Here is a 72,089-nt window from a genome sequence, read left to right on the forward strand (position 1 = left end):
AGAAAGAAGGGAGGAGCAGTCGCGTCTTACATGAATGTCAGCAGGCAAAAGACAGCAAGAGAGCTTGTGCAGGGGAACTTCTGTTTTTAAAACCATGAGATCTCATGAGACTCACTCACCACTGCAAGAGCACCATGAGAAAAACCTGCCCTCATGAACCTCCCACTGGGAGAAAAACCACCTCTCACTGGGTCTCTCCCATGACACATGGGAACTGTGTGAGTTACAATTCAAGATGAGATTTGGGAGGCGACACAGCCAAACCATATCAGCTGGGTAATTCATAAATTACCAGGTCCGTCTCAATATTGGGAATCACATTTCAACATGAGGTCTGAAGGGCACAAACATGCAAACCATAAAGAAAATAGGCTTTTTGACACAGAGTTTTTCTCTGTTGCCCAGACTGGAGTGCCGTGGTGCAATCTTGGTTCACCGCAACTTCCGCTTCCCGGGTTCAAGCGATTCTTCTGCCTCAGTCTCCTGAGTAGCTGTGATTACAGCTGCACACCAACATACCTGGCTAATATTTTTTGTATTTTTAGTAGACATGAGGTTTCACCATGTTGGCCAGACTGGTCTCGAACTCCTGACCTCAAGTGATCTGCCCGCCTTGGCCTTCCAAAGTGCTGGGATTACAGGTGTGAGTCACCACACCCAGCCAGAAAATAGTTTTATTTTGGCTCACAGTTCTGCTTGCTGTATGGGGAGCATGGTACCAGCATCTGCACCACATGGACCTCAGGAAGCTTCCAATCATGGCAGAAGGCAAAGGGGGCTGGGGGTGCCACACATTTTTAAACAACCAAATCTTGCATGAACTAACTGAGTGATAGTTTATTCATCACCAAGAGGGTGATGAATAAACCATTCATGAGGATTCCCCCTGCCTTGATCCAATCACCTCCCACCAGGTCCGCCTCAATATTGGGAATCACATTTCAACATGAGGTCTGAAGGGCACAAACATGCAAACCATATCAGGAAGGTTACATAGATTTTCTGAGGCTTGGTTTCCTCATCTGTAAAACAGGCATTATAATAGTACCTACTTCAAATAGCTCTTGTGAAAATAAAATAAGACAATATACATAAGTAGGTAGCACCTGTCCCAAAGTTTGTGCCTAAAGAATAGCTCTTCTGTTGGTGGTGTTGGTATTGGTTGCATTGGTGAATAGGTGCAAGACAGTCATTGTCAGAAAAATGAACTCCCCACTCTAGACCAGACTGAGTTTCAGTTCCTGCTCTGCTATATTTTCCTCATCTATTAACCTTGAGATTTGGGCTAAATCTATAGTTTTAAAGCATTTCTAAAGGTGTTTGGCTCATTCTTTATCATTCTTTAAGTTGTATGCAGACATGAGGTCACCTTCTGGCTAGAATATGAAAAGTGACGGGAAACCTTTGTTTTTATCCCAACAACCAAAACAAGCAGGATACACAATGAAATCACAATTTATCTGAACCCATCAGATAGCTGAGAATGCAAAGAAAATAAGCGAAAAGAACAGCAGAAAGTGATGAGCCCTTGAGATAAGAGACTTGTGGCTGCCTTCTTCCCTGATAAGGCAGCTACAGGAGGAGGTTTATGACCTGGAGGGACCCAGAGGGACCCAGCTAAAGCTGGCTAAAACTTGCACACACTTTCAATGGCCGTGTGTGGCTTGGCATGGCAGGTTAGAATTTTGAAAGTCCCAAGAGAATGTGCACTAATCCATTCCTTCTTTCACACAGGTCTTCATAGAGTGCTTTACTGAGATATGCTCCTGAGGTACAAGGGGACCTTCTCTAAGTTAAAGACTCTTCCCTCTGAGGGTTGCAGGGAGAGGGTGTGGAGCAAGGCAGAGGACCTGAGAATAATCTATTTGAAGCCATCTGGAAAACTTTCAGCTGCTGGGAGACAGAGCATAGGAAATTATGCAGAGAAACTCCTTTGGGGAATTCCAGGAAGAGAGTAATCTTCCCAGGTGCTCAAGATCTGCAGCAGGCCTGGAGAACAAAGACAATTCTCCAACTCAAAAATCTGTCACCAGGCAGGAAGCAGAAAGAGTTTCCACAGATGGGAAAACTGGTGGCTCAGCTATAAATTACAGAGACTCCTGGAATCTTTCCCATGCTCAGAACCCAAGTTCTGCAAAACAGAAAGTCCCGATCCTGCTTTCAAAATATTTTGATTCAGCAGTAACAGAATCAAACTAAAGCTACAACGAAACCCAGACCCACCTGAACTGCAGATTAGATTTTACCTCTCTAGTGGACTGGCAGAAGAAGGGGTGCACCTTTTTCTGATGGTAAATACTGTTTACTTCAGTTACTAATGTTGTTGTATACGGACCACTTGACATACTGTAAAAGATTCCAAGACACACAAAGAAGCAATAAAATGTGACCCTGGTAAAGAGAAGGAAAGTCAATAGGAGAAAACCCGTAGAGGTCACAGATGTGGGAATAATCAGACATGGACTTTTCAACAACTATAATAAAGAATAACAAAGATCCAGGGTAAAAACTGAACTACAATTGGAATAAACAAAAACCAATAATGAGATTTCTAAAGAATTACTGTAGAATAAGAGAAATAGAAAATCACAACCAGAAAACCACAGTAGTAATTACCGCTGGCCAGATCCATTGATAAATGCTAAAATTAATGGGTAAAACTTTAAGGAGAAACAATGTATTTGTATAACCTCGAAATACCTTCTCCAAAATGTTTGTTGATGGCTATGGTGGCTTTACATATGTTCAGAGATTCTATTTTTACTTCCCCCTTCAGGAGTTGGACCTTAATTCCACTCCTCTTCAGTATGTGCTTGATTTAGTGACCCACTTCCAAAGAATATAGTATAAAAAGGAAAAAAAAAGTAGTTGCTGTACATCAGAAAAACTGGCAGACATCTCTTTAAAGAAGTTATCAAGGTTAACATTGCCAGTAATAAGTAATTTTGCTATTATGTGCTGATATAGTTTGGCTGTGTCCCCACCCAAATCTCACCTTGAATTGTAGCTCCTATAATCCCCATGTGTCATGGGAGGGAGCTGGTGGGAGATAATCGAATCATGGGAGCAGGTTTTCCTGTACTGTTCTCATGATAGTGAATAAATCTCATGAGATCTGACGATTTTATAAAAGGGAGTTCCCTTGCACATGCCATGTTGCCTGCTGCCATGTAAGACATGCCTTTGCTCTTCCTTCATCTTCTGCCACGATTGTGAGACCTCCCCAGCCATGTGGAATTCTGAGTCCATTCAACCTCTTTCCTTTATAAATTACCCAGTCTCTGGTATGTTTTTATCAGCAGCATGAGAACTGACTAATACATATGACCCCTGACATGATGTAATAAGAAAGGCACTTCATGCCTGTAGTATAATTCTCCAAAATCCATAACCCCAGTTTGACCATGGAAAAAAAAAAGTTAAATAAATCCAAATTCAGGGACATTCTACAAAGCACTTGACCAATGAGCTTCAGAAGTATCAGGGTCACGAAAGACAAGGAAAGACCACAAAACTGTCATAGATTAGAGGATATGAAAGATACGTATATTTAGATACCATGCATTCTGGTATATTGGTTCCCAGATCAGGGAAAAAAAATTGGGGAAAAACTGGTAAAATCCAAAGGACATCTGTGTTTCAATAGTCTATTGTTTAGTTAATTGTATTGTATCAATGTTAATTTATTACTTTTGTAAACGTACCAAACAAATGGTTATATAAGATTTCAACCCAGGTGCAAGCCCTTTGTCTACCCCTTCCTTAGAGGAGTGCTTGGCAATTCTTTTCCTGTAAAAAGTGAGATGGTATCTTTGTCTATTCAGGCTGCTATAACAAACTACCATAGATAAGCTGGCTTATAAACAACATTAATTTGTTTCTCACACTTTTGGAGGCTGGGAAGTACAAGATAAAAATACTGGCAGATTTGGTATCTGGTGAGGACTCGCTTTTGGGCCATGGATGACTGTTTCCTCATATTTTCTCACCATAGGTCCTCACATGGTGGAAGGGGTGAGTGATCTCTCTCAGTCTATTTTATAGTGGCACTAATCCCATTTATGAGGGCTCTGCCCTCATGAAATAGTCACCCACCAAAAGTATCATCTCCTAATGCTGTCACACTGGGGCTTAGGATTTAAACATACACATTTTGGGGCTACAAAACACCCAGTGTATAGTAGCTGATAAACACTGCAGGCCTTATAGGTCACATGGCTTTGGTTGTGACTAATCAAATTCATCATTATAGTACAAAAGCAGCCATAGGTAATAAATGAATGAATGTGGTGGTGTAAATAAAACGTTATTTACAGAAGCAGTCAGTGGGCTGAATTTATCTCATGGGCAGTAGTTAGTCAAAATGAATTAGAGAAACCTGGATGAGTATACAAGGACTCTGTGTATTTCTTTGAAACAACTCTTATAAATCTAAATTTATTTCAAAATAAAAAGTTTATTAAAAAACAGTGAAGAGGAAGCTATAAAAAATGAAATGGAAATGCTGCATATTTGAATTACAAAATCAGAAATGAAGAATTTGTTAGATTGGCTTAACAGAAGACTGAACTCAACACAGGAATGTATCAGTATACTTGAAGAGGGATCAATAGAAAATATCCAAATTGAAATTCAAACAATCATAAGAGAGAAAAAAAAAGACTATTCACGATCTGTGGATGGTAACAAATAATAAAAACTGCATGTATTTAGGGCCCAGCAGGAGAGAAGAGAGAAAACGAAACAGAAGAAATAATAAAAGAGATAATGGCTGGGAACTTTCCAACACTGATGAAAGTCATTCACCCACAGATCCAAGAAGCTGAAAAAAATCCAGACAGAATAAATACAAAGAAGTACGTACATCAAATTCAAACTGATGGAAGCCAAAGATAAAGAACAAAATTTAAAAACAGAGAGAGATAAAAAGACACATTATATGCAGGGGAATGACATGAATTATGGTTGATTTCTCATCAGAAACACTGGCTATCATAAGACAATGTAATGACATCTTTAAAGTAGGAGAAAAACAGAAACCAAAACCTGTCAACCTAGAATTATATATTTAGAGATAGTAGTCTTCAAATATGAAGGATAATTGAAGGTGTTGTTAGGCAAAAGCTGAGATAATTTATTGCCAATAGATCTGTATTACAAAAACTGCTAAAAATAATATTCTTCAGGTTGGGGGCAAAGACACCAGATACAACTCCAGAACCACAGGAAGTGAGAAAGAACACCAGAAAGTGCAAATATCTGGGAAGTAGTAAATACAGATACCTTTCTCTGTTTAGTATAGACATATATATTTAAAAAGACCATTGACTCTTTAAAAAATTATAAAATATTTTATTACAGGGTTTGGAATATATGCAAAAGTAAAATATGGAAAAAATCATAAAGAACAATGGGGTAACTGGAATTATACTGTTGTAAGATTCTTGCACTGGTTTTGAAGTAGTATAATATTATTTAAAAGTAAGTATGCTATCTTAAAGATGAAAACTGTAATTGCTGATTAATCACTAAAACATAACTTAAAAAATGATATAGCTAACATAACACAGTAAATAAAATGAGATATTGAAAAATGTGATTCACTCAGAAAAAGAAGGAGGAAGGCAAACAAATAACAAATAGGGTAAATAAAAGCAAAATGCCAAAATTGCAGCATTAAACCCAATCTTACCAAAATGTTCCTGCAAGTAAATAGACTAAACACATTGTTAAAACACATTGAGTATGAAACTGGATATAAAAGCAAGACCCGCCCATATGCTGCTTACCAGAAACACAATTAAAATACTAAGACATAAAAGGCTGAAAGTCAAAAGGAAGGAAAATGATATACTATGCAAACCTTAAGCATAACCACCCAGTAAGGTATTAATATCAGAAAAAGTGAACTTCCCTAGAGGTAGCACCACTAGGGTTAAAAAGGTAAAAACACAATGATAATTAGAGAGTTTGTCAAAAACAAAGAACAATCCTAGATGATTATGCAGCTAACAACAAAACTTCAAAATGTATGAAGCAATAGAGACAGAACTAAAGGTATAAGTAGACAAATTCACAATGATAGAAATACTAAAACCAGTCTTTCAGTAACTAATAGAACAAAGAGAGAAACAATTAGCAAATACATAAGATTTAAACAATACTTTCAACCAACTTAATTGATAGGCAAAGACCTCGATTAAAAGTGAGAAGACTGGAATAAATACTTCATCAAAGAAAACAGATATGAAACGTTAGTCAATGCTATCAGTAATTAGGAAAATCCAAATTAAAACTACAATGATAATCCCAGCTACTGAGAGGGAGGTTGAGGCAAGAGAATCACTTGAACCTGGGAGGTGGAGGTTGCAGTGAGCCAAGCGCCACTGCACTCCAGTCTGGGTGACAGAGCGAGACTCTGTCTCAAAAAAACAAAAAACAAAAACAAACAAAAACTACAATGGTACAATGTTTCACACATACTAGAACGATTACAGTTAGAACACCAAACAATGGCTAGGATTTGGAGTAACTGGAGCTCTCCTTTCCAAGTGAGTCCCTAGAGGAATTGAGGCACAGATAACCCAGATGATGGGAACAGCCCCGAACAGGTTGTCCTTCCCCAGCCCTTAGTGGGTCTCACTCACCACAGTGATTCCACCTTGTGTCTTCTGGCTTCTCTGAGTGAACTGGGCTCCAGCTCTGCTGAACCGAGAATGGCCCCAACTCAACCCCTTTCTGAAAATGTCCTTGTGAATTCGCTCAACTCCTTCCTGTCATGGTGGAAAAGTTGAGGCTTCTCTTCCAAGACTGACCTCTCCACTTCTGTCCCTGATCTCAGCCCCTGGTCATCTGCCTGGATAAATATTGCCTCTTTCTGCAACGTTTTCTTTCTGTTTTTCACAGACGTTCTGGTTCCTTCTCCTCTGTCTACAGATGGGCTTGATTCTCCCTTGATTTCATTGCTTCACTCTGTTCTGATGTATTTTGTTCCCCCTGCCAAGTGTGCTCATGTGTTGGTCTGTTCTTGTTTCCTCCACTTCTTCACCACCTAGTCCTCATTGTCAAGGTCCTTTTCCCTCCTAGAACTGATCACAGAACACCAGTGAATTTGCTCCACTACCACCTTTCCAGAATAGGAAGAAGTTAATGCGCTTGACTTCTGTGTCCGTCTTGAAACTTGGTTTCTGAAACACACTCTCTGTCTTCGTTTTTCCTGCCCTCTATGGCAGACACAGACACAGCTAATGCAGCATTACCTTCCTTCTTCTTTATGACTCAAGCAGAAATAGGAGAATCTCATTTTCCAGCCTTCTTCAATGCTACAGACAGTGGCCAGGTGACATGGTGCTGACCAGTGAGCATGCTTCAGGGTCCTCTGGGGACACTCCTGATAATGCAGACAAATGCTACTGGCCTCACCCCATCCCTTCATTTTCGCCTTGGGTGCAGGTTTGATCACAACCATGGAATGACAAGATGTCACAGAAATATCAGGCCTGACCTTATTGAGATGTTGAACCAAAACCAGCAGCTCCCAAACTCCAGATTCTTGCTTTATGGAAACAAAGAAGCACCTAATTTTTATTTTTTAACAGTTATTTGTTTGTTTGTTTATTTATTTATTTAGAGACGGAGTCTTGCTCTGTCACCCAGGCTGAAGTGTAGTGGCAGCTCACTGTAACCTCTGCCTCCCGGGTTCAAGTGATTCTCATGCCTCAGCCTCCTCAGTAGCTGGGATTACAGGTGCCCACCACCATGCCTGGCTAATTTTTGTATTTTTAGTAGAGACGAGGTTTCACCATGTTGGCCAGGCTGGTCTCGAACTCCTGACCTCAGGTGATCCAACTGCATTGGTCTCCCAAAGTTCTGGGATTACAGGTGTGAGCCACCATGCCTGACCACCCAATTTTTACATTTTTTTTTCATTACATGCAGCCAAAGCATGCCTCGTGAACAGACTTCCTTCTGTATGTTTTAAATAAGAATGGATTCCGAGGCTCACTCTGATGCCTGTCTCCTCCATCTACTCACATGTCTTTGTCTCTTTGCCAGATGAGGGTGACCTTAATTCTGGGTCTCACATCCTAGCTCTTGGCTTAGCTCCTGTCCTGAACATCCTCCTGTCTTCCAGAGAGCCTCCTCAATGCATGCCCAGCCAAGGTGCCAATATGTAAGCAACTGAACTTCTCATCTCTATGTACAAACCTTTCTCTTTCTCATTTATTTCTTTGTTCTCTTCCTCATTTTCTTCTCCTTCCTGATAATATCTCCATCTCTGGTCACTCAGGAACAAAAGCTAGACATCCCCGTGTATCCCCCTATCCTGTAAGCTAACACATTGGTTTTGAGTTCTGTAAATTCTGACAATCCCTCTCTCATCTCAACATCTCCTCTGTTCATGTCCTTGGCACATGGGATGACCCCTTGTGACCTCTCCTTGGACCACTTAGTGGTCTCTCCACCTGCAGCCTCTCTCTGTGTTAAGCCCCCAGATCTATCATTTCAAAGCATAGCTCTAACCTCATGAGATTAACTTTATCAGGCTGTGTGTTAGTCTGTTTTCATGCTGCTGATAAAGATATACCTGAGACTGGGCAATTTACAAAAGGAAGAGGTTTAATGGACTTACGGTTCCATGTGGCTGGGGAAGCCTCATAATCATGGCAGAAGACAAGGAGGAGCAAGTCACATCTTACATGGATGGCAGCAGGCAAAGAGAGCTTGTACAGGGAAATTCCCCCTTATAAAACCATCAGCTCTCATGACACTTATCCACTATCATGAGAAGAGTACAGGAAGACCCACCCCCATGATTCAATTACCTCTCCTGGGGTTCCTTCCAGGAGAATCATGACACCTGGGAATTGTGTGAGCTACAATTTGAAATGAGATTTGGGTACGGACACAGCCAAACTGTATCAGGCTGCAATGGCATAAACGGACCCTTCTCCATAAAAAAAGGCCCAAATCTCAAATCTGACCTTTAAGCCACCCCTCCCCCCACACCTTCTCCTTCAAATGACAGGCCCTTCATCAACTGTGTTTATTTGCATTTGCACAGACGAAAAATTGAGTTGCAGAAATCTTAGGCAACCTGGACAACTGACAGGTGGCAGGACTGGGCTGTGAACCAGACATCAGAAGCGAAATCTCTAGCCCTCAGTGCCATGGCTTCTCCTTCAGCCACACATATCCCTCCCTCCTCTGCTCCTGGCCCTCTCACCTCCCTGGGTCTTCAGATTTAATTCTTTCCCATGTGTGGCGCCCTCCTCCCTTGGCCTGTGTGCTCAGATTTCATTCAATCTTCAATAGGGAATTCCAATTTCTACCTTCCTCCAAAACGTTCCTTGAGCTGTCTCTAGAAGCACTGGCCCTTCCACTAACCTCTGAGAACCCCAGATGTGGGAGTTAGGCTCTGGTTCCTTCCTCACTGACTTCCAATGTACAAGCTCCTGAGGGCACTGCCAGCATCTCAGGGACCTCTGGGGCTGCAGAGTGCTTGGCACACAGTAGGTGGTCAGCAGTGACGCTTGCACCCTGCAGCAACCTTGGACCATGGTTGATGGCGGTAGAAACAGACAGGGTTTATGCGATATACTGGGAGACAGGAGGACATTCAGGACAGGAGCTCAGGAAATAGCTGGGATTTGAGACCCAGATTTCATGGCCCACGATGGGGGCAAGTGTCAGGTTATGGAGATTGGGAAGTGCGCCTAGAAGTGCTCTTCCTGGGAATGGTGAACGTTTGCTTGCATGCTGTGTCTTCCCAGCATCAGGGACTTTCAGTAGGGATCAGACTAGAGCAGAACATAATGAAAAGCGACCAGCCAGCAAATGAGATGACACGTTGACAGGCGGCACTCTGGGGCTCCAGCGACTTTGGTGCCAGCTGGGCCCTCCATAATGAGGCAGAGACAGCAACGATAAGCCATGTAGTCAGTAAACAACTACAGCACTCTCCTATTGGGGACTCTTGTGGGGAACTGACAGCAAGGATGGGATGAGCTTCCATACCCTGGACTTCTCATCCCCAGCCCCTCATCCAGCTTCTGCACGTGACAAACACTTGCTAAGTATTTATTGTCTCTGTCTGTATGACTATTGTCATGCTTTCCACCTGTTGCTGGTGCCATGGAGTCTGTGAGCTTCCTGAATGGAGCCTGAGAATGTCCTCAGAGGCCCGGGGAGTGGGAGGAGGTAATGATGAGAGAAGATGCTGCCAAGGAAACAGATTTGTTGTTCAGGAATAAATGTGTGAAGTTGCTGCCAGTGGTGGTGGTGGGCGGGGGCTGAAAACAGAGCTTGTCAAAAGGGGTTGGGGGGTCACCCTGCCAGCCTCAGGAGGGAGGCCTGGGCTCTTGACCCATGAGAGGAGGGGCCACAGGGGACAGAGGTTTCCTTTTGGCACCTGAGAACAAAAGGTCCTTCCAGCAGCCCCGGAAATTACAGTCTGTTCCGTTTTATTCAATCCTCACAACAGGGATAGGTAGATGTGTCCCTGATGCGTCCCACGCTCTGGGTGGGGCAGTACAATGAAGATGACAAGCAGACCTCTGCCAAGGAGCTCACACCTTAATGAGGAAGGAAGTGACATCAACCCACTGGAGGAAGTGACGTCAACGTGGGGGCATGGTGATGGTGGTTGTGACAACATGCTGGAGGAAACAGCATCAACATAGTGCAGGAGAGGCTTGGCTCTTGGGGACCCAGTATGTGTGCGGGGACTTAACCCAGCTTGGAGGTTGTAAGAGTTTTCTGGGGTTGCCTTAACAAAGGACTACAAACTGGGTGGCTTAAAACAATGGGAATTTGGCCGGGCATGGTGGCTCACACCTGTAATCCCAGCACTTTGGGAAGTTGAGATGGGCAGATCACAAGGTCAGGAGTTCGAGACCAGCCTGGCCAATATGGTGAAACCCTGTTTCTACTAAAAATACAAAAATTAGCTGAGTGTAGTGTCACATGCCTGTAATCCCAGCTACTCGGGAGGCTGAGTCAGGACAACTGCTCGAACCCAGGAGGCGGAGGTTGTGGTGAACTGAGATCGCACCATTGCACTCCAGCCTGGGCGACAGAGCAAGACTCAAAAAACAACAACAAACAAAAAATCCATGGGAATTTATTGTTTCATAGCTCTGGAGGTCAGAAGTTTGAAATGAAGGTGTCTCTGAGCTGTGTTCCCTCTGAAGGTCCTAGGAGAGCGTCCCTCCTTATCCCTTCCAGCTTCTGGTGCCTCCGGGTGCTCCTTACTTATGGCTGAGTCACTTCAGTCTCTCTCTGTCTCCGTCTTTACATTACCTTCTCCTCCATGTGAGGTGCCACACCTCCTGGCTTTCTCCTATAAGAACACTTGTCATTGGTTTAGGACCCACGAGAATGTAAGATGATTTCATCTCAAGGCCCTTAGCTTCATCACATCCTCCTTTAATACACCTGAATTCATAGGTGCTGGGTGTCAGGACTTGGACATATGTTTTGTGGGGCACACTTCAACCACTTCGGCTATTCCAGAGGAGTGGGAGTTCGTGGCTTGAGGTGGCTTCTTGGGGGACCTGTCTTTTCTGCTGGCTTGTGAGACCAGGAGGGTTACCCAGGTGAGGAAAGGAGAGCAAGGCAGCTGTGCTGTAGGAAGCAGGAGCTAGGGACTGAGGCAGGAGCCACAGTGAACGAGGCTGAGTGAGTGCACAAGGAGGGGAGCTCGGGAGGGGAAATGGGTGAAAATAACAAGGGGCCTGGGAAATGCTGCAGAATTCCAGAATTGGGGGAATATCCTCGTATCACTGGGGAGCCACAGAAGATTTAAGCCAGAGAGAGACAAGCTCAAGTTTGTAAGAGCACAAAGAGAAAGGGGATCTGACCACTGAGGGGTACCCTGGAGGAGGGAGCAAGGGAGGGAGAGCTCCCATCCCTCCCACCTCTTGCCCTGTCTTGATCACTCTCCTCCCCCAAAATATACACATTTTCCCCAGGGGTGGGGAACAAAACTCTGTGCTGGGCTCCTCCAGCACCTCCTTCCCCAGAGGGAGGCCAGACAGAAGCTGGAGCTGATTAGGATTCCCAACACGGAGGTTTCTGGCGGCTCCAGCTGTGGGTGCGAGGAGCAAATGTCCCTTTTTAGCATGCCTGCTGCTTCCCTCTTTGCCTGCTATTGAACTGTTCATCTATAACATTTGTAGGCCTATTAAGAGGGAAATACAATTTCATAGCTACAGATAAGAGATTAGACAGATCAATTTGAAGTCTGTGCAATAGACTGGGGTGGGCCGGGCGCGGTGGCTCAAGCCTGTAATCCCAGCACTTTGGGAGGCCGAGACGGGTGGATCACGAGGTCAGGAGATCAAGACCATCCTGGCTAACACCGTGAAACCCCGTCTCTACTAAAAAATACAAAAAACTAGCCGGGCGAGGTGGCAGGCGCCTGTAGTCCCAGCTACTCGGGAGGCTGAGGCAGGAGAATGGCGTAAACCCGGGAGGCGGAGCTTGCAGTGAGCTGAGATCTGGCCACTGCACTCCAGCCTGGGCGGTAGAGCGAGACTCCGTCTCAAAAAAAAAAAAAAAAAAAAAAAAGAAATAGACTGGGGTGGGGGAGAACAATTTCCAAATTATGATCTTGCTGACTTTGGGGCTGTTGGTTTATTGGATTGCAGCCTGTCTCCTGAGTGCATCGGGTATTATTTTTGAGCAATAGGGCCAGCAGTCTATCGTCAAGTGCTTAAAGTCACTTAGGGGTGCCAGGGACCAGGGCTTCATTGACTAGGGGTGTGGAAGCCTGCTCAGAGCAGTAGAATGTCATTATGTTCTGTCTTCTAGTTGTGAGTGTGCAAGTTTCTCAGTTAGAGTGTGAAGTTCTGGGCTTTGCAGGGTGTACTTATTCCAGTGAAGTACAGTGGTTAATGGCACAAAATGAAATGACCTGTTCACACACACAGCATCTCCTCAGAGGACCCCTCCATGAGGCTTTGATACTTGCTAGCAGCACACATTACCAGCTGAATGTTGCCGGAGCATGGGTTTGCATCAAACGTTTGACAAAGGCCAAATCTCCCTAGGGAGACTGGGGGTCCCCTCTGCCTCCTCTGGCAGCTGGTCTGGTCTCTGTCTCTTTCCCTTTGCACTGCTTACTGGAGTCTTTACTTCACATCTTCCCCGCCATCCCTCCAGCCCCTGTAATCTTCCTCTTCCCTTTCCTGTGACCTCTCATGGAACTTCCTGCGGATGCTGCCAGGGACAGGTGTTTTTGTCTAAGTCCCAAGAATTCTTAGAACAGCACTCAGGCTTTTACTTTCATCCACAGAGCTAAAACATTTTAGAGCTAGATAGGATCTCAGTATTGGCTGCATGACCTTGAGAAATTTTCTAACCACTAAGTGCCTTAGCTATTAAAGGTGGCTAGCCATGGTGTCTGTCTCATGGGGTGGATGAAGTTAAGCATGGAAAGGATTTGGCACCATGTGACAAACAGCAAGTCCTGAAAGTCCTGAACAGATATTAGCTACCATCACCACCATCATCATCACCATTACCATCATCACAACCGTTATCAGTATCACCATTACCACAACCACAACCACAACCACCACCATCACCATCATCATTTCTACCAGTACCGTCATAACCATTACCCCATCATACTCACCATCATCATCAAAATCATCGTCATTTTTGTTATCACCATCACCATTATCATCACCATCATGATCCCTATCGACATCATCACCATCACCATTATCAATTATCTAGTCCAACCTCTTCATGGTCCAGGTGAGTGTGTTCAGGTGCCCTTACAAATATTTTCTCCCCACATTTTGAGAAAGAAACAGGCATACATACATGCACACACGTGCACATAAGAGGGGGTTATGGAAGATTATCAAAAAAAGACGAAACATGGGAGATACGTTTCACGCGTGTATCTCTGAGTCTTGGTGGAAGCACGATACATTTGGAAAATGAGTCAGAAACAGAGGGGAAGAGACATTAGCATGCTGAGGGGCAGTGAGGTTACTGATCCTGGCTGAGATTGAAGCCTTTGTCTTGCTCCTTGTTTTTTTTTTTTTAAATTTTAAATTTTTATTTATTTATTTTTAACAAGTAGCAGCTCAGGACTTTTGGAGATATTGTCATGCTCATATTATAAACATCAAGGTCATTACCAGTTAAGTGGGGGTGACATCACCTCTTGTCTTTCAGGCTGAATGAAATTGGTGAAAAGCCTTGGTTCTTCCCATGAAATATATTAAATTCCAAAACAGAAACTAGAAGCAACAATGCAATGTGGATTAGGACATTGCTGTTGGTGGGACTTTCCCCATTGCTGTGGAGTTTCAGTAGAAACCCCCGAGCTGAGATCAATCGATAACCCATGTCTCCAGGTTCAAAGGAGAAATAAGACTCAATGGCACCTGCAGAACCTTCTCAGAGAGAGTGAAACTGGTTCTCTGACCCTGTCACCGCCTCCAGCACACATAAGAGAAGATAAGAAAGTAAAAAGAGATTAATCAGGAAGGAGGGTCCGCCTAGTTCCATCCGCTTCCTGGGCAGGGGCTCAGAGTAACATTTTTGGCTAATTCAAGTGAGTCTTCAAGAAGGCTGGGCTTTGCGTGAGTGGGGCATAAACCATCTCATTCGATTTGTGGGAGTCACAACCAGCTGCCCCACACGGTTAGGTATTTCTGCAGTTGGTGGTGACGGAGTGCTTGGGAGGATTTGATCCAAGCCCCAGACTTTGCAGAGTCTGGGACCGGAGCCTGACTCTCACCTGCCAAAGCATCGAGGCGAGGGCCGGCTGGATCACCTATGATGGCAAAGAGAAGGGAGAGATCAGCGGTGGGAGTGGCTTTCATTTCCGGAGTTTGGGGGTAGGGATAAAGTCACCCAGTTTTCCCATGAGCTTAGTGGTTATTTTGGAAAATAGGCAGGCTTGAAGTGTCTTTAGAAGACCCAGTTCAAAAGAGTCACTGGTATGAGCAAGTCAGTGGCCGAGAATTAGTCACGCCAAGCCTGGCCACGCTACAGTAACAAGCACTTTCCAGGTGCCAGTGGAACCGCTCCACAAAACGTTACTTCTTGCAGATGCTCAGCAGCTCTCCAGAGTGACTGCACTTTGTGACCTCCTTTCCTGGCTGGTTCTGTTTCATGCTGACTGCGCATCCTCATGTTTCCCTGAGTGCATAGCAGGGGAAGGGATGGTGAGGAACAGAGCACTGCCATTTCCACATCCAAGTGTATGGGTCAAGGCGTGGCGTGCAGCCATGCTGAAGTTCCAGGGGGCCAAGAAAGCACAGTGAAGGGAATCACAGGTTGGTGCGCAGTGGCAATGCCTGCCATGGAGAGGACCTCTCTCAAGTCAGGCTTATAATTGTGGAGAGGGAATGTTTAAAAATCCCAAACCAGAAGCACCTCCCAAGAGAAAGAGCCAGTGTTGAGCATCAGTCAGCAGAGAGCTTCGTGGCCATATCCCAGCAACTCCCAAAAATAAGACTTTATCCTTTGAGGCCATCATCAGTAGTCCCCTGCCTAGCCCTGGTGGGGCCAGCGCGGTGGGTATTAAGAAATCACAGACTGATCAGGCGAGGTGGCTCACGCCTGTAATCCCAGCACTTTGGGAGGCCAAGGTGGCTGGATCACCTGAGGTCGGGAGTTTAAGACCAGCCTGACAACCAACATGGTGAAACCTCATCTCTACTAATAATACAAAAATTAGCCAGGCAGGGTGGCGCATGCCTGTCATCCCAGCTACTCAGGAGGCTGAGACAGGAGAATTGCTTGAACCCGGGAGGTGGAGGCTGCAGTGAGCTGAGATCATGCCATTACACTCCAGCCTGGGTGACAAAAGTGAAACTCCGTCTCAAAAATAAATAAATAAATAAAAAATGAAAACAGGAAATCACAGACTATATTCCACTTACCTTCTGGTCGGCTGAATTCATTGACTTGGTGGAAGGAGAAGAAGTAACAAATTGGATGAGAAAATGGAAGTTTTGATTTAGATTGGGCTGGACTTTTAACCACCTGCTCTAAGAGAGTGAGGCTGCTCTTAGGGACACCAAGTACATTCACACAGGTTGTGCCCTGCACAAGTGTGTCTGGCCAAATGAGTGAGCAGATGCTAAAACCCACTTTGAGCTTGTGTGCCACGACTTTCATCCCCGATAAGAGGGCTGCATTGGTCCATAGGCAGAGATATCCTTTGTCTAATTCATCTGCCCAGAGATCACCTCTTAGAAATTTGCAGAAACGCATCATATATGCTATGGGCAGCCCTGACCATTCTAGTACCTGAAAGCGCCCGGAAAACTCTGGTCATCTGCCTGAGCTATGTCTACATGGGAGATCCAGCCCAGCACAGTTAAAAGACAGTGGTGAGAGGAAAGCAAATTTCCATTTTCATTGAATCTCACTGAATTCAGCCCATGCAATTAAGTAATCACAATGTGCCACTGCAAGAAGTGTAAGGGAAATATATGTGGTTCAACTAAATTAGTGGATCACTAGGGTGATGGGGACCTGCCCAGGGCCCTGTGGATCAATAGGTTGTCTTCTGGGCTGATGTATTCCTGTGCTTCCATGGTGAACAGTGCAAGCATCACAAGACCCAGACCAGGTCTGGAGTGTGCCACTAACTAGCTGTGACATTTGGAGAAAACCACCTGTCTTCTCTGGGCCTCAGTTCCTGCTGTCTAAAATGAGGACATAGGACCCCATGACCTAGTATTCCTTTTCATTGCCATGATGATGTTGACAATGAATGTTCCAATATCTGATACATGTGGTTCTTATTACAAGCTAGGCAGTGGAGTGAGTGCATGCATCTATGTTAACTCATTCCCATGCAGGAGGTACCATGGTTACTCCCATTTCACAGAAAAGAAAACGGAGACTCAGAGAGGTTATGTCATTTGCCCCACATGTCATAGCTGGTGAGTGGTGAAATGGACTCTGAACCTACTCTGATTCTGGGGCCCTGTGTTCTTCTCCTCATGCTCCAAGGCCTCCCAAACACTCAGGGAGGGTCAGGGGTCCCCTAGTGGAGGCTTACTTACTGTGGCCTGGCACGATGCTGTGTGCTTTCATCTGCACCACCCCCAGGATCATCCTGAGACACCCTTTATCCAGAGACACCCTTTATCCTGTTCTGTAGTTGAGAGCATCAGGACCCTGGACACCATGCAATTGGCCCGAGGTCTGGTGAGTGGACAGCCCCAGACTCAGACCCAAGACTTCCTGATACCAAAGCAAGAGTTTTTCTCCTGTGCCAAGCCTCCCTCCATAAACTCAGGGAGGCAGGATTGTGTCTGGGCTGCAGTTGCCCTGCTGTGGCTTTGCCCATTCAGGCTCACTGGTCTGGTCCCTGGGAAAGCAGCCTGTAAAGTGCTGAGGTAAGGTCAGGGGGTCTTTGGTGCACCAGCAGCCGACCCCTACATGGACAGAAATACCCTGGCAGCCTCCAGAGCATGGGTCCCTGCCACCCAAGCCTGGGCAACAGATTTGGCTTTGCTAAGTGTCAGGAAGGATTCAAGCCCCAAAGTGGAAGGATTCAAGCCCCAAAGTGGAAGGATTCAAGCCCCAAAGTCTTCCCCATCAAAGCAGCCCTCGATGTGAAGCTGTTTTCCAGGACAGGGTTGGAGCAAAGTTCCCGAGGCTTTGTGCTCCCACCTGTTCCCTGCAGCACCAGTGAAGGACAAAGTCGTGTCTCCATGGTAGTCCTGCAGCCTTGGCATCAGTCAGCCTGTTCCCCTCCAGAAGGATGTGCCCAGCCTTTGGAGCCTGTCCCCTGGCAGCGAGGATGCTGTCCCGGCAGCAGCCCATGCTGGTCAGCATAGCCCATGCAGTGCTACTGGCTTCTTAGACACAACAGGGTGTCCACACGCTGCTTCTCTGCAGTCAGTGCTACCTGTGGAACCACAGACTCCACATCTTCCCACCTTGATTGAGCGACTGAGCGTCTAGAGGTGCACTATCCAATGTGACAGCCCCTGGCCACATTCGGCAGTGTAGTTCATCTTAACCCAGACATGCTGTGTCAAATACTCGCTGGATCTCAAATATTCAATAGGAATGAAAAATGTAAAATGATGGATTAATAATTTTTATATTGACCATATGTTGAAATAACACTTTTGATCTATTGGGCTAAAGAGTATAATGTAACACCAGATATTGAAAGGAATGGCAAAAATCGCAATTACTTTTGCACCAACCTAGTAACATAAAAAATGATTTTATCTGCTTTTCTTTTACAATTTTTAAAAGTGTGCAGTTGCTAACATTTTAAATTAGGTATGTGGCTCACATTTGATTTCAACGGGGTAGCCCCGTGGCTGGGGTGAGAGCTGAGCCTTGGGGACAGGAGCTTGGAGTGGATTTTGGGTGGCATTAGGCAGTGAGGCTACCAGCTCTACGACCTGCTTCACCCCTCTTCTTGAGAGCTCAAGTACGTGTTGATGTCGGACAATGCATTTTTCGATGATGCTTTAATGCACTATGCCTGCTGCATCTTCTTTGCATTACTGTACTTAATCCAAACCACATTTCCATGAGGAGGAGTCCACTCTAACACTGTTTTATGGATGAGGAAGTGAACTTGCTCAGAGAGGTCTAGTGATGTGCCCAGGGTTCAGAATTTCAGAAGTGGCTGAGGCAGGGTTTGCACCCAGGGAGCTGGCTCTGTGCCGGGGCTCAGTTTCCACGTCAGTGAGAGCAGGAGGAGGACGAGCTGCTAGACCACTAGCATGGCATGACCCCTCGAGAGACAGAGGAACAGCGGGGGCCTGGATGCCAGTGCTGCTAGGCAAAGTCTCAGTCTGAGCCTTGGTGTGGGGCTTTGGGCAAGGAAGGCAGTGGCCTCTTTCTCCCGCAGGAGGGACCATGGGGCAACTTCCTTGTGTCCCGAGGGCGGGGTGACTGAATGAGAGGAGGGAGGGAAGTGGCCTGGGATCCGCCCAGTGGTTATTCATCACCAGGCTTGTTCTTTCGTTTGGAGGAGGCTGTTTAAATCTCAGCCTGGATCTTTTGCTCAGCCCCTCTCTCCTGAGCCTGCTGATCCACCGAGCTCCTTCATGCATCCACCTGGGTGTCAGTCCCCTCGTGAAGTTTCAGGCGGGTCCAGAAGCTGACTGGCCAGCTAGGGAACTGGGATTAGAAGACAGTGCCTGGGGGCAGGCCAGGGGTGCCTCGAAGGACTCAGGCACTACAGGAGCACAGAGTTGGGTCTTCAGTTAGCCTGGGAGCCCTCAGCCAAGGCGTGAGCTGACGGAGGAGAGGAAGTAGGTGGATGAGGATGAGGAGGGGGCGTTCCAGAGTACAGTGATGCTGGGGTTAGCTTCAACCTCAGCCCCATCGCTGTGGCAGGATGTCAGCTCACTGCAGATGGGGCAGATTGAGGAGATCCAGGCTGCACCCTGAGACTGAGCGTTGCTGCTGTAGCAACCCCAGTGATCTTCTCATCGGATGAGTGGTCTCTCCGTTCAAAAAAATAAACTACACATTGGTGTCTTTGCATGAATCTGGGGCTACAGTGGTGAACAAGCTGGAGAAGGTCCTGGACCTTGAACACTTAACATGTCAATGGGAAGATAAAAAATGGACCAGCACAAAAGTAGACAGGACCATTGCCGTTGTGGCTTTAAGGGCAGAGAAAGACACTTTCTTGGAATTGTAGTTAAGGCTCTGGGATGTGAATATAGGACTGTGGATCTGTCCATGCCGAAAGAAGAAAGTAAATCGTCCTAGAAGCTTCATCAAACAAAGGGAATTTAATCCAGGAAATGGCTGCAAAGGCATTGGAAGGGTGAGTGGTGCAAACAGAGGAAGCTAAGATGCCCAGAGATTCCAGCTGCTGGAAGCTGCTGCCACCTTAGGCCTGGAGGAGAAAAAAGGAAGTAGCATTTCCCAGAGCCCCACCATGACTGTGGCATGGATTCAGTGGCTGTTGGAACTGAGCAGTCCCAAGTCAACCCTTGCTGGGGGGCAACTGCTCTTGTTCCCGCTGCCCCAACCCAGAGCATCACCTTTCCTTGCCTGCCTTCCTCTTGCCTCTCATCCCATCCTTCACTCTCATTGGCAGGCCCTGGCACAAGGTAGCTGGCAGTGGGGGCTGAAGCTGTGGTCTTCCAGGATGCAGCCTCATTGGTAGACAGACAGGTAGAGAACGATGATGCCAGAGCTGAGAAGACACCCAGGCACAGAAGGCTTGGGGGTGACTGCCTGGTTGCAGCAAAGGTTTGAGATCTGTCCCAAGCTACATTTGCAAATGAGTGCATACTTTTTACTGCCATTGATATGAATTTGGGGTGGCTTTGGGGGGCTGATGAAGATGAGGAGGGGCTGAACTGGCAGCCCCACTGGCACTGTGATGAACCGTTCAGAATGCTGAGGAAAGGTTCTGATGACGTGAATTTGAGCTGGGGCCTGCAGGAACTTGTTGTTTGAGGGCTGGCGCAGAGCGCTCTGGGCCAAGTATGTGCCCGTGCCTGGGTCACTGATGCAGTCAACTGTCCTGGAACCCAACTGCCCCAGACGCAGACTCTGTCATGCCAGTTCCCACCCATGGTTCTGACCTGGAGCCCCTTCTCTGAGGCTTCTGGAAGATTCTACAGTGGTCCCCACCCATCTGGATTCCCAGATATTGCACCCTGTATCCATTTCCTAAGGCTGCAGTAGCAGGGTCCCATACACTGGGTGGCCTGAAACAACAGAGATCTTTGCTTTCACAGCTCTGGAGGCTAGAAGTTCAATACCAAGGTGCGAGCAGCCATGCTCCCTCTGAACCTTCTTAGCTTCTGGTGGCAGCTGGCATTCCTTGACACTCCTAGGCTTAGAGATGCAGCATTCCAATCACTCTGTCTTCAGGTGGCCTCTTGCCTGTATATCAGCTTCTTGGTCTCTTCTCTTCTCATTGGGATACCAGACATATTGAATTGAAGGCCCACTGTAAGACTTCATCTTAACTGATTAAATCTGCAAAGACTGTGTTTCCAAATAACGTCACATTCTGAGGTTCCAGGAGGGACGTAAGTTTGGTGGGACACCATCCAACCCAGTACACACCATGCTGTCAGATTCCTGTCGCCTGTAGAGACCTCATAATTTTATACCTAGCTTCGAAATCCACCTGCCTTCACAGATTAAAACCCACAGGAACTGGGCTTCTGCTAATCTTTCTGGTGGAGGAGAGGAGAGCCACAGGGAACGGGGTCTGAGGGAAACTGATTAGAACTCTCCCAGCAAGCACACCCAAAAAGTGAAGGGCCCCACTGGATTGGAATTGTTCCTTTGATTTTTTTTTTTTTTTTTTTTGACAGAGTCTCACACTGTCACCTAGGCTGGAGTGCAATAGCGCAATCTTGGCTCACTGCAACCTCTGCCTCCCAGGTTCACGCGATTCTCCTGCCTCAGCCTCCCAAGTAGCTGGGACTACAAGTGCGTGCCACCACGCCAAGCTAATTTTTGTATTTTTAGTAGAGATGGAGTTTCACAATGTTGGCCAGGATGGTCTCGATTTTTGACCTTGCGATCCACTCGCCTTGGCCTCCCAAAGTGCTAGGATTACAGGTGTGAGCCACCGGCGCCTGCCTTTCCCTTGATTTTCTTTTTTTAACATTTCAGTTACTTACAATGCACACACACAAAATTACCTATCAACTTGCCATGCCAACAAGTGAAAGTTTTCTCATTTTACTGTATTCCAATCTTTGCCCCAAACATAGATTTTCTTGGTAGATGTATAAACACAGCACAGATACCATTTGTTTTATGCTTTCACTTTCCTTTCTCTCTGAGGCATTTTCTATGTTGCTACAGTCTTCATAATGATCACTTTGAAAGCTGCATAATGTTGCATTAGGAAGATGCACCATGATTTACCTAACTAAATGTCTGGCTGTGTCAGAACAGTTGTTTTACTATTTAAATAGCATGATTACAAACATCCCTGGAATTTGGCTTTTGATTCTTATTTAATTCTTTGAAGGATTACATTTAAAATTAAATAAGGTATTTTTGTTTTATTTAAATAAATGATCTCTGCAATATCCTGACATTTTCTTAAGAACTTAAAACTGAAGATCAATTGTAATAAACAGGTCTTTGTTTGCCTGCCCAACTCTCCCTTTGCCTTTTTCTGCCTTTTTCTATAACAGTAAAATCACTGTTCTTGAGGTCAGTCTTCCTCTACACAATGTCCATGTAGAGTGGCTGGAGTTGACCTCACTCCAGTTCTGGGGGTAGTAAGCTACTGGCCAAAACCAATCAGGGTACCCAGTCTCCTCAGCCCTGACGATTGACTCAGGGATGGGCAAGTTGGCCCCATCTGTGCCATGCGGGGCAGGCCAAGGGGTTGTGTAGGAATCACGGGCAGGGAGAACCTCTCTCTGGAGGTTTGAGGGTGGAAGCCTGGACTTGTTGGCAGACCTTTTGTCACCATGAGGTGGGGTCTGCCTGGGAACAAAATAAACTGGAGAAGAGTGGGGTAGAGAGATGACGAGAGAAAGAAAAAGAGAGAGGAGAGGGGAGAAGAGGAGCTGGAATTGGGAGAGAAAAAACAGAGAGAAAGGGACAGAAGAGACAAAAGGGAGACCCTGGACCCTCAATTGTGGAGAGTCCAGGCATGTGAGCCCTCATGCTGCCCCTTCTTGCTTGAGCCAGTTTGAGTTGGTGTTCATTATTTGTAACCAAACAGGGCTGCTTGGATACTATATCAGCACTTGTTTATTTATGAAGCTTAGGATGGAGGAAAATGGGGGCGACGCCTTTGTGTGTCTCAGTGAAGTATAATAGCTGGAGGCGTGTCTGGTGCATTCCAGAATCCACTACAGACAGGAAGTCCAGGGACCTGGGGAAAGTTTCAGCTCTGCTACTAGCTGGCTGTGTGAGCTTGAGAAGGAACAATTCCTCCCCTTACCCTCTCTCCTGATCTGCAAAATGAGGGGTTAGATTAGATTCCATGAGGGGCCCCGGCAATTGTAGGAGAGGGAAGTGGCAACCCTCACAGCCTCCTGATCTCCGCCTGAGCGGTTGGGTTTTTGTCTCTTTCCAAACCTACGGTTCCAAGTAAGATTTCATGTGGAGGGAAAGAGCTCCAGCGAAAATGAATGGCTCCACTAGAAGAGCAAACAGCTGATGAATTGCGGAGCTCCTTGGTCTCTGTGGTTCCTTCCAGTTCTAATCCCTGTGACATTGGGATGAATTTGCTCTCCTCCTGGGTCTCAGTAAATACTGCAGCTGACTGCTAGGGCTTGGCGGTGAATGCTTCCGTCTTCTTTTCAGTGGGAGGAAGTAGTTGTTTTCCCCAGTCCCCAATCCCCAAGATTTTGAACAGGTGCATCAAGTTGGATGGAGAGGACAGACTGAGAATTCAGTGTTTTCTAATACCGCAGTGGATCTCTTTGGCAATGAGTCAGTGGCCCAGCTTCTTGGCCACATCTTAGACTAGATGCCTAAGAGCCATCATTGGAGAGGCGTATGTTACTCAGGCTATTTCAAGCCATTTCGCTGCATGCTCCCCTACCATTCTGGCATCTCTTTTTTTGAAACAGGGTCTTGCTCTCTTTCCCAGGCTGGAGTGCAGTGGTACCATCACGGCTTGCTGCAGCCTTGACCTCCCAGGCTCAAGAAATCCTCCCACCTCAGCCTCTCGAGCAGCTGGGACAACGGGTACATGACACCACTTCCTGCCAATTTTTGTATATTTTCTAGAGACAGGGTCTCACCATGTTTCCCAGACTGGTCTCAAACTCCTGAGCTCAAGTGATTCTCCCGCCTCGGCCTCCCAAAGTGCTGGGATTACAGACGTGAGCCACCATGCCTGACCTTATTCTAGCATCTTTGACGTGGCCCCTGCTGCATCTATTTTATCTAGGGAGTCCTGGCATTTGGAAGAATATTTGGTTATCCTGGCAAGGAGGGATTTTCTTTTAAAAATATAGTCACTGCACTGAGACTATCTTATCATAGGCCATCAGCTTACCCAAGCAGGGGTGTGGTTCTACAGAATTTTCTGGTCTTTAGTTATAAGGAAACGTTTGAAGAAGACACAAAGAAATGTATTTCATGATGCCCAGGAGCCATCGCCAAATAATGTGTGGCCTGGTGTAGTGCCTGTGCCCTTGACTTGCAGCTGATGGACGTCCATGAGATGGACAAGACTAGACAAACACTCATTCAGCTAGAGCCCCTTATCTTTCTCAAAGTAGCTTTCCATGCATTTCCTCCCTGCCTTCTTCCAACAACTCTGTGAATAAACAGAGAGCAGGTAGCATGATCCAAATTTTACAGAGGACAAAACAAGGAAACAGAGAGGCTACAAGGCTCCCCCATGGCCACCCAGGGATGGAACAGCACGGTCCATCTTGTGGTTCAGGTCTCTCAACTCCTGGCCTTTGTTCTCTCTGAGTTTGGACTGAACAGCTTAGTGAAACGTGAAGAAGAAGGTTTTACCCATAGGTCCTCTGGCTCAACTTTGGGGATCAGGGAATTTGCTGCTTGCTTTACTGGCGAAAAGCAGATTAGTTAATTAAACATGACAGAAAGCTTTGGTAGCAAAGAAAAGAATCCTATGTCCATTGTTCTTCCACTAAATTATGAGAAAGTGCTGAGCCATCTGCCCAAGATAGTAACCTCAAGTGAAAATTTGTTGTGCTTTGATTATTGTTTCAAAAACTCAAAACCTAGAGGCCACTGGGTACAGGTATAGAAGGAATGTATAATGAGAGACAGGGATGACTTAGTTGTCTTTAGGCGTTAATTTTCTTAGTCCTTTGGAAAAGCAAAACCAAGCAGAACTCTGAGTCTGTTCCTCATGAATACCAAAATAAGATTAAATTCAACATCTAAAGACTTTCAGTAAGAAAGAAGCCAGAAGGACTCAACCATTAGGGAATAGCCGACCAAAGGCATTAGAAAATTGGAAACGAGAAATGAGAAACCAGGAGCCGTGAGATGTGCTGAAGTACCCAGGAGAGTGGGGCTAGACCTCGCTTTGATGGCAGCATATTCTTCCTGTTTTTAAGTGAACAAAACTGAGTAATTGTCTCCCCACCGCAATCACAGCAGCCAGTAATGAACAAGCAACACTGGGCCCAACCAGAACCCCTGTGTCTACCTACACAGACTAAAGTGGGAGAAAAGAGACTTTGAAGATATCACTTTCAGCTGCATATATAGATAGCCCATGTTCACTCAGGCAATGGTGTGAGCCATCCAGGACAGCGCAATATCTGTGCCAACAGCATAATTAGCTTCCTCTGCTACCTTGTGAAATTGGGTCCCCCCAAAAGATACATTGAAGTCCTGATCCTGCAGACCCGTGAATGTGATCTTATTTGGGAACAGGGGTCTTTGCATATGCGACCAGGTTAAGGTGAGGTCATCAGGGTAAGCCCTAATCCAGTGTGACTGGAGTCCTTATCAGAAGAGACAGAAACACTCAGGGAGAGCACAGCCATATGATGACAGGGCAGAGATCGGAGTGAGGCATCTACAAACCCAGGAACGTGTGAGGCTACCAGAAGCTGTAAGCAGCAAGGAAGCATCCTCTTCCAGATAGAGGCTTTGGAGGGGGCACAGCCCTGCAATACCTTGATTTTGGACTTTTAGTCTTCAGAAGTAGGAGAGAATACATTTCTGCTGCTGAAGCCCTAAAGCCACCCAGTGTGTGGTAATTGTTATGGCAGCCACAGAAAATACCCGTTACTTCCAAAGGTCGACTGAACTGCAGCCTTTAACTTCACGCATGAAGGCGTCAGCCTCCGTAACCTGCCTAGCGAAGGGGGAACTGGCTAGGCTTTAAATAGGAGGTGGAGGGAGATCCCGGAGCTAGAAGTCTACCTGTAGAGAAACCCCATCTAGCCTCCCTTTTCAGAAGTGCCCAGTAATATTTATGAGGCTGTGTGAGGGTCCAAGTGTGCCTAGAATGTTAGCTCCCTACACGCCCTCCTTCCTGCCTCGTTCACAATTTTGCTTGAACGTCCCCTTTTCTGAGAGGACTTTTCTAACCAACGGACATAGAACGGCAGCCCTCGCCACCCTGCACTCCCATCCTGCATTCTGCGTTGTGTTTCCCCACCATCCTGCATTCTGCGTTGTTTCTTCACCATCCTGCATTCTGTGTTGTGTTTCTTCACCATCCTGCATTCTGCTTTGTTTCTTCACCATCCTGCATTCTGCTTTGTTTCTTCACCATCCTGCCTTCTGCTTTGTGTTTTTTCACCATCCTGCATTCTGCTTTGTGTTTCTTCACAGCGTTGTCTTCTCCTTTACTTACTTGTGTGTTTTTTCTATTGTTTTCCTCCCCACTGGTACCTGCTTTGGGAGTCCGTTTTCTTCACTGATGTATCCTGGTGCCCACAGTAGACACTTGATAAATATTTACCTGTGGAATGAATGAATAAATGAATGAATCATGTCCGGATTAAGACAAGGAGTCTTCCTTTGCCTGAATCAAATCTCAAAGTCATGAGTTTTTTCAGTGGATTCGCCCGTCCCCTGAAGAAAATGTGGAGGTGATTATAGCAGAGCGGCCTCCACTCTTTAAAGCGGTTGGAGGAGAAAGACTGAAACCTGGCTTGAGTGTGAAGTACATTTGTCCTGACTTTGAACGTGTGTCTGTTCACGCAGTTATTCACTCATTCACTCAGTCACTACGGGCAAGGCACTGGAGCAGGTCCAGATTTTTCTCCAGTGAGCACACAGTCAGGTGATTCATGCTTGACCCAACCCCAGAAGGAAGTGGGGCCACTTCGGGGGCATGTGACCTGTTCAGTCACCCAGAGCTTCATGTGCAGAAAGGCTGAAGGCCAGTTAGCTGCTGCCATCATGAAATGATTTATAATTTTGTCTTGGAGCTTGTGTTTTTAACGTAAAGTCTCACCGGATGACGGAGCAACATTGCACTACATGAGGAAAGGAAGTACTTGCAATATTCATGAAGGCCACTGTTCCTTGCCCCACCCCCCATTTGCATGCAGTACTTTTGATGGGCACAAGATCACGTGGCCACAACATGTCTGCATCATGTGCAGGCACGAACTATGAAATACGACTTGTGTAAATTTGGTGAATCTGCCTAAGAGTTTAATGCTCTTATCTTTGCATTTAAAACTGGCATCACGGCTGGGCCCCGGTGGCTCACGCCTGTAATCCAAACACTTTGGGAGGCCGAGGTGGGAGGCTGAGGTGGGCGGGATGAAGTCAGGAGTGCAAGACCAGCCTGGCCAAGATGGTGAAACCCCATCTCTACCAAAAATACAAAAATTAGCCTGGTGTGGTGGTGGGTGCCTGTAATCCCAGCTGCTCGGGAGGCTGAGGCAGAGAATTGCTTGAACCTGGGAGGCGGAGGTTACAGTGAGCAGAGATTTTGCCAGTGCACTCCAGCCTGGGCAACAGAGCAAGACTCCATCTCAAAAAAAAAAAAAAAAAAAGAAAGAAAGAAACTGGCATTGCACGATATAAAGAGGAATGGTAAAATTCATACTAATAATTTCAGATTTTATTTATTCTTTACTTAAAGAGAAAATAGAAAACACCATGACAAATTAAGAGAGAGACTGCAGAAAAAAGGAAATGCTTTCTGTTTCAATCTCTTTAATGGCACTTGTTTGCTGCTTCTCAGCAAGAGGCCTTACGTTTGGGCTCTGCAAAAGATGTAGGCCACCCTGGTAGGACACTATTGGTGCCATTAAAGAGAAACAAAGACTCATGGAGGTTCAGAAGGCAGCAATTACATCCAGGTGGAGAAGTCAAGCAGCATTTCATGGAGGAAATGGCTGTGAGTTGTCCTGGTCCACACCATGCAGAGCACAAAAGAAGCTGTGTCCTTCCGTATTTATAAGAAGGCTGGTGGCTATGACAGAATGAGGCTGACGGCCTCAACAGTGAGCAGGGGACCAGCTGGACACCAACTTGTGCATCCTTAGCTCTGAGTGACATTGCAGAGCAGGGGAGAGTCTTGGTCACTTTCGGAATGGTGAAGCCGGCTGATATCTGAGTGCCCGGTGGTGGAGAGCAGCCTCAGTGGACTAAGTCAACAGCATCCTACCTCAGAGACTCACTCTGTGCCATCCAAGACCATCCTCTGTGGCCACCCCGCTGTGGCTGGGGAGGCCGATAGACACAGGCCATTCATCTGACCAGTATTTCCGAAAGGACAGGTGGGGAAGCAGGAATGATTGCTTCATGGAGAATTCTTTTCTGGCTTTGGGGTGAGTTCCAAGTGGGGCCATAAAGAATCCCACAACCGGCCGGGCATGGTGGCTACGCCTGTAATCCCAGCACTTTGGGAGGCCTAGGCAGGCAGATCACGAGGTCAGGAGATCAAGACCATCCTAGCCAACATGGTGAAACCCCGTCTCTACTAAAAATATGAAAATTATCTGGGTGTGGTGGTGCGTGCCTGTAATCCCAGACACTCAGGAGGCTGAGGCAGGAAAGTTGTTTGAACCAGGGAGTTGGAGGTTGCAGTAAGCCGAGATCGTACCACTGCACTCCAGCCTGGTGACAGAGCGAGACTCCCCTCTCAGAAAAAAACAAAAGAACCCCACAACCTTTTCTGGTGTGTTGGAAAGAATGGAATTGTTGGGTCCTACCTGAGCACATCAGGAGTAAAAGGAGCACACGTTTTGGTACCAGCTGATAGTTACCCAGGCTTCCATGGGCTTGATTGCAACATTGACCTCTTGTCCAGGAGAATCTGGAGACATAGAGGGAGGGTAGATGTTCCCTTGTGTTGCAGGGCTGCCCCACCTGCCCTCTGGCCACTGCAGAAAGATCAGCAGAGAGAGGCCAGGAACCCAGTAGGACATGCCACAGATGCAGGAGGCCTGCAGGCACCACGAGCTTTGGAGCTGAAGGAGCCACACAGGGGGCTGAGCCCCGGCCCCTGAGTGACCCACCACTGTGGGAGCAGTTCATCCACCCAGGCCTCCGCCCCAGCTGGACAGTCTGCTTCTCCTCCCTGTGAACTCACCCAGCTCCTTCCTGTAACTGCCCAAAGGCTCCCTGTATCCCGGGCCTCCAGCACTGTCCCCTCAACCTGCCATGCCCACCATGCCTAACTCCAGCTGCCATGAGTGAACACTTCCACCTCGTCCTGGAACATTCTGCTGTGACAGAGCAGCGTGCCCCATCAGCAGGGGCACAGGTGCAGCTTGAGGGCAGGAGGTTGTGGTGGGTGCCCCCTCCATCGATGGACTGCAGGAGATGTTGGGTGCCCCATTGATTGGCAGAAGTGGTCGCCAGGGGCGTCATTGACAATGCTCATTTCAGTTGTCTTTTCCTTCTCCTTAAAGGTCCATTCTCCTTACTCCCTCACTCCTTTCCTTGGGTTCTGCTCTCAGATAAACCACCGGCACCAAGCCCTTGTTCAAGGCTCTGCTTTGGGGGTAAACCCAAGTGGTAAGACACTCGTCAGTCCAAAGGTGCTCCCTGACCCTGGTCTCTTGGCATCTTAGAGGCAATCCTGCTACTTTATTTTAACACACCCCTCAGACCACTGGGTAGCATGCACTGGGGTTTCTGCAGTGGGACTTGCAGCTCCCTGAGAGAAGGAGGAAATTGGGCAGTTCAGGATCTGCACAGGTGCACAGGTGAGGCTCCCTGGCACACATACTGACTACTGACCACTGGCACACATACTGAGTAGATTTACTGACACACATACTGACTAGAAGGGCAGTTCAGGATTGGCACAAGTGCACAAGTGAGGCTCCCTGGCATGCATACTGACTAGGTTCGCTGGCACACACACTGGCTAGAGGGGCAGTTCAGGATCTGCACAGGTGCACAGGTGAGGCTCCCTGGTACACACTGACTAGTGTAGCACACGTACTGACAGCATGAGAACTTGATGGATGTTTCTCTTTGTCCAAAACTCATTCATCACTAGTTTATTCATGTTTTAGTGGAGTGACATTACCTGGGGCTCCAGGTAGGCACATCTTCAAGGAGAAGCACATCTCCAAGCTTTGGATGTGGATCTCACGGTTTCTGAGAGGTAGACACCCAGCCTCATGTGACATGTGCTCTAGGTAGTGTCCTCCCCAAGGGACTGAACTCCACTTGTCCTTAAGCAATAGGTCCCAGGATGTCCCTAAGCTGCCAGAGGTAGAATGACCATAGAATGACCAAGTGTCTTCCTATGAGGCCACCAAGGTTTAACTCATAAAAATATACCATTTGCATTTGTATAACAGAGTTTGCTTTTTAAATAGGTTTCTCACAACAACCTTATAAAATAGGTAGGCTACTTTAGCCCTACCTTCTTGCTGCTGTTTGGTACCAGGGAAACCGAGTGAAATGAATTGCATGTTTGTGTTCCTCCAAACTCATACACTGAAATTTTAGCCACGGTTGCAATATTACTAGGAGACAGCCACTGGGAGGTGATGAAGTCGTGAGAACAGACCCCTCATGAATGGATTAGTGCCTTTGTAAAAGGGACCCCAGAGTGTTCCCTTCCCCCTTCCACCATGTGAGATACAGTGAGAAGATGGGTAACTGCAGCCTAGAAGATGGCCCTCCCAAGAACCCACCCATGCTGGCGCCTTGATCTTGGACTTCCCAGCCTCCAGAACTGTGAGAAGTATATGTTTGCTGTTTCAGCCACCCAGTCTGCATTAATTTGTTACAACAGCCCAAGCTGGCAAAGACACTCAGATGAAGTGACCTGGGTCACAAGGCTGTTTTGCGCAGAGCCCAGTCCAGAGGCCCAGTGACTTGAGTCTGAGCCTAGGACACATCTGAGCAGAGGGTGCTGCCTCCATTCACACCATGGATCCGATCCAAAGAGTCCTAGGTTGCCCTGAGACAGACGGCCCATAAAAAGCAGAAGAGTTATCAACAGGCACAAATAGAAAACAAACCAAAGTAGGGCATATTGAAAAGCCATCCACAGGAAAAACAAGATTAGTCATTAGCAGGAGAGAGAACAGAGCACTTTAATAGAGAACAGAAAGTATTCTCCCTGACAGCCTGAAGCACCACTCTCTGCTGTAATATTTCCTGTTTTGGTACAATTGGTAAAGTTATTCTTTTTTTCTCCCTCCCTCGGTTTCCTGTCTCTCTCTGCTTCTGTGGTTTATGCTTGTGCACATAGAGAGCCATTTCTCTTTTACTGACCATTTGGCTTTCGGGAGCATTTCTGCTGTTTTTCCATATCCTTTTGTTTTCTTCTTTGTGTAAGAAGGACCTGATGTCCAACTCCAGAAGTCAAACATTATGAAGATCTAATGAAAGCTTTTTTAAGAAGAAAAATGGCAAAAATGAAAAGCCCTTCCTCTCATTGTCCTCCAACCTCAGACTGTAATTCAACTCCTGAAACAGTAACATCACCCCAGGCTAGCATGGAAGAGTTAGCATATAGGAGTGCCTGAGAGTCCTGAAATTTCCTCCGAGCATTCTGGGCTCAGGATCAGGCCAAGGGAAGTCTCCAAAACGTGGCAGAGGGGGCCTTTAGTGAGGGTCTTTCTTGGGGAAGACCTGAGGGTCAGCTATTCAGAGGTCTGGGGATGGCACAGTTAACTCTTCCTGGACCTTGTTTCCTTGCTAGGTCCTTACAACACCAGGTACTCATCCATCTAAAATAAAATCTCATTTTTTTTTTACTGAGATCCTCATAAAACAGAAAATTCAATGGTTCTCCTTTCCCTAAGAGCTTATGAGATGTAAATGAACCCTTTCATGCAATACCAGGCTCAGAAGTGAAGATCATCTCATACCAACCATATAAAAATATGATTAAGCAATATTTTCTCAAGCATCTTCCTCTCATTTAATATCTTCCAGCAGATATCTCGCTTAGATCCTAGTAGAAGATGTGCCAAAGCATCAGAATTACAGTCAACTGTCCTTGGCTCCATGCATCTGATTGAAGAGAAATTAAGCGGTTCCTGAAACCCCCTGGGGAGTGAGCATTCCATTGCCTGATACAGCTCTAATAATCACACCACCTTAACCTAATAGAAGAGGGTAAACACATTATTTTGCATGAAATTATGTTTCTTAATGAATTAATAATAGGGTTACAATTCTCAATTCAATAAGCAGAGAAATACAGAGAATAAAATAAGGGCAAGCAACTGCATTACAATTAGTTGGTCTTTGCAGCACTGTGTTTAGGAGTGCATTATCTCTGATTGCAGAGAAGGATGGGTAAATCATGGTAGGGTTAGCCCTCAGCTGTTGGGGAGTTCACATGTGGGAGAGAAGAGGAGAAGAGGCTGCAATTAACAACTCTAGAATAACAATGACTCGTTTCTGTGTCAACTGACCCCATCCATTCCAAGATTCTGATTCTCGAGGATTTTTCAACATTGCTCTTTTGTATATTAGTGATACCCCTTGCCCTTCCCTCACTTCCCTTTGATTGTTTCTATCCAATTCATCCTTGAATTTGAGTGGCCACCTTCGTTGACACATTTTTGGGACCTAATGTCGTTTGTCTTAAATCGACCTCTTCATCCCCCACACTCATGGCCCTGCCAGCAAAAGCCTTCTCATACCACACCAACCCAAGGACCATATTCCCACTTCTGGATCCCTGGGCTGTAAGAAATTTGGCCTTGGCCGGAGAGAGACAGTGATCTGGCCTTTGTCCTCAGCTTCTGGAAAGTAATATGTGTCCAACATGACAGGAGGATGTTTGTTTAGCATGGCTGCTGGCCATACCAGATCCTAGGGTGGAGGCTGACCATGTCAAAAAAGACTGACCATGTGATCTGGGGTGGCAGCTGGCCTCCGGGCATCAGTTGACCTGGAGGCTGAGTTCAGCTGTGTGGGCAAGCAATCAACTCATCATATATATGTAATGAGGACCCAATAAAAACTCTGGACACGGATGCTCAGGGGAGCTTCCCTGGTTGGCAGTACTCTGTGTGTGTGGTCACACATCCATGCAGGAGAGTAACATGTGCTGGTGCCAGGGGAACACATCAGGAGAAGGTTCACATTTGGGAGACTCCCAGACTCTGGTCTGCCCTCTGCACTTCTTTTGGCTTATGGAAATTTGTATTCTCTTCCTGTAATACACCATAACAATGAGTATAACAGCTTTCAATGAGTTCTATGAATCCTTCTAAAGCATTATTGGACTAGAGGGTGGTTTTGGAGACCCCCTGAATGTGCATTTGGTGTCAGATGTGAGGAGAGTCTTGGAGAAGACCATGCCTTCAACCCTGCAGTTTGGCTAACTCCAGGTGATCCCTTGGGTTTTCTAACGTTGTGTTTCCTCTTCTCCAGATCTGAGGTCTGGCACTATCTCTGGCCACCTCACTTGGTCTTCCAGCTTATTTAGCGTGTGTTAGATGTGGTTGGGGTCTTTATGTTTCCAGGAAGAGTGAAACAATGCATTTATTTTTAGTCCCAAGTTACGCAAATTTGGGTCTAAGAAAGTCTTGGCTTGACCCCCACAGGGTTTTATAAAACAGCTCAGGAGGCAGAACACTGCTAAGTTTGAGGAGTGGCTCAAACTAAGAGCTATTGTCACCAGGGATGGAAACCCTCACCTTTTATGCCTCTGCCAGAGCAACATTATTTCTGGCCTACTGGAGGGCCATTGCTGGACCTCTCCTAAAGGATCAATGAGGACACTCAGGATTCGTTGCCCAAAGAGTTGGATCTGAGCCACAGGAGGGAAAGGCTGATCTGTGGGTTTTATCTCATCCTTCTCCCTGATTTGTATTAAGGGAATAGACAACACCCAATAAACCTTTGAATGTGTAGGGGTGATCCCTATAGGGTATAGGGTTAGCTTGAGTAAAAGTAAAAGGAGGAGGAGGAGAAGGAAAAGTGGAAGGAGGGGAAAAAGGAGGAGATTGGGTGTTATTTTTTATTTGCTAAGCATGTCTTATGTGCAGCCACATCTGAGCACCTGGAAGAGGCGGCCACAGCTCCGCAGACCGGAAGAGTTGTGCTGCATGGAACTGAGACAGATTTCCATTGGTTATAATGCCTCTCAAATGCACACAAATGTCCCTGCAGAGGCTCCTGCACTCAGAGATTGCCTGATTCTCCCAACTGTGCTCTCTGTATCTACACTGCTACATGCTTAAAGCTTAATCAAAATGCAGGAGTGGGGCTGAGAACCACTTGCCAGTGGGCCTGTTAGTTACCAGGTTTTCATGTGGAACACACTGGTCTGGGGACTCCTGTGTCCTTGACATTGAACAGCGGTGGAGTTGAGAAGAATCTCGCAGCTCAGATGGGCCTGGGTCTCAGTCCTGCAGCTGTCTTCCCCGTGGGCCTGGCTTTTCAACTTTCCAAGCCTCAGGTGTATATATGTTTGCTTGTCAGTAAAAGGGGGATGTATCGCCTGCATCTCCGAGTTGTAAGAAGCATTAATTAAAGTAATGTAGATAAGGGGCTGAGCCCAGTACCTGACTCAAGAACTGGTTTCTAGTTTAGAATCAGATAAAGGAGAGAATACTTCTATTGGCCGGGCACTGCTTCAGCTACAACGAAGGCAAACATCTTTGAAAGGCTAATCATATCCAGCCACAAAGACTGTAAACATAGCGTGGGTGAAAGAAATCAGCGTCCTAAGTGGCTACCTCTCTGAGAACAAGCTCAGTTTTGTTGGTTTGGATCTGGTGGTGGTCTTGGCTTTTGTTTACTATTAACCTAAGTGGAAAAATTCAAACAAAGCTGCTATCAGGAGCATATTTCTTGCTAAATCCAGAGCATAATAAAAAGCAATGAGTGATCTCAATGTCAAAAGAGTAATAGAAAATTCTACTTGCAGCAAATACAAATAGTACTTGCTGTTAAAAGGACAATATATTCCAGAAACAGAGAAAAACCACCAGATGACCAGCTCCATCACTTCCAGTTGACTCACAGTGTGGTGAGTTCCAGGACTTGTATCCGAAAGGAAATTCAACCCTAATGTTTCTCTCTCAGAAAATTTTTCAAAAAGGATCTTCTTTCATGGAGGCAAAAGCAATGGAATAACATGAAACAGAAACATTTTGGGTTATCAAAGATTGGGTTGTGTATTACTTTATAGTGATCATTGCAAGTGAGGAACACCTGACTTGCACTGGCTTAAGCAGAGGGGGTTGTTTTCTTTTCTTTTTTTTTTTTTTGAGACGGAGTCTCGCTCTGTTGCCCGGGCTGGTGTGCAGTGGCCAGATCTCAGCTCACTGCAAGCTCTGCCTTCCGGGTTTATGCCATTCTCCTGCCTCAGCCTCCCGAGTAGCTGAGACTACAGGCGCCCGCCACCTCGCCCGGCTAGTTTTTTGTATTTTTTAGTAGAGACAGGGTTTCACCATGTTAGCCAGGATGGTCTCGATCTCCTGACCTCGTGATCCGCCCGTCTCGGCCTCCCAAAGTGCTGGGATTACAGGCTTGAGCCACCGCGCCCGGCCCTTGAGCCACCGCGCCCGGCAAGTTGTTTTCAATCAATTTCTTGGAGAGACTGTAGTAGGCAGACTCCACGGGATGCTGGGTGTGGGGAATCCAGGCACGTGCATGACTTATTTCCCTGTTATTCCTCAGATCTGCTTACCTTTGCTTGGTCTGATTCCCTGGCAGGCCCCTGCATGCAGCAGGCAGGATAATGAAGACACTATTAGGAGCTAAGGTTTGGTTTGTGCCTGCACTGTGGCAGGTATCATTAAGCAGCCTTCCATCTTCAGCGTGCTCCCAAGAGGAAGAGTATGAGCATTAGCTTTTTTCACAGATGGGGAGACTGAAGCCCAGCTTTCTCAGATCATACTTCGGGAAATGACAGAACTACAGCTGGAACCCATGTGCTCAACCTCCGAGATTGCTCTCCCCCCCCAGCTAAATGGAAGAGGACAGCTGTCTCCAAAGTCTCAATAATACAGGAGTCTCTAGCCCTACTGAGGCCACATGGCCATCCTTGGCCCAATCACTTTGGCCAAAGGAGTGAAATCGTCTCATTGGCCAGCTTGGGTTCTGGGGCCACTTCTAAGGTGCAGAGGAAGGCAATGGGGCTCTGTGATTTAGGACCCCAGAGAGCAGGGGTGGAGGGATCTCCCAAAGGAACCATAAACGGGATGAGAAATTATGCCACCACCATCCATAGCACCCTCCCTGATCATTTTTCCACGAGCAGCTTTCAGAATTTGCACCAGAGTGTGACTTGGAGTGTGTGAAGGGGAGGGGATATGCAGGGAGGAGCCACCGTTTGGGGGGCAGGTAGCCCTGGGGGATGCTAGTCTTTGTTTTGGCACTCTTCCTCAAATTTCTGAAGAGAAATACATTCTCTAGGCTCTTTACATTCTAGGGAATTGTCGGCTAAAGAGGCAAGCACCTCTGAAGGTAGTGGACTTCTTTGTGGAATCCTCATCTGAATCTAAGACGTTGGGACTTCATGAATACTGGGCCAGTTTGGAAACCTGAGAGACTTTCTCCCGTGTCTCAGAGAGTGTTTTGTGGCAGCCCCGACTCAATCACACCATTCAAAAAGATGAACATGAAAATCAGTCATCAGTCACAAGTTTCCCTGAGATTTGCAGGATCCAGTCTGGTTTGGGAATGAATGAACCAACACGCTAACCGTGAAAATTATTTGCAAGCACGCATCTAGCACAAGGTGAGGGGTGCCCTTCTTTCTTGTGAAGGCCTTTGTAGAAAAATCTGCACAGTTAATATGCAGAGTCTGTTCCCTAACCTCCTTCTAATAAATTGGTGTAACATCTTGCATAGTTAAATCATGAAGGGGGGACTAAACTCCAGAGGCCAGTTATAAATGCACGAAAATAATATAGAACTGGGTACATAAAATAGAAGCCTATTTATTCATCTGTACTAATGGATTTTAAACAGAAAAAATAACTGAGAATAAGCACCAGGCACATTAGAAATTTAAATTAGGTTGCAAAGCTCCTCAATTCATACAAGAAGGTCGGCTTGCAATACATGATTCAAGGGAGCATTCCTTAGGAATAAAACTCACATGTTTTTACGTTAACCGATGGGCTCTACAGATGATGCTTCACAACGTGTTTTGGTTGGCTGTTTCCTCACACCATATTCCAGGCATAAACCTGAGCATGCTGTTCATTTTTTAAACCCTAAGAAATAAAACATTCTTACCCGTGGACTCTTGTTGCCCAATTCTGTAGGATTTCTTTATTGACTGTAGATGACGAATTCTTTTCAACTATCCATAATGAGTTGTTCCCAATATATGTTTAAGAACATAGCCGGGCGTGGTGGCTCAAGCCTGTAATCCCAGCACTTTGGGAGGCTGAGACGGGCGGATCACGAGGTCAGGAGATCGAGACCATCCTGGCTAACACGGTGAAACCCCGTCTCTACTAAAAAATACAAAAAAAAACTAGCCGGGCGAGGTGGTGGGCACCTGTAGTCCCAGCTACTCCGGAGGCTGAGGCAGGAGAATGGCGTAAACCCGGGAGGCGGAGCTTGCAGTGAGCTGAGATCCGGCCACTGCACTCCAGCCCAGGTGACAGAGCAAGACTCCGTCTCAAAAAAAAAAAAAAAAAAAAAAGAACATTCCTCTGCCGGTTATAAAAATAATGTATACTTGTGGAAAATAAGAAAACACAGAGACATATAAATAACAAAAAGAAATTACCTATGGCCAACCACCCAGAGTTAAATCTACTGGCTATTTTTCTTTCTTGCCACTCTGTCTGTACGTATACATGTATTACAAAATTTGGATGATACTGCACGTAGACTTCTGCATCCTAGTTGTTTTTTCCTTCCATACCATTATGCTGTGAAAACATCGTGCATTTATTCTTCTTCAAAATGTCATTTCAGTGGTTGCATACTATTCCATCATATGGGTTGCCATAATTTATGAAGCCATTCATCAAGTTTCTCTCGTAAATAATGCAACCATAAACATCTTCCTACATAAATCTTTGTTTATGCATTCAACAAATGTTAATCATCTATTTCCTCTGAACTTGGTTCTGTGATAACTGCTGGAGAAATAGCAGAGAAGATGACACACATGATTTCTTTGTTCGATAATTTTTTTCATTACATCTTTAGGATAGATACCTATACAAGTGATTACTTTTTATACCCTCTTAACACATATTGCCAAGCAAACTGTTTCTCACTAAGGTTGTGCCAGTTCACAATACACCAAAGCCTAAATAACCACAGGTAGCTTTTATTGCATGCTTACCTGTGCTAGGCTCTGTCCTAAGATTCTGGTTTGTGTTGTTTCAGCCCTCCCTGGAAGAGGTAGGTACCGTTGTTATTCTCACACTATAGGTAAGGAAACTGAGGCTCAGAGAGTTAAAGTTGTCAATGGTCAGGTAAGATTCAAACCCAAGCCCTGGCTCCGTGGCCAGATCTTTACTGTTGCATGTAAAATATCTTTATTGATTCTTGGCGAATTTGAAAAGAGAAGAGTATCTTGTTTTTGGTTTTTTTTTTTTTTTTTTTTTGAGACGGAGTCTCGCTCTGTCGCCCAGGCTGGAGTGCAGTGGCTGGATCTCAGCTCACTGCAAGCTCCGCCTCCCGGGTTCACGCCATTCTCCTGCCTCAGCCTCCCGAGTAGCTGGGACTACAGGCGCCCGCCACCTCGCCCGGCTAGTTTTTTGTATTTTTAGTAGAGACGGGGTTTCACCGTGTTAGCCAGGATGGTCTCGATCTCCTGACCTCGTGATCCGCCCGTCACGGCCTCCCAAAGTGCTGGGATTACAGGCTTGAGCCACCACGCCCGGCCAATCCTCTATTTTTGATAATATTCTTTACTCTAAAATCAACTTTGAGTGATATTAATATAATCATTTCAGCTTAATTTTCATTAGCATTATATATCTATCTATATATTTACTATACACATGTAATGCATGTACATACACATGTAATATCTATTTACATGTACATGTATGTATATACACACATATATTTACATGTACATGTATGTATATATACACACATATATTTACATGTACATGTATGTATATATACACACATATATTTACATGTACATATATGTATATACACACAATATATTTACATATACATATATGTACATGTACACATATATTATATATTTACATATACATATATGTATATATAATGTTTTATATGTACATTATATGTATATAATACACATACAATGTTTTATATGTGTATATATAAATATATAATATTTATATTATACGTTATATATTATATATAAAAATATAATATATATACATATATACATATAATTATATATAAAACATTATATATAATGTATTATATGTATGTATTATTATATATTATATATAAATACATTATATGTATAAAAAGCATGGAACTTGCTTTTTATTCAACATCTAACCATCTCTACCTTTTAATTCAATCATTTAGACCATTTATATTTCATGTGGCTATTTCTATGATTAGGTATTAAGCTTCCATTTTGCTATTTGGATCATTTCTTCTTTGTTTCTTTTTTCTTTTTTCTACCTTATCTGCCTTTTTCTAGATTAATATTTCTTACGATTCCCTTTCATGTACTTTACTGGATTGTTCGCCTTAGCTTCTCATTTTGTTGTTTGCATGGTTACTTCGGGCTTTGTAGTATACACCTTTAACTTATCACAGTCTGCTCACAGGTAATATTACAACACTGTGTATAGTACTGCGCTGCACACCTAGCTTCAGACAGCTAAACACCTTACAGGGGCATACTTCCCTTTCTGCCCTCCTGGCCTTTATGCTCCCATTGGGTCATGCATTGTACTTTTACACATGTTATAAAACATACAATTCATTGTTGTTTTTGCTTAAACAATCCATTTTATTATAATATTTAAATAATAAGAAAAGCTAGACATTGACCTATGTCATTACCATTTCCAGCACTATGAGTTTCTGGTCTCTCAGCTCTGTTTCTTAACCAGGGAGTTCGCCAGGCTCTGTACCATACAAAGAGCTGGGGGCAATCGCAGGGCTCACCTTGTTAATTTCTCATCTTTTGGGGACCAGTGACCTTCATTGCTTGACATACAGTGTGTCACGTATTTCGTCTATTTGGGAACTCTTTCAAAAGGGAGCTAAATCTTGTCTCTTATCCACCAGAGTGAGAGTCTCACGATAGTAGCTTTTATCAGTGTTTTCATATATGTCTCTTTCCCCAGTTTGGGATGTGAATGGCTTGAAGACAGAGCCCTTGCCTTACTCCTTAGGGTGTGGTCTGCAGAGTGTGGGCTCTGAAGGTCCTTGTTTCAATTCTGCCACTCACTGTTTATGACCTTGGGCAAGTTACTTAATTTCTCTGTGCCTTAGTTTCCTCACCAATAAAATAAGGATAGTAACAGAACAACTGGGGTTATTTTGAGAATTCAGTGATCCATGCAGCGTGCTGAGTAGAGCAGCTGGCACATAGCTCCCAGTCTCAGCAACTATTAGCCTAATAATAGTAACCCTTGTTACCTAAATTTTATATTCTTCTCTTCACATGTAGTGAGTGGCAGAGATTGACTAGAGAAATATCTTTATGAATGAGTGATTTTGATCCTTTCTGGATCCTCATTGTTAAGCCTCGTCAAATGCTTCCTCCACACATGAAAACCTCCCTGCCTTGTTCAGGTGTTTTTTCTTCATCCCTGAGTCATGTGACTCTCACCGTGAAGCCTTCGCTTTTCACCCAAGTAGCTGGAGATGTGCAGACATTGTCTGAATCAGAGCATTGTTGAAATTCGACTCTCACTTGATTCAAATGGCAGAAAGTTGTCTGTGGGCAACGCAGAGCACAGTATTTTATAGAAATTGATGATGCCTTGAAGGGAGCTTAAGCGGATAATGTAATGGGAGGACAGATCCATCGGCACTTCGCTGATTAAGCTGACGGCTTAGAATTGGCATCAGACTGCTGCATCCGGCGTGATTATTTCACGTTCATTCCAGAGTGATGGCAGCTGGGAATTTTCAACTATTGGGAGATTTGGGGAATTCAAGGAATGATATGAGCTTGGAGGGAGATGTACTTTAACGGGTTGGATTTGAAATCATGTCACCAGCTTACAGATTCCAAAGGATGATCTGGGGTTCTCCTTGCTGTTACAGAATCTTACTCCCCTCATATTCTTAGCTGGTACATTTTGACTCTGTGCCAGAAGAAATGTGTGCAAAAAATCTCTTTTTCAGGATGTTGCAGGCATATAACGCTTGATCATTAAGCACATGTTTCTGCATTATAGGATTTTATCTAATAACACTCTTGATTTCCCTGTGTCTTAATGGCCCCTCCACCATGTTTTTTTGCCTTGGCTGAGGTTTGAATCCAGAGCTCCATCCTCAGATGGCCTCAGGATCATTAGGAGAGGCATTAACATTGCCTAAAGTAAAATGACAGTGGAAAATAAAATGAATGGGGCCATGTTAACTTCTCAGATCTACAGATGATTTTTGGAGAATAGAACAAGTGGCAGCACCCACGGAGGCGGGTTTGGGATTTACATCCCGTCCAGGATGAGGATCAGAGGTTTTTCTTTCAGGCCATTTTGGCATGACTTTTATGGGCTTTGAAAGTCTGACAGAGGCATGAGTGCATGAGCTGGAAAAACCCTCTTTGTGTGTCTGCTCATTCACAGGGTGGTGTGCCGGGGGGGCACAACCCACAGGAGCACATAAAATGGGTCATTGAGCAAGAAAATGGGCACTTTTTGCATCTTAAGTACAAGTTGTAAGTAATTAGCTTTATGCTCAGAAATGCTTTCCATGCGTAGCTGATGTCCTTCCTCATCCTGTCTTGTGTTTGGAAATGAAGCAATTGATGAAAACTCTCTTTCCAGATAGGACCCAATGCAAGAAATCATTCCCAATCCAGAGTTTGGGACAGAAAGGAAGACTTCAATCTATTCTCAGTAAAGATATGGAGTGATTTTGGTTTTCCTATTTTACCCTTCTAAAATTTGTCTGGTGCATAGAACTAATAGCTGGTGGTATTGTTATCACAACTTTTACATTTAAGTGTTCCGATTTCACTTTCAAATAGACCTGTGATTTCTACAAGTGGCCATAGACACGGAGGTTAGTTCCAGGGCTTCACAGGCAAGCATGTTTAAAAGTTTTATCATTTGTTTTCATTGTGTTAATTTTTCTTTTCTTTTCTTTTCTTTTCTTTCTTTTTTTTTTTTTTTTTTTTTTTTTTGAGATGGAGTCTCGCTCTGTCTCCCAGGCTGGAGTGTAGTGGTGCAACTCAGATCACTGCAGCCTCTGCCTCCAGGGTCCAAGCGATTCTCCTGCCTCAGCCTCCCAAGTAGCTGGGATTATAGGTGCCCGCCACCACGCCTGGCTAATTTTTGTATTTAGAGTAGAGACGGAGTTTCACCATGTTGGCCAGGCTGGTCTCAAACTCCTGATGTCAGGTGATCCACCCACCTCGGTCTCCCAAAGTGCTGGGATTATAGGTGTGAGCCACCCGCCCAGCCCATGGTGTAAATCTTTATGTTTATCTTTGATGTATGCTGATAATAGTTTCCCACACATGGTAATGATATCCAAATTCCTTTTAAAATTATAGTAACTGAATTAAACACATTAAGCAAGCAATAGCTCAGCTATTAGTTTTACCTAAATATATTAAGCAAACAATAGCACATCACCAAAAGCTTACAGATGTTAAATACATGGCCATGAAGTGGACAATGAGCTTCTTGACCAGGGAGATGTCCCCACATTTCTACCCCCAGTGCCCTATGTAGACCCCTGGCATGGAGCTGAGAACTGCTGTGTGAACCAAGAAATAACATTCTTGTGGATATTTTGGTGTTATGCAAGTTTTAAAAAGTTTCTTCATTTCCTCACATGCACAGTGGGGATGTTAATAATAGTCACCTCGGCTGGCTCACGTCTGTAATGCCAGCACTTTGGGAAGCCAAGGCAGGAGGATCACCTGAGGTCAGGAGTTCAAGACCAGCCTGGCCAACATGGTGAAACCCTGTCTCTATTAAATACAAAAAAGTAGCTCAGTGTGGTGGCGGGTGCCTATAGTCCCAGCTACTGGGGAGGCTGAGGCCGGAGAATCGCTTGAACCCAGGAGGCAGAGGTTGCAGTGAGCTGAGATTGTGCCATTGCAATGATCTCCAGCCTGGGCAACAAGAGCAAAACTCCATCTCAATAATAGTAGTCATCTCAAAGACTATTGTGCGGATTAAACAAATCTGTGCCTGCGATTTGCTTTACCCACCATAAGGACTGTGTTGTTCAGCTGATTTTCCTCAAATGGCTTTTCCTTTGGATTCTTCTGAGTGCAGCATGGTTTCTGCTCTTTCTTTCCTCTTACCTGGCATGAGGCTTGGCAGTTATTGCCCCTCCCTCAGGAATGGGTCTTCCTGGACTGCTGCTGAGGTCAGCAGGACAGAGGTCTTTCCAGGATTTGGGAGCAAGGAGTTGACCAATGAAGAGTTCTCAGCATTATCATGAGCTTCCCTTTGGCCATCATCTACCTCCTGGTCCTTGACTCCCTCCCACCTTCCATGTCTTCTTAGGTACTCTGGGAAGGTTAAGAACTTCCAGACTCGGGTGAAACTGAGAACCTCTTAAAGCATTACCTCTCCCAGGGGAATTTGTACTGTATCAGAGTCAGAGGGTAATTTCTAGGTCTGTAGTCAATATTAATTGGGAAGGAGAAGATTTCTTATCTTCCTTCCTTCCCTTCCTTTCTTTCTTTTCCTTCCTTCCCTCCCTCCTTCTCTTCTTTCCTTTCCCTTCCCTTCCCTTTCCTTTCCTTTCCTTCCTTCCCTCTCTTCTTTTCTTCCCTTCCCTTCCCTTTCCTTCTTTCCTTCCTTCCTTCCTTCCTTCTTTCCTTCCTCCTCTTTCTCTCTTTCCCCCTTCCTTCCTTCCTTCCTTCTTTCCTTCCTCCTTCCTTCCTTCTTCCTTCCTTCCTTCCTTTCTTTCTTTCTTTTCTTTCTTCTTTCTTTCTTTCTTCTTTCTTTCTTTCTTTCTTTCTTTCTTTCTTTCTTTCTTCTTTCTTTCTTTCTTTCTTTCTTTCTCTTTTTTCTTTCTTTCTCCCTATATTCATTGAGCACCTGCTAGGTGCCAGCCACTGTTCTGGGAGCTGCAGACACTGAAAGTACAAGACAGACAAGGTCTTTGCCTGCCTGGCTCTTACATTCTGGCTGGGAGACACACAATACACAGATTCAGAAAAGAAGAATAGAATATCACACAGATGATTAGAGAGCAGCTGAGCAGCCACTGAGCTTAGATTGTTTGTGCAAGCCTCTCGGCCATGTGATGCCTGGAATTGGGAAGTGGTCCCCTTTGTGGGTCAGACAGCCCTAGCATTTGGACTTTAGTTGGCTTTGTTAATGGGGTCTTCACAGAATTACTATGATCCCTGAAGTTTGCATACTCTCACAATTAAACATTAGTGTGAATACTCATTCTCCAGTTCAACATTCTATTTAATTTTTTAAACCTTGGGCCAATTAGATGATCACTGGATTGACTGGCTTTCAGAATTTGTATTGGAAATGTCCTGTTCAATATTGCAAGCTGTGGGAGGAGGGGATCCCTGCCCTTCAAGAACTTACCCGGGAGAATCTAAATGATGACGAAGTCAGTGACATGCTGGTGGAGGATTGAAAACTGACCATCAACTCGGGTCTGATTTCACCAGCTCTGAGACTTTGGACGAATAATTTATAGTCTTAGGTTTCTTATTTGTAATTGACTACCATGTTACCTTCCACATGGCATTTAGGTGAGCACCAGTGAGCAAAAACGGGGAAGGCAAACAGTCATGGCAGGTGGAATACGGCCTTCCCGAAGATGTCCACGTCCTAATCCCTAGAAACTGTGAGTGTGTCACTTTATGGCAGAGGGACTTGGCTGATGGGGAGATTATCCTGGATTATCTGGGTGGGCCCAATCTCATCTCCAAAGACTTTCCAGGGGAAAGAGGTGAGCCAGAGGAGATATGATGACAGAGGCAGAGGCAGAAGTCATGTGAGTTCCGCAGGGGGTCCCTGAGCCAAGGGAGTCAGGTGGCCTCGAGGAGCTGCAAAAGGACAACAGGATTGTCCCCTGTGTACCACCTGTTACCTGCTGGGCACTGTTCTGAGAACCCTGCAAGTATGAACTCAATTCATCCTCAAAACACTCAAACAGCAGAGGGATGATAATTAGCCCCAGTTAGGAGATGGGAACTGGGAAATCTCTTAGAACCTCCAGATGGGGCACAGCTCTGCTAATGCCTCAGTTGTACAGCCCGGTGAGGCCCATTGTAGACTTCTGACCCCTCAGAACTGAAAGAGAATACATTTGTGTTGTTTTAAGCAATTAAATTTATGCTAATATGTTCCAGCAGCCACAAGAAACTCACACAACAACCCAGAGGCTACGTGCAGCCCACCACTTGTTTCTGCACCGTCCGCGAGCTGAGAATGACTTTTCTAGATGCACAATTGCAATTGGTTTGATGGAAGGGAACACTGACTTTAATCCCAATGAAACAAAACAGTATTCTGGAAACAGGAATTTCATTCTTATTATTCGTAGACTCGTATTATTCATATTTCGTATTTTTAAAAAGTACTAAATTATGATGATATCCATCAATAAAAATGTGTGGGAATTTGTTTTCTCTCTTGTGACATGAGTAAGTAGGTAATAATCTGGAATTTGTCCCTTGGCCTGCCAAGCTGAAAATATCTGCTTTCTGGGTCTTTATGAAGAAGTTTGTCCACCTGTGAACTAAGCCTTGGAGAGCTGCTCACCCGCCTCAGCAGTGACTTTTCTGCAACAGTCGTTTTTACCAACAGGTAGAACTGCCATCTTTGTCCCAGAGTGATGTTGGGGCTGGGGCTGGAATTGAGCTTGTCGTTTCTCCTCTTCATTAGTGTACAGGGAGAAGTAGATTCCTACTGTGGGGACTGTCACGGAGAGCTGTTTGAAGAGATGACCCGTGCCTTAACTATTTTATTGAATAGAATAGGAATATAATCCACCTCCCCTCCCACAGAGTGATGATAGCAAAATCCAGGGCAGCCGGCCTTCTGGGCAGCTGCGGTGTCAGCTCCAGGTACCGAAAGAGGACGACTAGGGCTGCTCCCTGTCCTCCAGGGGTCCCTGTCCGTGATCCGTGGGAGGCAACATGTACCCAGGCAGCCCTAAAGATCACAGCTCCACACCCACAGGCACACTGCCTGCCGAAGCTCCCTGAGCTGGAGCTGTCCTGACCCCGGGCTGCACAGTGTCCAATAAATATGACAGGAGTCAATGACTGGTGTTTGTTTTTCTCATGCGACACATGGAGACACTTCTCTTAAGAGAACTTGAGGATGCTTCACCCCAGGGCATGGGGGTTGGTGGCACCAGAGCTAGACTGCTTGTGTGGAACCCTCTCCCACTTACAGCAGTGTGGCCCGGGGTCTTGGTTTTCCCATCTCCTAACTGGACTTAATTATCATCCCTCTGTTGTCGGAGTGTTGTGAGGACGAATTGAGTTTATACACACAGGGTTCTCAGAACAGTGCCCAGCAGGTAACAGGCGGTGCACAGAGGGGGAACCCTGTTGTTCTCACTGCTCTGGTGAGAGTTTGACATATGCACGACTCAAGCAAAGGTTTTTGCCTTTGAATCCTGTATCCTATTCACACCCTCGCACCTGTCTTTGTATCGCGTAGTTGGAGTAAGATTTGTCATGAAAGGAGCCTAGTGCTGTGGCAGTCAGAGAGGGGCAGGGCTCTGTTGCTGGGGAGCAGCAGAAGAGGTAGTTTTTAAGGTGATTCTTAGAGGATGGAAAAGTCCTCCGTGGGTGTGGAACACAGTAAGGGTGCTCTAGGTGGCAGGAACACCTTGCACAAAGGCTTGGAGCTGGGAAAATTAGGGCTTGATGTTGGAGGAGCATAAAGCAGTCTTCCAGGCCTGGGAAGGGGTGGGGGCCTAACAGCAGAGGGCTGGAGCATGGGGAGAGGGTGGATTGGGACACAGGGATTGCATATTGGCAGGTTGAACATGAACCATCAGAATGTTCCTGCTTTGGTGGGTGGGGGTGAGGCTCTCCCTGCTCTGGCTGTTGGGCAGATGGCCACCCACACCAAATGGGGTTAGAGGGACATGTTATTCCCAGTGTCAACAGCCACCATGCCACTGCAGCAGCAGCAGGTCCCTAAGCGCCCATCCTGTTGAGAGCAATTTATGCTGCCCAGGCTGGAGAGGAGGCCAGAGAGAAAACAATCCACACAAGATGCCAGTCTGGGGCCACTGAGAGTGGAGGCAGGTGAACTGCGCAGTGCGGGGTGCTCCTCCGCGGGAGTCTGGCCTCTGTGGGGTTTGCTTTGAATCTGACCCCACCCCCTGCGAGGGTTGCTTCTGACTCCCTCGGAGACTCTGACCTCATGCACTGCTCTCTGCACTCTGACGTCCCCTCCAGCTCCATGTTCATTCAGTCAATGCCTCCCTGTTTCCCAGCCTCCCGCTCATGTGGGATGGCAATGACGTTCCCGCAAAGCTTCCTCGTCCTGCTGTTTCCGGATCCCCCTGGATGACTCTGAGAGATTAGCTGGGCCCTGGCTAATTAAGCACAGAAGAGGCGTAGGGAGCAGCACGCTGGGCCTGGGCTTGGAAAGGCCGCTCAAATCCTGGCAAAATAGCTTCTGGTTGATCACATTAACTCCCCAAATGGCTATGCGCTTCTTATTTCCTATTTGTAGGGGTTTTAATTTTTGTTTATTTTTTTTTGAGATGGAGTCTGGCTCTGTCACCCAAGCTGGAGTGCACTGGCCAGATCTCAGCTCACTGCAAGCTCTGCCTCCCGGGTTCACACCATTCTCCTGCCTCAGCCTCCCGAGTAGCTGGGACTACAGGCGCCCGCCACCTCGCCCGGCTAGTTTTTTTTTGTATTTTTTAGTAGAGACGGGGTTTCACCGTGTTAGCCAGGATGGTCTCGATCTCCTGACCTTGTGATCCACCCGCCTCGGCCTCCCAAAGTGCTGGGATTACAGGCTTGAGCCACCGCGCCCGGCCTAATTTTTGTTTATTTTTAATGAACAGGTGCGTGAGTCCGGAAGGGCTTGTCATATGGGCTCTGGGCAGCCGCGGTGACCACGTTGACTCTACTGTTTCTCTCTCACGAATTCTCTGTGTGTCGCTGGCCTGTCTTTCCTCCCCCAGCCTGGTGCCCGTGGTTTCTGCTTCCTTGTTTCCACAGCGGGCACATGTTCAGGCTTGCCAGGGCTGACCTGCCGCAACCCCTGCTCTTCAAACCTCTTGGTTCAGGAAGGCTTCTGCCTGAGCAGATGACGACCTGGATCCCACATCCAGTGCCAAGTGGGGAGTTCCAGGGGTCCAGCTCCCCACTTCACGCCAGGCCATGAGCTCCTAGGTCATAGATCCCAATGCACTGACGTAGGCAAAGTGCCCACATCTGCCCAGTCACCCACAGAAGGGGCCAGGATAGCTGGGAACCCCGTGTCGCTGCCGCCCTGTCCCTGGGACATGGGTGAGGCAATTTCTCCTGCAAAGGGATATGGTTAAGTTTGGCGAGGATGTCTCCATTTCCAACCTGAAAACCTGCTGTGGATCAAAAGGAGGAGTTTTTGGAGTTGAGAGTGAAACCCAGGGAGGAGTCGTTAACCGATGCTAATTGTCCCATATGTAAGTGTGGGCTTGGATGAGAGACCAAACAACATAGCTCTGAAATAGGGTTTCTTCATCAGATGACGAACAGAAAACAGGAAGCTCACGGCGGGGCGAGCCTTCCCAGAAAAGGACAGGAACCTGCTTGTTGTCCTGGACAGGCTCCCTACAGAGTGCTATGGGGACTCCTGGGAGCCATGCTGCTATGGGCTGAATGTGCCCCTGAAGTTCATGAGTTGGGAAATTAACCCCAATGCAACAGTGTGGAGATGGGGGACCCATAAGAGGTGCTTAGGCCATGAAGATCCTGCCTCCATGAATGCAGTAATGCTGTTATCTGGGTCGGGAGTGGGTTAGATATCTTGGGAGTGGGTTACTGATAAAAGGATGAATCTGGTCCCGTTCCCCCAACTCCTCTCAGCCCTCTTCCTCGTTCTCAGTCTCTCACTCTCTCATTCTCTTACCCTTTTACCCTCCCACCTTCCACCATGCAGAAGGCAGTCCTTGGCTAGGTGTCAGCCCCTCAACCTTGGACATCTCAGCCTCTAGAACTTCAATAAATAAATCTTTATTCTATCTAAAATACCCAGTCTCAGGGATGCTGTTACAGCAGCACCAACGGACCAAGACACAGATTGGAATTCTTTCCTTCCTCTCTCTCCCCTCTGTGGTCTTACCCTTTGACAGAGCTGTGTGGTTCACAAGCAGCTTTCAGTGCGTCTGCTTTGGTAAGCCCAGAGCAACTGCGTGGTGCAGGATGTCTTCATTTCAAGCTCACCTCTGCTTGCTCTTAGTGAAAGTTCTTTCCTTTGCTGAGTGGTGTTTTCTATACTCAGAGGATTCATGCCAGAAATCAGAGGGTCCTTAGCTTTCCTGGGAGTGCTGGGGAGGCCTGGAAGGGCAGCTGCCAAGAGATGCATTTTGAACCCCAGCATTCATCAAGGCACAGGTCTGCAGCACAGGCTCCACCTCATCTGAAGGGGTCACTGCTCTCCTTTTCAGTCTTTTAAAATACGTGCTTGGTTTAATTCCAGTTTTTAAATAATTCTCCCCTAAGTTATCACTTATCTGTCAGCTCCTCCTAGAAAAACAATTTTTTTTTTCTTCTGACACCATCCACAGAAAGGACTTGCAATTTAAAAAAATTTAAATCAATCAACTAAAGGATTTTAATCTTTTAAAGCACATAATGAAAGTGAGCTTTGTAAGACTTTAACCTGGCGGTAAACTGGGTTCAAGTTCAGGCTTTCCATAGAGAAATCTTATCAAAGGCTGTTTCCTCTTTCCTTGCCTTTTCTCACCCGTCCCCTAGTGCTCTCTCTTTCACCATTCAACACCAGAGCACCAGTGGGCTGTTTCTCTTTCTTTAAATAGAATGTGTAGTATTGCAACACTTCTTTGGATTATAAAAGTACTATCAGCTAGGTGTAAAAAATAATTTTGAAGTTCCTTAACATGATTTTTTAAAATTCACCATCGGCCGGGCGCGGTGGCTCACGCCTGTAATCCCAGCACTTTGAGAGGCCGAGGTGACTGGATAACCTGAGGTCAGGAGTTTGAGACCAGCCTGGCCAACACAGTGAAACTTAAATGCAAAAATGTAGTTATAGTATTAGTAATACTACTTCAAATGCAAAAGTTAGCTGGGCATGGTGGTGGATGCCTGTAGTCCCAACTACTTGGAAGGCCAAGGCAGAAGAATTGCTTGAACCTGGGAGGCGGAGGTTGCCATGAGCAGAGATCACACCACTGCACTGGAGCCTGGTGACAGAGTGAGACTCTGTCAACAACAACAAAAAAAATTGTGATCATCCCATGGCCCAGGACACAGCAGTATTGCTGTGCTGCTCACCATGCTTGGTTTCCTTCACTCACCATTTTCATGCATATGTGACCCGGGACTCCATTCACAGTGGTGTTATATCATAAAGGCTTTCTGGGTCATTAAAATTAAAACTAGGCCGGGCGCGGTGGCTCATGCCTGTAATCCCAGCTTTTTGGGAGGCTGAGGCGGGTGGATCACAAGGTCAGGAGTTCAAGATCAGCCTGGCCAAGGTGGTGAAACCCCATCTCTACTAAAAATATAAAAATTAGCCAGGCATGGTGGCATGCACCTGTACTCCCAGCTACTAGGAAGACTGAGGCAGAAAATTGCCTAAACCCGGGAGGTGGAGGTTGCAGTGAGCCAAGATTGGGCCACTGCACTGTAGCCTGGGCAACAGAGCGAGACACCATCTCAAAAAATAAAAAATAAAATAAAATTAAAAGCTATTTGTATGTCATACAACCCAGTAGGTTTAGCTCTGACATAGGCAGTGGGAAATTCTGTGGTTCCACACTTGGGTTTACAGTCCCTCTCAAACTCACACCTCCAGGGTCTCTACAGCTGAAGGGAGGAAAGAGGGAGCCCATTTCAATGTGGGAAGAGGGAGAGAGGAAGGGTGCCTGTGGTGGGTGGGCTGCTGTGGGGATGTACCACTTAGCCCTGCAGACCCCACCGACAGCCTGGACCTTCCTGCTCTTGCTTTCTGCTTTAGAGGTATTTGTCATGGCTGACGGGGAGACACCATCCCCACCCCAAGTCACATGTATGAGACTGCCTTGATTGGCTGCTCCTTCCAGCAAAGCTTTGTCATCCCCAGTGGACTCATGCTCCTGGGTTCATGCATCTCGGTCTCCAGTGGCAGGTACAGAATATTTAGCTGTGTTTCTTTGTCAGATGCAATTTAGATTGGAGACAAAGAACATCAACTGATTACAAAACAAGCCACTCAGCACATTGTGGCTTTCAGCTCTTAACCCAGCCAAATAGCTCTGTGCTTCTCCATTTGGATTTGTGTATCTTCTCTGTTAAGTCATCAGTTTCATCGTCTGTATGTGATTCTTTATTCTTTATTCTCATTAAGCAATAACAACAGCACTCATCCCCATTGTGCAGCATCATGAAATAGAAAGCAAACTCTTTTTTTCTTTTATCTTTCTTTTTTTGTTTGTTTGTTTGAGATGACGTCTCACTCTGTCACCCAGGCTGGAATGCAGTGGTGTGATCTCGGCTCACTGCAACCTCTGCCTCCCAGGTTCAAGCGATTCTCCTGCCTCAGCTTCCCAAGTAGCTGGGACTACAGACACACATCGCCATGTCGGGGTAATTTTTTGTATTTTTAGTAGAGATGGGATTTCACCGCATTGCCCAGGCTGCTTTTGAACTCATGAGCTCAGACAATCCGCCCCCTCGGACTCCCAAAGTGCTAGGATTACAGGGGTGAGCCATTGCACCCAGCTGCAAACTTTTTGGTCTTGAGAGGAACTATAGTTTTGACTCACGAAATCACCTTACAGACTTCTCTAAATTCCCTCACAGCATGTTAAAAGATGGAAAAGAGTCTTCCTTTGAACAGTTGGGTGTGGCCTTTGTGGCAGGGGTAGATAGGAATATTAGCAGCAAAGGGATGTCGAGTTTACCACAGAGAGTGTGACCTTGGAGTTTGGGGCCAATGCTTATGAGCAGTCATCTCTCTGTTACCTGTGTCGGATTCTGCATCTGTGGAACTGCAGCCACTAGGAATGGGAGGTTGGCTACCCATTTTTAATCAGCATCCGGGTCACCTCCTCTTGTCGGCAGGCAGGAAATGCAAAATCCTTCCAGCGGCAAGCACATCACAGAGGCTTTCCCAGATCAAGCAGAAGCCCCAGAACTGAGGACAGCTTCTCCTTCCGCACCCACAGTTGAGCCTGGCCTTTGCCTGCAGGGCTGGGACGAGGCGGAGCTTACTCTTGGGGCTGTACAATTTTGAGGGTCACCCCTGAGAGTGAGTACTTCCTGGAACAATTCACCCTAAATACCTCATGCCTCGCCTTGTCCCAGGCCCGACGCTGACCTCGATTTTATTTTGTCAGCTCTAAACAATGCTTGCACTTCTGGGCTTGCCTTAATCCACACTTCTGACTGTAGACCTCCACTCACTCTGAAGTCATTTATTAAGAGCCTGTTGTGCTTCAGCACTTGTGTAAGATCCTGGGGATGCCATTTAGAAGTTTACAGACCAGCAGTACAAACATATAACTTAGAGGAGAAAAGTAAGCCTCAGCTTGTCTGTGCAACAGTTTGTATTGTGTAAGCAAGAGAGTGATTTTTTTTACTTAGAACAGTTTGTAATATCTAAATACCTTACGAGTAATAGGAACAGTCCTAGTTTTACTAACAGTGTAGTTACAGTATTAGCGATAGTATGGTATTAGCATTAGTAATGTTACAGAATAGCGGTAGTAATAGTAAACATTAGTAATAAGCCGGGTGCGGTGGTTCACGTCTGTAATCTCAGCACTTTGGGAGGCCGAGGCGGGCAGATCACGAGGTCAGGAGCTCGAGACCAACCTGACTAACATGATGAAACCCTAAAATACAAATTTATGTATGTATGTAAAAATAAAAATTTTTAGTATGTATTTATACTAAAAATACAAAAATTAGCTGGCATGGTGGCACGTGCCTGTAAGCCCAGCTACCTCAGGAGGCTGAGGCAGGAGAATCACTTGAATCTGGGAGGTGGAGTTTGCAGTGAGCTGAGATCATGCCATTGCACTCCAACCTGGGTGAGAGAGCAAAACTTCATCTCAAACAAAACAAAACAAAACAAAACATTTTTGATAGTATTAACAGTAATGTTACTACCAGTGGTAATAGTAACAGTGGCGTCATGATTGACAATGTGGTGTAGCCAGCAAATTCTACGATGTAGTTCCATGATCCAAATTCTCACCTTCAGCAGTTACTGGCCATGTGATACTGGACAAGTGATTGAACCTCTCTGTGTCTTCGTGTCCTCATCTAGAAAAGGATTAAAAGTCATATTCATCTGACCCAAGTTGATGTGAACATTAAATTAGACAGGGTGATTACTGCACTTAGAAAAGAGCCTGCTGCTGTGTGTTGAGTATTGGATGAGTATTGTCAATGACTGCTCTGTTTTGCTGTGTAGGGATCACAAGAACTCAGGGACATTCAGCAATATCCATGCATTGCTCCTGCTTCTGCACAGTTCAACGGGTATAATGGTTAATCAGGTATCAACTTGACTTGGCCATGGGATGCCCAGATATTTGGCTACACATCACTTCTGGGTATGTGGGTGAAGGTGTTTCTGGAGGAGATGAGCATTAAAATCAGTGAACTGAGTGAAGCATGTTGCCCCACCCCATGTGGGTGGGCTTCATGCAATCCATTGAGGTCCTGAATAGAATAAAAAGGCTGAGGAAGGAAGAATTCTGTCTCTGCCTGGCTGCTTGAGCTGAGACACCTGTCTTCTGCTGCCAGACTGAGACTGACACCATCATTTCTCGTGACACCTGGTTCTCAGGTCCTTGGACTTGGACTGAAGCTATACACTGACCTTTCTGGGTTTCCAGTTTGCATATGGCTGATCAAGGACTTCTCAATCTCCATAATCACGTGAGACATGTCTTCTACTGGGTCTGTTTCTCTGCAGAACTCTGACTAACACAGTGGGTCTGGGGTGGGCTGAGCTCACTCTTAGGCTTGGCTGGGGCACCATGGCTGGTCCAGTCTTCAATCATTGCCTTCCTCTTCTTAGCAACAGTGGGCAGGCACAATAACAACAGAACGTCAGAGCCAACCAGTGCAATGCTTTTCAGATGTGGCTTGCAGATCATCTACTAACATTCCCTGGGCCAAAGCATGTCCCATGGCCAAGTCCAGTGTGGGAAACTGTGAAATCCCCAAAAGAAGGGTACCATAGTGATGGCCAAGGATATGGACTTGCATGAAAGCACCCTTCCAGGGATAGTCCTGTAGTTCACTCCCAATGTGACCCACCTTCTCTAAGCTCTACTTAGGTAGGCTGTTGCCAAGGGTGAACTTGTCTGCGTATGTATTGAAAACTTCAGTCATTATTGTAGAGTGATGTTTTGTCATGTGGCCAAACTCTTTTACGTTGGGTTGAGATTTTTAACACTCAAAACAAGTTTGAATCTTCTGCAGTGAAGTTGTTCCTCTCTTCTCAGGGAGAAGGAGGAAGAAAGAGGTGGCAGTATACAGGTTGTGAAATCATTCCAGAGACATCTTATCTAAATCCTTGTAACAGATGTTTGAGGAAAGGTGAAACGAAGACATAAGCCTCTTAGAAGTGTTGTCAAACCACTGTAATCTCTTCCAACATATTTAACCAGTGCATGCTCCACACAGGGTGGCCCAGCACACTGCACGTTATCAACACTCACCAGATACTGCTCTGAACTGCTGAAGTGCAGGTGACTTTGAAACAGAGAAAGGAATCTTTTGTGCTAAGGAGAATGGCAGTGCACAAACCGCTGAGTGTTCAGAAGAAAATGCACTATCAATTAGGATGCATTTTATCTGTGTGCTTTTTTTTTTCTTAAAGAAGAAAGCCAAAGGTCATTAAATGATCCATCTGGAAGGAATCCTGCCATCACACTGCACATTCTCCTACTTTCCCGGAAGCTTGCACATGAGTGTCCCAGGAAGAGCATTTTTTGCTCATCCCTCAGTTATCCAGGAAAAATCAACTCCTAAATACTTCAAGAGCAGTGCCTGCCACGTCCTTGCAGTCTGTTTGTATTGATCATCAAAAAGAGATGTGTTTATTAGGGACCTTTCCTTTCAGGGATTATGGTGAGCACTTGGGGAGAGTCAGGGTGGGCCTGGATGGAGGACAGTGTCAGTAATCAAGTGGGAGTGAAGGGCTTGAGCCCTCTCCAGGAAGAATTTGTCAACTTCCTAGTTGGTATGCCCATGGCTGTGGTAGGTACTGGGTGCTTGGTTGTTGACTTAGGTATATACCCATGAGCTATGGTAGGTACTGGGCACTTGGTTGTTGATTTAGGTATATGCCCATGAGCTGTGGTAGGTACTGGGCACTTGGTTGTTGACTTAGGTATATACTCATGAGCTGTGGTAGGTACTGAGCACTTGGTTGTTGACTTAGGTATATACCCATGAGCTGTGGTAGGTACTGGGTGCTTGGTTGTTGACTTACGTATATACCCATGAGCTGTGGTAGGTACTGGGCACTTGGTTGCTGACTTAGGTATATACCCATGAACCCATGAGCTGTGGTAGGTACTGGGCACTTGGTTGTTGACTTAGGTATAAACCCATGAGCTGTGGTAGGTACTCGGCACTTGGTTGTTGACTTAGGTATATTCCCATGAGCTGTGGTAGGTACTGGGCACTTGGTGTTCACTTAGGTATATACCCATGAAACAAACACCATAATATATGCCATAAACCCATCTATCCACCGCCTCTAGAAGTTTCCTCACGTTTCATTTATTATCATTATTTGTGATAAGAACACTTAATATGAAATCTACCCTCAGCAAAATTTTAAAAATGCAATATAGTACGATTAACTACAGGCGCCATGCTACACAGTAGATCTCTAGGGCTTATTCCCCTTGCTTAACTGAAACAAGTTTTGCCCTTTGGCTAATTTCTTCCCCATCTTCCCCTCCTCCAGCCCCAGGTAACCAACATTCTACTGTCTGCTTCTGAAAGTTTGACTATTTCAGATTCCTCATATAAACACTATCATGTAGTATTTGTCCTTCTGTGACTGGCTTATTTCACTGAGTGTAATGTCCTCCAGATTCATCCTTGTTGTTATAAATGGCAGGATTTCCTTCTTTCTTAAGGTTGGGGAATTCCATTGTGTGTGCCTATACAGTCATGCAACAGTCAGTGTGTAAACATAGCAACGTATCTGTCACTGACTGCCTTTATGACAGTGGTCCCATAAGATTATAAAATTGTATCTTTACTGTGTATTTTCTATGTTTAGATACACAGATACTTGTCACTGTGTTACAGCTCTCTACAGCATTCAGCACAGCCACAAGCTGCACAGGTTTGTAGCCCAGGAGCAATAGACTGTATCATACAGCCTAGGTGTGCTGTAGGCTGTATCATCTAGGTTTGTGTAAGTATACTCCATGATGTTTGCACAACTATGAAATTACCTGAAGATGAATTTATCCCCATTGTTAAATGATGCATGACTCTGTGTGTGTGAGTCTATCTATCTATCTATCTATCTATCTATCATAAAACGTTTTCTTTATTCATGGTGGGCACTTAGGCTGATTTCACATTTTGGGTATTATGAAGAATGCTGCAATGAACATGGCAGTGCAGGGCTCTCTGAGATACTGATTTCATTTCCTTTGGATATATACTTAGAAGTGGGATTGCTGGGTCACAAGGTAGTTCTATTTTTAATTTTTTGAGGAATCTCCCTGCTATTTTCCAGAGTGACTGCACCAGTGTGCCCAATGTTCCCTTACTCCACACCCTTGCCAACACGTTACCCTTTTCTTTATGTGATAGCCACCTAACAGGTGTGAGGTGATATCTCGTTGCAGTTTTGATTTGTGTTTCACTGATGATTAGTGATGTCGAGCACCATTTCATATGGCCATTTGTATGTCTTCTCTGGTCTCTTTGTCCAGTTTTTAATTGCATTATTTGCTCTTTCACTATTGAGTTATAGAAGTTCCTTATATATTTTGGATAAGCAATAATGTTGTTACTTCACAGTTGCGGTGTTCTAGTTACATATCATTTTTCTAATACTCTTTGACATAAATGTCTACCTATTAAAAAAAACTTAGCTCCACCCCATGTTGTCACCCCCAGGAATATCCATCCCACACTTCGGAACACTGAGTTATGGAAGCCAGATCTGTCCTCAGCAGCTCAGCCCCAGGTGTCTAACATTCTTCAAGGTGCAGCACAAGTCCACATACTCTAGAAAGACTCTGAGGGTCCAGGCTGTGTGGCACAGTGGAAGGAGGTCTAGGTCCCAGGCAGGCAGCCTCAGCCCTTCAGTCAGCTCTGCCACTGCTACCTGTGGACTTGGACAAGTTGGGGAAATTCTTTGGGTCTCAGTGTCCTCAACTATAAAGGAACTAGCCTTCTTTCCTTCTTCCTCCACCCTTCCCTCCCCCCACTCCTTTATCCTTTTCTCTTTCCCTTCTTTCTTCTTTCTCTCTCTATCACTTTTTCTTTCCTTCTTCTCTCCCTTTTCTTCCCCTCCCATCCGTCCCTTCTCTACTTCTTTCCCTCCCTTTATCCCTTCCCTTTTCCCTTTCTTTTTCATTTATTTTTCATTCATCTATTTATGTTTCAGGTTTGCCTAACAGTCATGACTTCTTGAGGATCCTTGAGTCAAAACAATAATGACAAAAATTAAAACAAGCCGACAAAGACAAATACAATGATGCTTGAAAGTGATTTGAGAAATGTTGTCACCACATGAAGTCGAAAGGCTCCAGGGGTAGAAAATGTGACCAATTAAGTTGATTTCAAAGGAGCTCCTTTTGATCCAGGTCTATGTAGATCATAGGATTCTGATTTCTGTGGGTCCAGGGAGAGGAGGTACTTTTGAAATCCATCCTTTTAGAGCCTTCACCTCACTGTTTCTGGCACCATCTCAGCTTTTGTGAGTCAAGAGGAACGTTCGGTTCTCAGAGGTCCCCTTTCTTCCAGACGTTAGGAGTGTGGGCCATGTCATGTTACACAAGATGAGTTGAGGGACTTATGGGAGTGTCCATACCAATGGCTGGGCCAGTAGGTGAGCAGGTGGGAAGTCTGTGTGCAGGGGGCCTGGGCATGGGTAGGAGACCCTGATTTCATTTCCTTTGGATATATACTTAGAAGCGGGATTGCTGGGTCACAAGGTAGTTCTATTTTTAATTCTTTGAGGAATCTCCCTGCTATTTTCCAGAAGGACCCCTGCTTGCTACAGATGTGTCCGCATTGATGTGAAGCCTCCATGCCCTCGGATATGGTTTGGATGTTTGTCCCCTCCAAATCTAATGTTGAAAGTACATTGGGGCCGGGCGCGGTGGCTCAAGCCTGTAATCCCAGCACTTTGGGAGGCCGAGACGGGCGGATCACAAGGTCAGGAGATCAAGACCATCCTGGCGAACACAGTGAAACCCCGTCTCTACTAAAAAAAATACAAAAAACTAGCCGGGCGAGTGGCGGGCGCCTGTAGTCCCAGTTACTTGGGAGGCTGAGGCAGGAGAATGGCGGGAACCCGGGAGGCGGAGCTTGCAGTGAGCTGAGATCTGGCCACTGCACTCCAGCCTGGGCGACAGAGCAAGACTCCGCCTCAAAAAAAAAAAAAAAAAAAAAAAAAAGAAAGTACATCCCCAATATTAAAGGTGAGGCCTGGTGGGAGATGTTTGGGTCATGTGACTGGATCCCTCATGAATGGCTTGGTGCTATCTCTACAGGAATGAATGAATTCTCACTCTCTTCATTCTCAAGAGAGCTGGTTGTTTAAAAGAGTCTGACACCACACCCCCCTCTCTTTCCTCCTCTCTTGCTATGCGATGCTGGTTCTCCTTCACTTTGTGCCATAACTGGAAGCTGCCTGAGTCCCTCAGCAGCAGCAGATACTGGCACCATGCTTATTGTGCAGCCTGCAGAACCACAAGCCAAATAAACCTCTTTCCTTTATAAATTCCCCAGCCTTGGGTATTCCTTTATTGCAATGCAGAATAGACTAGGACACCGTTGACTCATGTCAGTGCCACAAACCTTAGTGAAGGGTTGAATGGGATGGCCAAAGATCCCTCCAGCAAGAGGGGATGCTTGAGCTTTCCAGGGATGGGACTCTGGAATCTTGGCTGCATGTCCGGTCATTTTCCCACCAAACCTATTTGAGGGTCATATTTTATCTTCTGAATGTTCAAGTGTGTGTAAATCATTGGACACAAACCCACCGTGTCTTCTCCTTTTAAGCCGGCACATTCTTTAGTCATGGCCCTGGCTGACACCCTTCCTCTTTGTCAGTGGGCTGCTGTTGTTGTCACTGACCAGCTACTGCCCACCAGATGCCACAGTGAGGTATGTGATGGAAATGACGGGGTAAAGTTATGTAGTAATAAAAATGAGTCCATTATACATTGCTTGAAACTCTAATTAAGAATCTTTTAATGAATACCTCATTTTGATCAATCTTAAAGTGTGGATACAAATGAAAAATGTTTTGTGAAAATGCAGTGGAGCATCAGCAATTGTATTTAATTCTCAGTTGAATGAATTTTAATCAGCAATGGTGTTATAGGACTACATACCGAAGATCACAGACCTCGCTATAAGGGAGATGTACTTTATTTATAGGGTCTAGGACCTCATTACCATTAAATTTAGGCAAGCAAAGAAATCAAGAAAAGTCTCTCTTAAACAGAAAGCTGAGTCCCAGAGAAGGGAGACTCTGGTTCAAGAAATGTCCAAAGACGGACGGTATAAAGCCACCTCCCTATCCAGCTTTGTTACTGAAATCGTCCTGATGTGATGCATGGACTCATCTGCATGGAGAATATGACGGTGTTTCTGTAAGCTTTTAAAAAGGAAATATAACATGCAGTAAAGTAACACGCTGTGCATCTTGATGGATGTTTATGAATTGAGCACACCTGTATAAACACCATGAGGACCAGACTGGAGAGCACCCCCTGTACCCTGGAAGGCCCCCTGCACTCCCACCTGGCCATTAGCACGCCCACCTTCCTGCCACCCTCTGGGTTCTAAAATGATCCATTTGTTTTGCCTGTTTTCTCCTTTAAAGATCGCCATACAGTATATACCCTTTTCTGTCTGGCTTTTTAGACATATCTCATCAATCCATGTTGCTGTCTGTAATAACAGATGCTTCTTTTCACCATTATATAAACATACTACAATCTATACATTTATCCTATTGTCAATGGGCAATTACATTGCTTCCAGTTTGGGGCTGCTATGAGCAATGCTGCTAAGAACTTTCCTTTGTGTGTGTGAATGTAGCTACTCATTTCTGTGAAATACATACCGAGGACCCGAGGGTTTGACCTCTTTTCTAAGTGACCTCCCCCATTTCATGGCTTTATATACTCTCTGACAATGACCTGTGGTGGTAGAAAGCTCTAGTTCGGAATGGCAAAATTCTATCTGCAACTGCCCAGTTGGAACTTATCTGTGGATGTCTACCATCTCAACCTAAAATGCAATCAAACCTTGAGTCCCCCCAACTCCTTTCAAGTCTCATTCATCCTCTCCAGTCCTTCAGGATATCCTATTGGCTTTCTCTTTTTTCCAATCAGTCTCACTGCATAACAACTCACCCCCCAGCGTATTGCCTTAAAAGGACAACAGCCCTAACATCACAGGTTCCATGAGTTAGGAATTCAGATGGCACAGAAAGGACAGCTTGTCTTTGCTCCATGGTATCTGGGACTTCAGCTGGGAAGACTCAAAGCCTGGGGGTGGCCGGGCGCGGTGGCTCACGCCTGTCATCCCAGCACTGTGGGAGGCCGAGACGGGCGGATCACGAGGTCAGGAGATCGAGACCATCCTGGCGAACACGGTGAAACCCCGTCTCTACTAAAAAATACAAAAAAACTAGCCGGGCGAGGTGGCGGGCGCCTGTAGTCCCAGCTACATGGGAGGCTGAGGCAGGAGAATGGTGGGAACCCGGGAGGTGGAGCTTGCAGTGAGCTGAGATCCGGCCACTGCACTCCAGCCTGGGCGACAGAGCGAGACTCCGTCTCAAAAAAAAAAAAAAAAAAAAACCTGGGGGTGTTGCAGTGGCCAGGACTGGGATCACCCAGAGGTATTTTCATGAACATATCTGGAGTCTGGCTCGGATGACTCAAAGAGTAGGACTGGTGCCCATAGCCCATCTGCGGTTTCTCCAGGTGACCAGGTGACCCAGCCTCTTTACAGCTTGGTGGCCTCAGGGTAGTCACACTCCTTACATGGCTTCGCAAGGCTCGCAGTTGAGTGTTCCAATGAACTGGGGAGAGGATGCATCATTTTTAGGCCCCAGACTCAGGTGGTACAGCCATACTTGATTACACTTTTGCCATACTGTGTTACACAGAGCCGTCATGAGCGTGCTATATTTAATGGAATGGGAATTAGACTCTGCCTCTGGATGGGGAGGTCATACTATAGAAGAAAGGGACTGTTTATATTGGTGTGTCTCATTGGAAAATATGACCTGCAGCCTGCCATCTTCAAAATATATCCAGAAACTTATGACTTTGCCCCACCTCTGCCTGGCTCCAGGTACCCTTATATCTCACCTGCATCACGAATAGTACCATTATTACCTCTTACCTGTGTTCTGGGTGGTACTGGCTATGCCGATGTTGACAATGACCCCAGTAACACCAGGTAATTGAGATCATCCATGTCAAGCATTTTGAACAGTTTTTAGTCCTCACAGCAGCTTTAAAGCCAGTGTCCCATTGTACAGGCGAGGAGTCCCAGGCAAAGGGAGTTGAGCGGCCCAGCCCAGCCCCCATGACCCCACAGCAGCAGTGCCCGCCCTCCCAACGACTATGTTTCTGAGTGCAGTGTTTGGATCAGAGATATTTTGAATGCAAGGAACAGAGACTCACCGGAACCAGATTAAGTCACAGGGAATTTATTGCAAATGTACCAATTAGCCTCAGACCACCTGGTTCGTGGTATAGTTACAAAGAGCTCCAACCCAGTGGCTCTGCACAGCAAGGGTCTATGTCTCCTCTCGTGGAATATGCTGTGAGTGTGGTTGACTCATGTCGTTCACCTGTGGGTGGGGACTCCACTCCTGTGGTCCCTACCAGGAATGCAGTCTGATGCAGGCTTCATTGTCTGTGGTGGCCAAGGGAACAGACAGCCAGAGGGGCTCCCAGCAACAATGAAGAACTTTGCGTAGTGGTGATGCAGACGTCCACTGCCCATTGGCCAGACCAGTAACATGGCACCACTCAACTGCAAGGGGCATGGGAGGGTGTCATCCCACCATGTGCCTGGCAGGAGATCAAAGCTGAAGCGGGTGAGGATAAACTCTGGAGTTGGAGAAGCTGATGAGCTTATCCCTTTTTCTGGGTCTCTCTGTCTCTGTCTCTCTTCTTTGTTCTCCATGGTCACTGGCTTCCTGCTGGCTCAGTCCCCAGTGTCTTGATCATTCAACTCCATTATTCACTGACCTTTCTGAGAGTACCCCAATTCCAAAGTCTACAGAGAAGATGCAGCTTGGCCCAGCTGACCTTTCCTCACTGGTCACTCCCTGGCCTGTGTATGGACTGCTCTGATCCAGTCATATCTGGCCAGGGATGGGGAATCCCCAGGCAGCAGGAAGGAGCTTCCTAAGAAGCGGCCCTGGCAGGAGGCCTCAGGGATTCATATCAGTGAATTCTCACCTCCCCTGGACACTCAGCCAGTCTCCACCCTGGGGCCAAACAATTGGCTGGGGAGCTGGCGGGCGCAAGCAGACAGAAGCCTTTATTTGAAAAGCACTGATAGCTACGTGTGACAGGATTAACCAGAAATGGGTTTGGAGCCAGCTGGGACCTAGAGTGGCCCAACATCTGCAGGGCCTGCAAGAAACGGTCATGAGTTCTGGGCAGACTCCCAAGCCCACGCTGCAGCCCTGTGGAAGGCTACCGGGAGCACGGCTGCTCTGTGCGTGTCTCTCCCAGACTGATAATCTCATTTTGCTGGGCCCCACGCTGCCAGAACTCAGAGTGCTGTTTACAGCCCCCATGCCCAATCAATCACTTATTCATACAGTTTGAAGATTATAGCTGCTCATTTGCTACTTCCAGTCCAACTTGTCATGGCGCATCTCAGGGGAGACATCCACACAGCTGTATTAAAGCCATTCAATTCCTTCTCCATGGCAACAAACTCGGGGGGATGGAACCCTACCAGCCGTGCTCACGAGCTGGATGTGAGCTCCCACCCGAGCCTACCTGCCCCATGGGAGGAGCAGGCGTGGGGATCTTCATTAGCACCCTTGTGCCTTCCAACCAAAGCTCATAATCATGGTTGATGGATTGCAAGCCATTTGTCATCAGTAGGGCAGAAGGGCATGGCTGTTGTTTCTCAAACAAGGCCCTCTCACCTTCCTGGGTGATCAGATTCACTCTAAAGGCTGTTTATTGGGAGCCTGTTAGCATCAACCTTGGGGTCTACTTGGAAGTTTTATTAATCAGACTGTTGTTTCCAGCCAACTCCAGCTTGCAGAGGAAGATGGATAGTATCGGGGAGGCAAGCTGCCCGGTAGCAAGCGATCCCTGTATCCTTATCGGAGAGAGCTAGCTGCGTGTGCAGTTATGAGGAGAGGAAATGGCTGGCGGGGGGATCTCTTCTTCATGCTGCTGTGTGGAGCTGCCACCTGTCTGCTGCCGGTGCTGGGAATCTGCAGGGAGATGGGAAAGGGCCTTCCACGCAGTCTCTGCCCGCTCAAGGTAGGGTCACGGAGCTCTGTGGATAAGAAGCTGGATTTCCATCTCGACTGGGACTTGTGTGAATCATCCATCCTTTATTACTGGTTGGTGCAGACGCTGACCTTCCAATGGAGATAACGTGCTGCAGGTTAGGGTCTCAAGTGCACATCCCTAAAAGATGCACTCTGGACACAGGGGATGAAAAAAGATGTAAGAGCAGCTTCTCCTGACTTTCTCCCTTTCCCTGCAGCCTCCTCCCATGCACGGGGCAGAGATAAATCTCCTTTGCTGTGGCATCTCCTCTCTTCTCTCAGGGAGCCCCTGCAGGTGCTTAGCCTTCGAATGCCGCCTGGCTCGAAACCCCATTAGCCAGTCAGTGCTTAAAGCAGATGAAGTAGTGTGACAGGTTTTTTGAGCCTACGGACAGCTCTTGGCATTCATTTCATTCTATTCAGAAAACTTCATTCTTTTAGCAAAAGGTTCCTGGCGCTGCTGAAGTTCATGTTCTATTCCAACTCAACCTGGGGCAGACATCACCAGGAGGCAGCTCCCTGACGTCGACTGCGTCCAATCCATTATTAATCACTGTAAATCTGGAATAATCTCTACAAACATATTCTGCTTCCTACAAATATATTTCTGCCAACTTTCTCTAATAAATCTTATGTGAGGCCAGCGATTGTCTCTCTTCTCACAGCATCTCCTAGCTGAAATATTTTAACGATATATGAGCAATACCAAAAATCGCTTGCTGCAGTTGCTTTTGTTTTAAAAGAATTGACTACAACAGGGAATACATTTATTACTTACAGAGGGCTCCATTTGAGGCTGGATATTTTCCCCCCAGTGGATTTTCTAGTTCTAGCTTAAAAATCATGGAAGAACTCCACGTTGTGTCTTCATGCAAAATGGGCAAGACATTACTCCTTCCAATGAGAAAGGATATAAAATGACGTGCTGGGTGCAGTGGCTCACACCTGTAATCCCAGCACTTTGGGAGGCCGAGGTGGGCGGATCATGAGGTTAGGAGATCGAAACCATCTGCTAACACAGTGAAACCCCGTCTCTACTGAAAAATAGAAAAAATTAGCCAGACGTGGGGGTGGGTGCCTGTAGTCCCAGCTACTCGGGAGGCTGAGGCAGGAGAATGGTGTGAACCCAGGAGGCAGAGCTTGCAGTGAGCAGAGATCGTGCCACTGCACTCCAGCCTGGGCAACGGAGTGAGACTCCGTCTCAAATAATAATAATAATAATAATAATAATAATAATAATAATACAAAATTAGCCGGGCATGGTGGCAGGTGCCTGTAATCCCAGTTACTCGGGAGGCTGAGGCAGGAGAATCGCTTGAACCCAGGAGGCAGAGGTTGTGGTGAGCCGAGATTGCACCATTGTACTCCAGCCTGGGCAACAAGAGTGAAACTCTGTCTCCAAAAAATAAAAAAAATAAAAACCAACCAGCCAAACAACAATAACAAAAAAAGGAGGCTTTTCTGCTCTGATCCTCTGGCAGGATAAGAAGGTACAGTGTCATTTCAGGCTTTCCTCCCGAAAATGGACTTTCCCTGCTCCGTGCAATCTACCATCACGTTCTCCTCGAAATTTCCTCCCTTTCCCCTGTAATGGGGAAATGGTGAGGCTTGAGAAAGGGCCATCTGGAGGAGGAGAAAAGGGGACTTTGACAATGTGTTCTCAGTACAAAAAGGAATAGTCAGGGACATTTTCCAAAAGCTCTTTTGCCTGGGCATTGAAAAGCTACAACTAAGACCTTGCTTTTCCCTGGATTGTTTTCTCTGAACTGCCCAAAGCAGTATGTATTACAGTAGAATATGTACTTTTAAGCAGCAAAAGGGGGACCTGGCATGGCTGTGAGAGCAGGACATTCAGAGGAAAAGTGGAACTAGAGGACCCTTTCACATCAGGCATGGGCTGGGAGTGGGGAGGAGAGCGTAGACTAACAAGAGGCTGAAATGCACAGGGACTTCCACAGGAGCAGGGCAGCTGTGTTGCAGGCTATGGGAAGTACTTAGCAGTTATTCGTGATCATTCTCACATTCCTCGATGGGAAATCTCTCAGTGGGTGGTGAGGGAAGCTTGGTTGTTTTGTCGAGTGGTGCGAGGATCGTGCAGCTGGAGAGTGTTGAAGGTGGGGTGTTGTTCTCTTTTCCATATATTCTCCTGTAGGGGAAAATGTCTGAGCCACCCGAATGAGCATCTACCATGAGTCACACACTTGGAAATTTAAAAAATAATGATAAAGATCCACCAGAGCCATGAGTTTCTGGATTCATTCTGAGCCGCTCATGAGCATGGGAGTCACCAGTTCTGTAGACGACAGTCTCGTCGCTGAGACAATTCAGGTGACATCTGTGCCTAGAGTCAGTCCTTGGCAAAAGTTCAGCCACACCAGAGAAATCAGCCAATTCAATTGTGCCTATCTCTGTATGGGACTATTTCATGTACAAGTGCTTTTTTTTTTTTTTTTAACAGCAGTTGCTTTTTCTGAAAAGTTAGATATAAGCCAAGTTGCCTGAGGGAGATGTGCTCTTTGAAATAATCCTTCCGTCACGTGGGTAATTGCCCCTTTATTTACCTGCTTGCGAAGTTCAGACTTTCCTACGTTGTCATGACTTTGTTCAGAAATAGCTATGCCTTCTGCACACCTGCACACTACAGGCTTGTATTTAAGAACCAGGGGATGGCCATGAAAGGTGTTGTCAATTTGTAACCAAAGTGCAGCTACTGCAACTTTCAAGGGGAGGTGGGAGGAGTGAGCCAGTGCATCATGGCCATGATCTGAATGCTTCATGGTGCCCTTGGACTTACCCAGATGTCCAGCCAAGATGATGCCCACATAAAGAGGCAAGTGAGAGGCCAGGGAATGACTCAGAAAAGACTGGACAGGTCCAGGGCAGAGACCCAGGGGTCAACCAAGGCAAGGAGCTAAGGAAGAGTCTCTTGTGCACAGTTGAAGGCAGACTGTCAGGGAGCAGTCCCCTGACTGGTGCCTCTGGAAGGCTCAGCTCCCTTGCTCTGAGGGAGGACATGGAAGCCTTTGGCTCAGAAGCCAGAGAATGATACCTAATGGTACCCTAGTGATACTGATGCTTGGTGAAGGGGAGTGCTAGAGAGCGAGGAACCGGCAGCCCACCGAATAGGCTGGAGAGAAGGCTGGAGCACCCAGGGAAGTGAGTCTGAGGCAGAAGTGGCCCTTCATTAACTAAATCAAGGTCCTAAAATCTCAGGGAAAAGACATGGGAAAGATTTCTCCTTTTACTTGTCCACTAAGGCCATATGAAAAGCCAGGCTTTGAAGAAAAGGCTTGCTGTGGGGTGGCTCCAGCAAGCCCTTTGGAATTCCAGACTCTGGGTTTGTCTCTGTGGTCAGACCTCAGCCTGAGACCCTGCTGTCCCTCCCTCCCTCTGGGCCTCTGTAGTATCTGAAGCTCTGAGGCTTAAAAGTGGAGGTAAGGAAGAGAAGAGCCAGAACTCCCAAGGACACAGAGGCTCTGCGAGACTGGCAGGAAGACCCACGGCAGAGCACACACATGTGCGGGCACTAAGTGGAGAGGGCAGTGGAAATGGCCTGCCCTCAAGCAGCAATGAGACAGGCCTTCCCTGTAGAGAATTTAGAAACAGTAGTGACACCAACTCACAGTCCATCTCCTTTCTCTTATTAACATGTGTTGACAATTCTACACAAGGTCAGTGATAAAATATCCTGCCCTGCTGGGGGATGCTCATTCTGGCCCCTGGATATGCCCCTAGTCCAGGGACATCAAATTCAGGGCACTCATGCCTTCATTTGCCCACCATCTCCCATGGCAGAAAATGCAACTGATCTGACTTTGCTCTGTGTCCCCACCCAAATCTCACCTTGAATTGCAATAATCCCCACGTGTCATGAGAGGGACCCAGTGGGAGGTAATTGAATCATGGGGGTGAGTTTTTCCCATGCTGTTCCTGTGATAGTGAATAAGTCTCATGAGATCTGATGGTTTCATAAAGGGGAGTTCCTGTGCACATGCTCTCTTGCCTGCCGCCATGTAAGACATCACTGCTCCTCATTCGCCTTTCACCATGATTGTGAGGCCACCCCAGTCATATGGAACTGTCCATTAAACCTCTTTCCTTGATAAATTTCCCAGCCCTTGATAAGTCTTTATTAGCAGTGTGAGAACAGACTAATACAGCAACTGATTATGGACTTCAAAATCCCCCTGAACACAGCATTCCAGGTGGTCACTCCTGTGTGGGGTCATCCTTGGACCTTAGGAAGAAAGCCTAGCTCCCCATCCCCATATGGTCACTCAGGGTTATGTCCCCCAAGTTTCAGATCCTGCCTGGGATACTCTCTGATCCCCATCCTTGCTCCCTACTACTGCATAGCAATGTTTTCTGTGCATAAAATTTCTCCGCCTGTGTATCTCTGAAGATTTCATCCACATGTCAGCCTGTGCTGCGCGGGTTGGGTTCCAATGCAGATTAATGGCCTATGGTTGCCGGCACGATTATTTCTAATAGGCTGATTTGAGAAATAAGCTATTAATCGCTGTCACATACTGGGCTAACATCATCTCACTGCAGCAGGGAACCCAGCGTCTGCTGCTCCTGTGAAAAGGCTCAACCCCAGGCTGCTTTTTCACAGGTTCCTCGACAGTTTCAACTAAAGGGCTGTGTGTGCAACCAGGGAAGAGGGCCGTGGGCTTGCCCTGCCTTTGGCGTCTCCTGCTCCATTTTTGTCATTGCCCTGTTTATTTCCCTTCAAATCATTCTGAAGACACAGTCCAACATTCCAAGAAGGGCAAAGGTTTTAGAGAGACTTGGACTTAGACTCTGGCTCAGCCCCCTTATTAGCTAGATTTTCTGCGTGTTATTGCTCTCTGGCTGCCTCGGTTTCCTCCCTGTGAAATGAGGCTACTAGTACCTCTCTTCTAGGAGCTGTTGAAAGATGTGTGTAGGACATATTCTAGGCACTCAGTAAATATGTCCTTCCTCTGGTTTTCTTTCCTACACCATTTCTGAGCACATTTCATCCATCTTTACAAGGGTGTGTGGCTTTCTCTCCTCTCCCCAGATGACAATGTGGTTTGGCTCCCAGACAGTGGACTCATGCATGAGAATCATGGCCTCTTCTCAGCCATCCTTACCTTCCTCATTTTCCTCTTTACTAAGATGCCCATTAAGTGCTTCTTTGTCCTTGGAAAATGTGCCAAAGTTCCAGACAGACAGGGATACAATTTTTGGGATCTAAAATCTGAGACTCTATTCACTATGAATTATGGGGTCACTGGACAGGGTTGGTCACCCATAAGAACCAGGGTCAAGTGTCCAGCTGAGTAGGGGAGCCAGAGAGACACCCAAAGTCAATGATAAAGAAGCAAGGGAGAGAACAAAGGGGCATGGGCTAAAGTGATAGGAAAAGTGGAGGACAGATTGGGCTGGGAAACAAGACAGGACTGGGGTCTGTGAAATCTGAAAATCAATTAGAAGTTCTCCCTCATCCCACAGAAGAGGCTCTCCTTTCTCTTTTCTATTCCTTACTGCTTTACATAAGAGCTAATAATACCAGAATTGGTTCATCTGTCTATCCATTCATTCATCATTCAACTATCAATCCATTCATTTATCTATCTATCCATTCATCCACTACCCATCCACCATTCATTCATCATCCGTCCATCCACTCTTCTATTCATCCGTCCACTTATGTATCCATCCATCCATCCACCATCCATCCATCCACTCATCTGTCCACTCATCCATCCATCCATTCATTAATTGATTCATTCATCCATTTATCCACCCATCTATCCAATCACTCATTCATTCATCCATTCATCCATCCATCCATCTGTAGGGAAAGTAAAATAATTTGTTCTTCCATCCTCCAAGATTTTTAGTTGGGATGGACGCCTGTGACAAAAAAGAACAGATTATCAAGAGACAAACAAACAGACGTTTATTAACATGTATATTTCATATATACATTTGAGACACCTAGAGAGGGAGTAGTTCTCTAAGAGGTGGCTTTGAATTCCAGCTTATATAGCATTTTCAGCAAAGAACAGTAACATTTTAGAGAAGAGACAAAACAAAAGAAAAAGACCTTGAGATTCTAGGGGCAGCAACTGGTGGAAAGGCATATAAATGACAGATAAATGTTAGCTACTAAGGCTTGTTAATGTAGATTCTTCTGGTACATTTTCAGGTCGAAGGACCTGCCAGTGTCTCCTTGTACCTTTGTTCAATCCAGTGTACGTTTTTTCTCCTTGGCAGAGAGGAGAGACGAAGAAGGTCTATCCTTCATTCCTCCTTTGTGAATATGTCCTGCTTTTACGCAAATAGAGGGAGGTCAGGGAGTTTTCCTGTATTTGTTTCTTCCCAGTTGGGTTCAATTCAACAATTCTTCATATTTTGGGGTGGCATATTTTATCCATGTATCTTTCAACTATATAGCCATCCATCCATTCATTCATCCACCCATCCATTCACCATTCATCCGTGTATCCATCCATGTATCCATTCATGTATCCATCCATCCATGCACCCATACATTCATCCATCCATGCATCCATCCATTCATCCATCCATCCACTCATCCATCTATTCATCCATTCACCCACCCATCCATCATCCATTCAGCCATGTATCATCCATCCATCCATCCATCTATCCATCCATCCATCCATCCATCCATCCATCCATGCATTCTTATTGTGGTCCCACTTTGCTTGTCCCAAGCAAAGATATAGGAATGAATACAGCATCCTCCATTCCTCACCCTTGGAGAGAAACACAATTGCCAACAAACAACCAACAATGGTAAGTGCTTTGAGCTTATGGAAGGGAAAACAATCAATTTCTCCTAGAGGACCAGAGAGTAACCTTCAGAGTTGAGCCTTGGAGGACCTATGGAAGCTAATTGAGAAGAGGATCAAGAGTGAGAAACCTGGACAGGGCAAACCAGTGTCCTGATGGCCTGGGCAGTCTGCAGTGCAGCTGGGATCTTTGGGAGGAGCCCTGTACTGAGGTAGGAGCACAGGTGGAGCCAGGCAAGGAGAAATGTGGCACACAAGGCTGGGTCAGCCTACAGCCCCTGAAGCTTGTGAGCAAGGGGAGTGGCAAGGCCCAATTCAAGGGTCAGACAGAGGAGCCCAGAAAGAGGAGGCAGGGCCAGATGCCAGGCTGATCCCTACTGTACCACCCCATCAAGGTTGGTCCACTGCTAGGTGGACCTGGAGAAAACAGGAACGCGTGAAGGAGTGTACTCATTTGACTCTCTGCCCACAGGCCTCAGCACACTGCTCACGAAGGAGCTGTGCCGTGAGGAGCTCCCTGAGTCACTCTGGCTTGGCAGCAGGACAGTCTCTCATGATGCTGACTGAACAGAGGAAAATTTTAGTCTCTGCAGTGACAAACAGCACAGTGTGAGCATCCTCTTGTGTCAAAGGTTGTGCTGGGTGCTGTGGGGCAGGCCTGCAGGAACACAATGTCCACTGGGGCCTTAAAGGGGCTCACGGCTCAGGCGGCAGATGCAGCAGGTGCCTTTGGGAGAACAAGTGGAGCAATCATGGCAGCTGGTGTGCCCTGAGCTGCTGCATCACCTCCCACGGGTACCTGGGAGGTCCCCACAAGACAGTTGCTACAATAAAGCCCCTTTACAGAGGAGAACAGGAGGTACAGAGAGACTGAGTCACCTTCCCGAGATCACACAGCTGGCAAGAGCCACAGCTGGAATCCAGAGGGCAGTTCCGGAATCCACCTCACACCTGCTATGGTATTCTGACCCCGAGTCTCCTTTAACTGAAACAGATCAACCGTAGCCGCTGGCTGCTGCTTAATTAGCTGAGCCTCCAGCATGGATGGCACATATGCCTGTCATGGACAGCCGGCCTCTCTGTCCTTCCTTTCCCCCTCTTGGACGCGTGCCCACTCTAAGCAGAAAACACAATTTACGTGGATTGGATGCTCAGCGGCAGGTTTTCTGGCTTATCTGAGAAACCGAGTAGCAGAAGGAGGAAGGAAGGGGGTGCTGGGGTGAGTCCAGCGTGACGGGGCGGCAGCGGTCCTCCTGGCTGGGGCCTAGGATGTGGGCACAGCAGCTGCACTGCCAAGCCCAGCCGCTTCTCCAGGCCTCATGCAGTGCCCTAGCACAGCAGCAGGGAGTTGTTATTGATTCTAACCAGCCATTTGTTATCAGAAAATGAAGGTGCTGGCATTTGGCAAGATGCACGCTGGGTGTTTTAATCAATCCGGAACCAACACAAACACATTCTTGGCTCGGGAAATCTCTGAGGCTGGGATCCTCGTTGTTAC

Source organism: Trachypithecus francoisi, unplaced genomic scaffold, assembly GCF_009764315.1.
Source record: "Trachypithecus francoisi isolate TF-2019V2 unplaced genomic scaffold, Tfra_2.0 Lachesis_group12, whole genome shotgun sequence".
In the NCBI taxonomy this organism is placed as follows: Eukaryota; Metazoa; Chordata; class Mammalia; order Primates; family Cercopithecidae; genus Trachypithecus; species Trachypithecus francoisi.